A 72,089-nucleotide genomic window follows, 5' to 3' on the forward strand; every position below is an offset into this window, starting at 1 on the left:
TCGTATGTTTTTATATTTAGATAGTTTATATGTTTTTAATTATATTATTATTATTATCTAATATAAAAAAATTGTAGGTAAAAATGAGAAATTATGAGATATTTACCGTGTTTATTTCTAAAATTTGAAATAATTTATTGTATCTTTTGAAATAAGAAAAATGAATTCAATTTTTTTAATTGCGATTTGTAACAAATGGGTTCTTTGATTGATAATACAAATCACATATCAAGTACCATTAAGGAGATGGTAATAAAATTTTTATTTCATAGTCATGTTATTTGTTGAATTAAATTATATTGTATTAATTATTTCGCTAATATAATAATGTCAGGAGCCGTATCGCGTATTGAGAGGCCGTGTTAATAGTATAGGGTTTCAGCCAGATGAACGCCTAATACCGTTCTTGGAGTTAGCCTGGTTCGGATCAGCAGCATTGATCCGGACTTTTGATCTGCGATATGACTTGATTTCCGCTTTAGTCGAGCGATGGCGTCCGGAGACCCATACATTTCATTTGCCGTGTGGGGAGTGTACCATCACTCTAGAAGACCCATCGACCGGAACGCGGTCACTGGCGTAAGTTCGATCTCCAGGCCGACAACCTTTTGCTATGAATTACTTGGACGCTCGCCAAGTGAGGGGAAATTTGCCAGTTTGAGGTTGTCATGGCTAAAGGCCAATTTTGAGTATTTGTCGAGTACTGCCAATGAACGGAAGGTGATGCAGGCTGTTCGAGCTTACATTATGCACCTTATAGGGGGTGTACTTATGACGGAATCAAACGGCAATACTGTTCACTTGATGTACTTACCCCTATTATCTAATTTGCATAACACCCGTTCATACAGTTGGGGGTCCGCAGTGTTAGCCATGTTGTATCGAGAACTTTGTCGGATGACAGATCCTTCTGCGATGGACATAGACGGATGCCTCATACTACTGCAGTCGTGGGCACTTTACCGGATGCCATTCTTGGCATTAATTAGTCACCAACCATATATATTTCCACTCGTTAATAGGTGATGAATTTTTATGCGTTGTAACAATTAGTTGACTTTTTTTTTTCAGATTATGTTATTCTAACAATTTTTTTTCTTAGATGGAGCACAAATCCGGGTATCGGAAGGTCATACACGGTTACGATGTACCGTCTGATGATCAAGAATCATTCTGGAAAGGGGGTAACTTTTTCCAATATCAATTTTATTTTATTATTTTATTTCACTGACCTACGTTAATATAAAAAATGTGATTAACTGTGCAGTTCATTTGGATGCCGTATTCTGTTCTAGAAATTATGGCGGTTATTCCCTCGTCTGCTCGTTGTCCACTCAAACTTATGGTACATTAGCGCACCCGTTATCAATTCTCAGATAGTGGAGTGGTATCATGTCAATCGAGTACTTTGGCAGTTCGATTGCATTCAATATATCCCGAGTCTGCCAGTACGATTTGGGGATATCCATGGGATGACCAGGAGGGGGAGGCATGGGCTTGATTGGGGAGATGAGCATGAAGAATATGTTACGATGTAGAACAACCAGTTTGGGAGGGTACCTCAGATGGATCGTGGCTTGGATCTCCAGCCCTCGTTACAGTACCTATAGTGGTACTGTGAGATAGGGAAACCATTTTAGTTTGGTGGGCGGTCGATGGTAGTCCCCCCGCATACGACACGAATTAGGCAACATCTTCCAGATCCGCATCATGCACCAGAGCGGGAGCCAGAGCAGGAGCCAGAGCCGGAACTACACTCTGGAGGTAGTTATTATCATCTAGATTTAGGGGGCAATGACTATTTCTTGGGCTCCTCAGGCCACGGATATCATTCAGAGTTTGATATCTTCAGCCCACTACCACCTCAGTACTCCAGTCATCCCGGCTCATATTTATCTCAGTACTCTACTCCTTCCGGCCCGTATCCACCCATGTACTCAACTCCTCCAAAGCCATATCCACCGTCGTACTCTACTCCTCCCGGCCCATATCCACCGCCATATTCTACTCCTCTCGGCTCAAGTTTATCGATGGCGTTTGAGACATATGATTTTTCGTCTATGTTTCACACACCCCCACATACAGATGAAGAGAATGTTGATCGCTGTAGTCATCCGCAACGTGAACGTCGGGCTCTACAAAAATATACCCCTAGAACCACACCATCAAACCATCAATTTTAGGGGGTTTTGTAATATAAATAACTGCCTTTTTTATGTAATAATTTTTTTGGCATTTTATTTATCAATTTAATTTATTTTTGGCAAATTATGTAATGACTATTTATGTAATGAGTTTTTTATCATTTAATTACAAATGATAGTCATCATTCCCCTAGTTGAAGAATTTAATTATAATAGTAAATGAAATACATAATAAATCCGAATTAAGTATGTATGAACACAAATAGTCATGCTTCACCCGGAGTAAGTATGTAAATTGTATATAAAAATGTGTTTCGAAGGTGAATTTTGGATTTGCTTGGGTTGAAGTACATAATTGCAAGAAAAAGAGGAGATTAAAAACAATCAATTTTAAAATGCTTAAAAAATCCATTTAATGCTACTCGGCGGGACTTTTTCTTCCAACATGTAATTAACAAAATCTTAATTTCTATCTTATAGCGACGATTGTCCAATATGGTAGTTTCAGAGCGGGCATTTATTCCGATTATGACCGGGTAATCTGCATACTCCACACAACTTCCCATCAGATTTCTCTCTAATGTCCAATTCGTTATGGGTTCTAGATGATTGCGGACGACCTTTTGGGTTTCTACGCAACCCTTTGTCTGGGACAAGCTCGAATGTCGTCGGAGGAACCTCCCAAGTAGATAGGTCAGAAAGTACGAGAAACTCATTCTCCCATACATGCAACGTGCGTTCGAGGGTATACACTTTATTGATAAATTGATCTATATTGAGCGAGACTTTAGCACAAGCTGCTACAACATGTGCATAAGGATAATGAAGTGTCTGGAACCTCCTACAATCACACCGTCTATTTTTGAGATCGACTCCGTAGGAACTAGGTGGTATACCGGGTCGACGACTGATGGTCTCTGTAACGCGAAACGTTTCATTACATCGTGAATATACTTCTACATTTATCAACCTCACCATCCAACGGTTTGTAACCATTGCATCCCTAACATATTCGACAAACACGTGTCTTGCCTCCATCTGGTTGACTTGTTGCTGACCCATTCTTGGCATCAAAGTAGCCAATCTGTCGAATGTAGCCAAGAAGATAGATGAAATCGGAAGATGTCGTGTTTTCAATAACACAGCGTTGATGCCCTCTACCAAGTTTGTGGTTATTTGACCGTAACGAAAGCCCTTGTCAAAACTTTGAGCCCATTGCCACGGCTCCATGGTACCCAACCATTGTCGGAAAGATGTGTTCGTTTGAACTTCTATGTCATTCTCAAGTCGAGTCATCCTTTACCGGAAAATGTGTGGCTCAAGCTCGTACGCTGTGTATGTATTAAGAAAATATAAGTTACAGTCTCATCACAAAACATTAGGTTATTTATTGAAAGGATAAGGTTATTCTTTACCCATTTTCACAACTTGTCTCTTCAAGTCTGCATTCTTATAATCTCGATGGAAGTTAGACGCAATGTGCCGTATGCAGTAAACAGATCTCCATGGCACACCGGAACGCCTAATGGTGGCAATTAATCATTTCCCTCTATCGGAGATGATGCAGATACTACCATTACTAATAACATACCTCCGCAGGTTTATAAGAAAGAATTCCCACGACTCCATATTCTCTTTATCTACGATGGCAAACGTAATCGGAAGCACGTTATTGTTCCCGTCCTGAGCAATAGCAAGAAGTAAGATCTGTGTATATTTATCATATAGCCATGTCCCATCTACTTGCACAAACGACTTGCAGTGGAGAAATGCACGTACACACGGATCAAACGTCCAGAACAACCGTTGGAATTTTTTTTCTCAGTTGTAGTTGCTCATCCGGGCCATAATAAGGTTGTGTCTGCAACTCAATGGCAGTCCCTAGTATGTACTCCCTCATAGCGGCAATCTATCCCTGCAACTCATTATATGATACATTGAAATCTCCGTAAAATTACTCCATTACCATCTGTTTAGCTATCCATGCCTTCTGGTATGACATTCGATCATCGAATCGTGCTCGATTTTAATCAAGATCAAACTTTAATGGTCGGCATGTCTTCAACCATTGGCATGATGCACGTACAGATAGTTTTGGAATCAAGTTTTCGATGATCTTTTGTCATACGTGATGAAGTGCATGTGTGAGGCCCAACAAATTTTCGTATCTCCTACATCTGCGACTTTTGGATAAATGCAGCTCGTATCCGCCAAATGCAGCCTTCCGCCGACTTCCAACACTCTCCAATATATAATGTCAGTTTAGACACGATGACTTTATAGTCTACTGATATATTCATACTATACCGTTTAATGGCAAATACGCACTCTTCCTTATTTTCGAATCTCTGGCCCACGAACAACTCCTCAGGATCAAAATATACAACCATCCGATGAGCAGATTGTATTTCAAGGTACTCTAGGAACTCGGCTACATGCGCCGCATCGGGGTTTATCCGAGACATGTGTGCCGCAAGATTATTATGTATCACAATACGACGAATCTGGTTCCCAACTGAAGACGCATTAACATTTACTTCCTCATTCACGCCTTCATCGTCAATATCATCCGGGACCTCATCCACGTCAAGATCACTTTCACTATCGACTTCATGATCAGAAGGATTACTACTATGGTATACATCATCACCAACCACAGCAGTCTCGGATATAGCATTAAGATCAATGTCGATCCCATGTATAGTTGATTGACTATCATCGTATGATACCGAAACCACCATACACGGTTCTTGAGCTCCATCTTCTTCACCTAATGGAGTGGGATCTTCAATTTCCTCCACACCAGCTAACTCAACAAATAACTGAATCGGTGCATTTTGGTTGCTCCAAGTCCTACAATAAAGAGTGACCATTGTCTCCACGTCTTCATCGTCTACAAGTTCCATTTCGGTGAATTTTATGGGATCTGTCGAAACTGGAAACTTGTAGAAAAGTTTCGAGATCCTTCTCCCACAACGTTTATAAATTTTTTCACTAATTTTTTCCTTCATATCATCAAAAGAGATATTTCTATTGAATCTCATTGTTACTTGTTTGCGACATTCAAATATACATCCTACGCTTGTTGTCAAAATTTCTCCATCAAAATAAACGCATACGAAAAACTGATTCTCCATATTCAATACTAGATCTGTTAAAAAAATTTCAAAATTCTCAAAATAGTTTCGAATAGCAAAAAAGTTACATAAAATTTTTAATGCAAAATTTTTCATTTAGAAGCTAACAAAATTATTCATCTAACAAACTTTTAAATAATAAAATTTCTAACAAAATTCTACATTTTATTTAAAAATAAATAAATTAAAATACATTATCCTTCTTCTTACTTTCTTTTCTTTTCTTTCCTTCTTCTCCCTCTCTTCTTACTTTAATTTTGCTGCTAAATTTTCTGTATGTTCTTCATCTGATTTTCGGGAGAATATATAGGGAAAAATTAAGCATGTGGACCCCACCAGTTGCGCCTACCTAGAAGGCAAAACTAGTCGTGCCTGTCAAATAGGTTCAACTAGTTGAGCCTGTCAAATAGGCGTAACATGCATGTATGCTTTTCCTGTCCATATACACGGGTTGTATACTAACCCAAAAAAATATATATATAATAATTTTTAAATAAAAATTTTTAATATTAAAAATTCGGTTGTGCCTATCGTAGGCATGACTTAAAAAATATACCATTTTCAGTAACTAATTTGGTGACAATCCATTTTCATGAATAAATTTTTTTATAATATTGAGGTAAAAACCCGTATTTTATTTAAATTTTATAAAAAAAATAATTTATTTAATATTTCAGGTTAAGTAAGAATTGAAAAAAATTTAATTTTTTCGACTTCAACTATTAAAATTTTAAATGAAATTTAAATAGTAAAAAGTATGATTATTTGAATTTTACCTTCAATTAAATTAATTAGACTATAAAATAATATTAATTTAGAGAAAATATTTCAATCGAGTTAAAATTTTTTAAATTAAATAATTAAATTAATTTTTTAAATTTTTTAAATATTTTAATAATTTATTTGAACCAATTATTTTAATGAATTGGATCGATCCTTACAAATTTTAAAAACTTTGGTGGAAGGTATAAATTATAAAACTCAGATTGGGTCGGAGCTAGAACCGGCCCGCCCGGTTGCCATCTCTAAATGTCGGCAGTCTTCCGGATACTGGTCCGGGTCCGGGTGTGTTGAAGGAGCTCGTTGTTTCACTGTCACTTTCGTTTCTTGTAAGTAAGCTTTTCTCTGCTTTAGAACAAGAGCTATTATTTCATTTACTTTTCTCTATCTTCTTTGGGAAGGGAGAGAGAGAGAGAGAGAGAGAGAGAGAGAGAGAGAGAGAGAGAGCTCTTTGTTACTCTGCATTGCTTGTCTCTTTCGTTCCTCAATTCTTCATTTGCAAGGTTGGTACATCACTTTTCTCTCTTAGATTTCCATTTCTCTCGCTGCTTTCCCGCAAGATCTGATGTAGATTTGTTCTCCTTTTGCAAGAGATTGAAGCCAATTTGTCGCTTTTGAGTACGATTTCGCTTTTTATGCGTCCAACTCTTTTTCTCATGTTTGTTTTCACTCTAAAACTTGTGGTTATATAGCCTTAGCTTTGGATAATGTTTTTTTGGTTTATTCGCGAATTTGTTTTAATATTTTGAAATATATTGTGTTTGATTTGTAATCGCATTCCGTTATAACGTTTTTTGCTCTTGAATTTACAATCGGAGTAGTTAACTCTTTCTATTTTCTCAGTCTGATTTCGCATAGAAACCTCAGATCGTGGTTATTTTGGTTAACTCTTTCAGTTGGAACTCAATTAAGTGGCGTTTGTCGTACATATGAAGAAAATATTAAACGGTGGAATCTCTAAGAATAAGATACTTCAAATTTAGTTGCATTTTCCATTAAAAGTACTTTCTTGGAAATAGTTTCCGAGGCATGGGAAATGCTAGTTAGTGAACGATAATCTCTTTTCTCATTGTTTATTTATTTATTTTTTCAGATTTGAGATCAACAACTTACTCTTGAAGTGGAGGATTAATTGAAGTGAATTGCTACATTCATCTGTAAATAAAAGGCATGCACATGTCTTATTGATATTTGGACGACCTGTTATATCCCTTGTTCTCAGCTAAAGAAAGAAGCACGTGACAATGGAATCGGAAGGAGATATTGGGGTATGCAATGAAAGAAATATTCATAGTTGTCTCCGGTTTGCTGTTTGCTTTATTGATTAGAAAAGTTGAAGGCAAAAGAAAATTAAACCACGTATGGGTCCATTATTCTTCTTGGCTAAAAATTGTATCCCAGTTAAGCTAAATACCTGCAACATGTCCTCTAGTAAAAACTATTGCTTTTTGGTTCCATGATTTTAAGGAGTTCGAGTTGACCATGTTTGCAATTGGTTTCCTGAATTTATTATGACAATCACAACCTAGTTATCACTGCTTGCGATGATTTCCCTATACCTTCTGTTTTCTTAGTACTTATAGTTGGACATTTTTGGTAGGTTTAAATGTTTATACTTAGATTAACGAAGTCGTCTATTTCTGTTGCTAAATGTGTGAATTGTTACTCTTTGATTGATCAGGGCAAGCCCATGAAGAATCTTGGTGGCCAGACATGCCAAATCTGTGGTGACAATGTTGGCAAAAATACAGATGGTGATCCATTCATTGCTTGCAATGTATGTGCATTTCCTGTATGCAGGCCTTGTTATGAATATGAAAGGAAGGACGGGAATCAGTCTTGCCCTCAATGCAAGACCAGATACAAGTGGCAAAAAGGTACTTTGAACATTAATGTTTTACTAGATATGCACATGGTCCAAAGTTCCACAAATATATATTTGTGAGATATTTTGTTGTTTGTAGGATCTGTTCGTTAACACAAAATGTTGAATACATTTTCACATTATTGTACTCAAATCACCCTTCAATTTTACCGATAATTATCAATGGTTTTCCAATTATAGTTATTACTGGTTCCAGGCAGTCCTGCTATTCTTGGAGACAGAGAAACGGGTGGTGATGCAGATGATGGCGCCAGTGATTTCAATTACTCAGAAAACCAAGAGCAGAAGCAGAAACTTGCAGAAAGGACGCTGGGCTGGAATGCAAAGTATGATAGAGGGGAGGATGTTGGTGCTCCAACTTATGATAAAGAAATTTCTCATAACCATATTCCTCTGCTCACCAGTGGGCAGGAGGTAATTGATTTGCTGTCTAAAAGCTAGTGATTTGATGTGAGATTGATCATGCATAGAATGATGGATTGGAACTTTGCTTTTTCTCTTGGAATATTGTAGGTTTCTGGTGAGCTCTCTGCTGCATCACCTGAGCGGCTTTCTATGGCATCTCCTGGAGTTGCTGGTGGGAAATGTATGAATCCTCTTCCTTTTGTGGCTGAGATCAATTAATTGCACAAACAGAAATTTATTGTTCAGTCGATAGGTACCTATGGGTAGTTGATATAAGTATTGTAATTCCTGTGCAGCGAATATTAGGGTTGTGGATCCAGTGAGGGAGTTTGGTTCATCAGGGTTAGGCAATGTAGCCTGGAAGGAGAGAGTTGATGGCTGGAAGATGAAGCAGGAGAAGAATACTGTTCCTATGAGTACATGCCAGGCTACTTCTGAAAGAGGTCTTGGAGATATTGATGCCAGCACTGATGTGCTTGTGGATGACTCTCTACTGTGCGTTCCTATCTGTTTAATTTCTAGAACTTTTGTGAGGTTTTTTGTTCTTGTGCATAGTTGTCCAGGGAAAGTCAAAAAATTATATGAATCATGATTACACTTTAGTACTTTGTCTATGGTATTTCTGAGTCCTGCAATGTATATAAGTGTGTGTATATTCATACATATTTTGAAATAGGAGAAACCTAGTTTAAGCAACCACTGTGAAATTCTTGGTGTGTGGAACCTGAGTCCTGCTATAAATCTGTCTTGCCTAGTTTAATTGTCAGCACTCTTGCTTCTTAATTTGCAGGAATGATGAAGCTAGACAGCCTCTATCAAGGAAGGTTTCCGTTCCCTCATCTAAAATAAATCCTTATCGGATGGTCATCATACTGCGTCTTGTTATTCTCTGCATTTTCTTGCACTACCGAATAACAAACCCTGTTCCAAATGCCTATGCTCTATGGTTGATATCTGTGATATGTGAGATTTGGTTTGCAATATCCTGGATATTGGATCAGTTCCCAAAATGGCTTCCTGTCAATCGTGAGACGTATCTTGATAGGCTTGCCTTAAGGTGGAATGTTTCTTCCTGCCAATCTCATGAATCCTTGCTAATATTTTGAGCTGTTCTGCCAACTCAGTCCCTGTGATTTTTCTTGTTTTGTGATTTCAATTCCTTGGATGAATTACAGATATGATCGAGAAGGAGAACCGTCGGAATTAGCTGCAGTTGACATATTTGTGAGTACTGTCGACCCATTAAAGGAGCCTCCACTTGTGACAGCCAACACTGTACTATCCATTCTTGCTGTTGACTACCCAGTTGACAAGGTCTCTTGCTATGTTTCTGATGATGGTGCTGCCATGTTAACCTTTGAAGCACTGTCTGAGACATCAGAGTTTGCCAGGAAATGGGTACCTTTCTGCAAGAAGTATAACATTGAGCCTCGGGCTCCAGAATGGTATTTTGCACAGAAGATTGACTACCTGAAGGATAAAGTTCAAACATCTTTTGTTAAAGATCGTAGAGCTATGAAGGTAAGGGTCTGATTGGTTGTGCCATATTGCTCCATATTCAAAATTTCATCATGTTCAATTCTTTGTTTCTGTTGCAGAGAGAATATGAAGAATTTAAAGTTCGAATTAATGGGCTTGTCGCAAAGGCACAGAAAGTTCCTGAAGAAGGATGGATTATGCAGGATGGTACTCCATGGCCCGGTAATAACACCAGAGATCATCCAGGAATGATCCAGGTAGGACAATTTTTTGCATTCATAGAGTATCTACACATGCACCAACCCTGATCAGGATGGCATATGTTCCTAATTTCTAGATTATATGATTCTATGCACTCAAAGGCAAAGTGGACTGGAAAAACTCCAACAGTGCATATTAATGGACGCATGAGAGGAAAACAAATCTGCTTGAGTTATTCCACTCCATTTTCAAGTTTATTGCTTATTTATTTTGTTATCCATATGGTTTTCATTATTCAGAATGAAGTTTATTGGGTTGCCAGAGGTATAAGTAATTTGGATCCATTAATAACTACAATAAGGTTTTGTAAAATTTGTAGGTTTTCTTAGGCCAGAGTGGGGGCCTTGATGCTGAGGGCAATGAGCTGCCAAGGTTGGTTTATGTTTCTCGTGAAAAGCGTCCAGGCTTCCAACACCATAAGAAAGCTGGTGCTATGAATGCACTCGTAAGTTACTTCTTAAATAATACTTTATTTGTATTCTTTGTTGTCTATCATATGTCAATCTAGTTTTCAATGAATCTTTCTTGCAGGTTCGTGTGTCAGCAGTTCTTACGAATGGACCTTTCCTGTTGAATCTTGATTGTGATCACTACATAAATAATAGCAAGGCCTTAAGGGAAGCTATGTGTTTTCTGATGGATCCAAACCTTGGGAAGCAAGTTTGTTATGTTCAGTTCCCACAAAGATTTGATGGTATTGATCGGAATGATCGATATGCCAACAGAAATACTGTTTTCTTTGATGTAAGCAAAATGTTTCACTCATGTAGATGATGTTACTGCAGCCATGTAGAATGATTTGTGTGTATCAATTTTTTATAGAACATACTGGCGGTAGAATTCCTTTTGATGCATCTTATATACTTTGTTAAACTATAGATAAACTTGAGGGGTCTGGATGGCATTCAAGGACCTGTTTATGTCGGTACGGGATGTGTCTTCAATAGAACAGCATTATATGGATATGAACCTCCACTTAAGCCCAAGCATAAAAGGGCAGGGGTGCTGTCTTCACTCTGTGGGGGTTCTCGGAAGAAGAGTTCAAAATCAAGTAAAAAGGGATCAGACAAGAAGAAATCTGGCAAGCCTGTTGATCCTACTGTACCAGTATTCAGTCTAGATGATATAGAGGAGGGTGTTGAAGGTAAAATGCACTTTTTTGTCTTTTGAGTTAAGTGGTGATTGTTATGTATTAGTTCCATGCCTTTTTTGGCCTAATGAGGAAAAGCCCTTCCATTTCCTACATTGTGCCTATGTGAAATTAGGTGCTGGGTTTGATGATGAAAAGTCACTACTAATGTCGCAAATGAGCCTGGAGCAACGTTTTGGACAGTCTGCTGTTTTTGTTGCCTCTACCCTTATGGAGAATGGCGGTGTTCCTCAGTCTGCTACGCCAGAAACACTTCTTAAGGAAGCAATTCATGTTATCAGCTGTGGATATGAAGACAAAACAGACTGGGGAAGTGAGGTAAGTTGTTCTCCTTCTTGTCCCTTTTTTCACTGCACCTAAAAGTTTATTGCTCATCTTAAGATAGTGTGGTTCCTTTATATGTAAAATTGATATCTGGATTTATAGCTATTCAGTTGATGTTCATAATATACTGAATTATTTACAATGATTGTTTTAGGGCATTAGAAGAAGAAAAGAAAGAGTATAATATAACCCAAAAAAAAATTACTGTTGAATATAAGCTTGTTTTGGGTGCATTTTGTGCTCCCAGATTAGTGACTCTATATTCAAAACTCAGTTTTGAATTTTAGAATTGCCATTCTGGGAAGTCAGACAAATGTTTGATTTTATTCCAATTTAAATTTCAATTTTTGTTGCTTGTGCAGGATAATCTCTTGTCCTTTATGCATGTATTTTTGTTGAATCTTCTTAACATCTTTCTCCAATCTGCCATAGTGGACTTAAACTTTCATGTTCCTTTTGCCTACAGATTGGATGGATCTATGGTTCTGTTACAGAAGATATTCTTACTGGATTCAAAATGCATGCCCGTGGTTGGCGGTCAATTTACTGCATGCCAAAACGCCCAGCCTTTAAAGGGTCTGCTCCTATTAATCTTTCAGATCGTCTCAACCAAGTGCTTCGATGGGCCCTTGGTTCTGTGGAAATTCTTTTTAGTAGGCATTGTCCTATCTGGTATGGTTATGGTGGTAGGCTGAAGTGGCTTGAACGATTTGCATATGTTAACACTACCATCTACCCAGTCACCGCCATTCCTCTTCTCATGTATTGCACATTGCCTGCTGTCTGTCTGCTCACTAACAAGTTCATTATCCCACAGGTTAGTCTTTTCTACATAATCAATGTTTCATTTGCAAAAATGCACATGGACTTATCACCTAACATAGACTTATCTATTAGGAAGGTCGGTCAATTAACAATTTAAAGTAATTAATATAAATTAATAATTCATGTTATATTCATTATTTTTTATTTTCAAAAATTTACTTTTACTTAAGGTCATTCAGGTCCATGTCAATACAGTCCCTATGATTTTGGTTCAGATAATTTTTTATGGTTTAAGTTGTTGAATTTCTATGGTCAAATAAGGTTGGCTAGTGGTTAGATGGGATCTTTTGGCTGCTGAGGAGAATTAACTGGTTTAATTGCACATATAACTAACCTCACTTACCTTCAACTTGATTGTCATTTACCTTAAATTTGTATTTTTAATCGGTATCCTTTTATTATTTTATAGGTTATTTGAACTGTTATGAGTCTGGAAATAATTCATGTGAAGATACAGTCTTCTCTGAAAAAGACCTTATTCACATACTTTTTGATAGATTATTAGTGCTTTCCTAACTCCCAACAGTTTTGTTATGGTGAAAGCTACAAATGGGTGAATCTTATGTTAATTTCTGTTGTTTGATTTGCTGTGACTGCAGATTAGTAACATTGCAAGTATATGGTTTATATCTCTCTTTCTTTCCATCTTTGCAACTGGTATTTTAGAAATGAGGTGGAGTGGTGTTGGAATAGATGAGTGGTGGAGAAACGAACAGTTTTGGGTTATTGGTGGTGTCTCCGCACATCTTTTTGCTGTTTTTCAAGGGCTTCTCAAAGTTCTTGCTGGCATTGACACTAACTTCACCGTTACCTCGAAAGCATCAGATGAAGACGGAGATTTTGCGGAACTTTACATGTTCAAATGGACAACCCTTCTCATCCCACCGACTACTCTCCTTATTATAAACTTGGTAGGGGTTGTTGCAGGAATCTCTTATGCCATCAACAGTGGTTATCAATCATGGGGTCCTCTCTTTGGTAAGTTGTTCTTTGCCTTCTGGGTGATCATCCATCTCTACCCCTTCCTGAAGGGTCTAATGGGACGGCAAAACCGGACACCGACCATCGTTGTTGTATGGTCAATTCTGCTTGCCTCCATTTTCTCTCTGTTGTGGGTACGGATTGATCCCTTCACCACTAGAGTTACTGGGCCAGATGTAGAGCTGTGTGGAATCAACTGCTAAGTTCATAGAAAAGGTGGGAATGAACGAATTATGATGTTGTCTTTAATTAAAACTCAGTTCACATCATGTGCAGTATATATATATAGGTCATATAATATCATGTTTTATCAGGAATGTGATGTAACATTTTGGACATGCCTTAAGGTTACAGCCTGTGGAAAATACTGGTATTTATTCAGGTATATGCCTGTGGAAAATACTGGTATTTATTCAGGTATATACATACACATTATTAGAAACTCATGAATGAATGAATGGGTTTAGTCTTCAATCAAAACTACTATGTTCAGTATATATGCCACACGTTTATACAACAAGAGAACTTCACCAACTGATTCATAACACCCCTCTAACAGAGTCTAACAACACTCTTAACAGAATCTAACTGACACAATTACTTTAACATTCCCCCTCCAGTATGTTGACACAAAACACTTGCAGCAACAACATTCATTCGATCATGACAACGAGCAAAAGCTCCAACCGTTAATGATTTGGTCAACACATCAGCCACCTAATCACAACCGGGAACAAAACTCACGCACAGCTGATTACTAAGAACCTTTCTCGAACAAAATGAATGTCCAACTCCAAATGTTTAACCTTAGCATGTAGAACAGGATTAGCAGCTAAGGATACATTACTAGAATTATCACACCAAAAATTGGTGTACCACGAAGCTTTATCCCTATCTCAGTCAACAAAGAATGAAACCACGTTAACTCGAATGTCACATTAGCTAAACTTCTATATTCAGCCTCTATCCATATCTCAGTCAACAAAGAATGAAACCACATTAACTCGAATGTCACATTAGCTAGGCTTCTATATTCAGCCTTTGAAGTAGACTGGGATATAACACTTTATTTCTTGGATATCCAACCAACAAGATTATCACCAAAATACACAAAGTCCAGAAGTAAACTTGCGATCTTCAAGTGAACTCACCCAATCAGCATCACTAAAACCAATTAAACTCATACTCAATGCTTGAAACAACAACCCATAATCAATTGTACCCTTGACACACGCAAGATACGTTTTACAGCTCTCCAATGCACATCATGAGGTTTATGCATATATTAACTAACTTTATTGACAACAAATGACAAATCAGGGCGAGTTAAACACAAGTACTACAAACTACTGACAACCTGCCAATACAATGTACCATCTGACAATGGCGACCCAACCAAGGATGTGAGAGTCGGAAAACTCACCATAGGAGTGTTTACTGGCTTGTCATTCGCCATGTTTGCGCGTTCTAACAACTCACGAGCATATTTTTGCTGAGACACATACATCCGATCCTTATGTCTAAACACCTTAAGCCGAAGAAAGAAATTCAGCTCCCTTAAGTCTTCTAGAGAAAACTGACGATCAAAACATGAGATAACAAAATCTAATTCAACACAATCACCGTCTGTAACGATAATATCATCAACTTACACAAGAAAATAAACACTTTCAGCAGTTATGTGCTTGTAAAATAATGAAGAATCAGCTTTTAAAGCCTTAAATTGCAATTGTTGTACTAAAAAATTCCTCAACTTTTCAAACCATGCCCCTTGTTTAAGACCATATATGACCTTATTCAACCTACATGCCAGAGGTTGTCCATGAGCATCAAACACCTCAAACCCGGGAGGTTGCTTCATGTAAATATCTTCAGCTAGTTCTCCATTCAGAAACACATTGTTCACATCAACTTGTCGAAGCTTCCACTTTTGAGATATAACTAAGGCAAGAATCATGCGTACAGTATTTGCTTTGACAACTGGACTAAAGGTCTCATGCTAGTCCAGTCCAGCTGCTTGAGAGAATCCTTGAGCCACCAAGCAAACCTTATTACGTGCCACACTTCCATCAGGATTCTTTTTTTATTTTAAACAACCATTTGCAACCGACTAAAGGTCGATCAGCCGGTACTGGAACTAAATCCCACGTATGATTCCGAATTAAGGCTTGAAGCTCATCATGTACTACTTGCTGCCAAGAAGGAATCGTCATTGCCTCATGAATAGTTGAGGGCTCCACATCACCAACTATTGTCGTATAGGCCTTCGGTTTGTAAACCCCCATTTTACTTCTAGTCATCATGGGATGGCAATTCACTAAAATAGGCACCTGCTGCTCAATAGGTGGAGTAGACACCGGCTACTCAACCGTTGGTTCTGAAGTACCCACTGAACTCATTGAAGGAGAGACAAGGGCATCATTAGAAGAAGAACCCAAGACGCTAGCATCTGAAGAAGAACCCCAGACACCAATATCTCTAGCTGAAACCAAAATAGGTCAAGATTGTGCTGAACTCACTAGTACAAGAACCATGAACACTGGCAAGGTAGTAACAACTCTTGTTTAACGACTAGCATTGTCGTCAGTAACGGATACTTCAGAAGCAAATGCTTGAACAAATGGAAAAACATTCTCATCAAATTGAACATGTCAAGAAATGTAAACATGACTAGATCGATCAACACATTTATACCCATTGTGAATTGAAGCATAACCAATAAACGTACAGGGTGCTGACCTATACTGCAGCTTGTGTCGATTATACGGTCGAAGAAGTGGATAGCAACAACATCCAAACACACGAAGCTGATGATAATCAGGTTTGTGATCGAAGAGCTTCTTTCTTGGAGATACACTATTTAGTACCTTCGTGGGAAGAACATTCATAAGGTGCATGGCTGTAGCAAACACATTAGCCCAATAAGAAATGGGCAAAGAAGCTTGAGCTAACAACAATAGCCTTGTTTCAATAATCTGTCGATGGCACCATTCTACTAAGCCATTCTGCTCAGAGGTATGTGGACAAGACACGCGATGAAGAATTCCACATTGTTGAAGATACGAGGTAAAGGGCTGAAACTCCCCACCTCCATCGGTCTGAATTTGTTTAACACCTAACTGTAGTCAACACAGGTCTTAAATGACACAAAGGCATGAAAAGCATTAGATTTCTTTTTGAAGAAAATATATCAATGTGTGCTGTGAGAACGAATCTACAAATAACAAGTAGTATTGATAGCCAGAAGAGTAATAAGGAGCTAGTTCCCACACATCAGCTACCACAAGTTCTAAAGGTGTAGTATACACTGAATCAGAAGAAACAAATGGTAATTTGTGACCTTTACCGAGTTCACATGCATTACATAATAAGTAACTCTTATTTCTAGAGATTCTAACATTACAAGCATCCAAAAAACTGCGAACAACTCCATGTGACGGATGATCCAATCGTCTATGCCACTGGTCAAATTGAGCATTTGACCCCTGTTGTTGAGGAGACCCTGCACTAGTTGTACTTGCAGCATTAAAGGCAGACTCAAACTTTGCAGTATCAAATTGATACAACCGATTCAATTCACTTCCGCAAAGCAACGTCTGATGAGTATCCAGATCCTTGACAAAGCAATAGTTAGGATAAAACTCAAAAACACACCATTGTCCTTTGCAAACTTCGAAACAGACAACAAATATTTTCAAATATCAGGAACATACAATAATTCCTTAAGCAACAATAGACTAGAATCTTTAGCTAAGATAGAGCACCCACTAACACGCGTAATAGGTTGAATCTAATCAAAGGCAAAAGGAGAGTGAAACTGCTGACTTGAACCATGGTGAACCTGATCTGCCTCATAAGTTAAAGGTTGAATCTATTGAAATGGACCATGTACTACTGGATCAGGAACATAGTGATGAGACTGCAACCCAGACCAAGTTGATCCACTACCCGTATAGGACATATATGCAGTAATGGGCTTAAGAACCACATGGACACAGATCCAATCCAGTTAGAATTCTCATTATTAGCCCTCATTCTGGGGTTTTCTCCCTCGCTGTCAGACGCCTAATCATACCTGTAGAAGCATATCCGAGCAAGGTGCCCAAACTTTCCACAAATCTAACATTGAGGCCTCATGCTACCACTACGTCATCCTCTATCTCGACCTCGATCGCGACGAGAGAACTCAGATCCACGAGATGATCGAAACATCTCTAGCGACAGTTGTCCAGCATACGATGGAACATCTGGTGCCAAAACAGTCTTGCTTGCCACCGCAACATTCGTCATAAACGAAGCCTGAGATAAATGGCCTTGCTGTCGAGCCTCAGCATCCAACAGAGCAGTCGTGACTCCTTGGAGATCAAATGGAACTCTACTGGTAGTGATAATTAACATCACATGGTCAAATTCCGTTGGTAAATATTTAAAATAGTACTGTTATTCTTCCATCGATACTCGTTAACCACACCCTGCCAATGAATCACAAAGATGTTTGATCTCTACTAAATAGGCAGACATTGACAACTCATTTTTCCGAACACTATGCAACAACGATCGATAGCGCATGGCCTTAGTGGTTGAGTGAGACCCAAATATACGCATAAGAGCTTCCCACAACTCAAAAGACAAATCAAAACTCCCAACTAGCTGATTATGCAACGAGGGGCTAACGGGCGAGAGCAGCCATGCGGCGAGCGCAGAATCTTGCTATTCATAGCGCACATACATCGGATTCTCAACTAAAGCACCATCATCATCAACCACCATTTTTTGAGGAATGGTAACTATCCCATCTATAAACATTTATAAGTGATGAATCTTAACAATCAACAACATGTATTATTTTCGAGCCAAGAAATTCCCATCATCCACTAGAACGGCCACATTCTGTGACGCAAGAACCAGAAACTTATCTGTTTCTAACTCTACAAACGAAAAATATGCTCTAATACCATATTAGAAACTCATGAATATTCTTCAATCAAAACTACTATGTTCAGTATACAAGCCATACATTTATATAGGGGTGAGCAAAACTCGATTCGATTCGAAAAAATCGAAAAAAAATTCGAATTTCGAATTATTCGAATCGAGTTAATCGAGTTAATCGAATTAATCGAATCAACTCGAATTTTTTTTTCGAATTTCGAATTCGAGTCGAGTTGAATTCTCGAATTCGAATAACTCGAATAATTCGAATAAACCGAATATAAACTATATTTTTAAATTTTTTTAAATTTTAAACTTTTACTAATTACCAAACCCAATTACCCTAAGCCCAAATATTTTATTTTATCCCATTTTTCCTCACCCCAACCCCAAGCCCGTTTGCCCAAAACTTTATTTTCCTAAAACCCAAACCCAATTCCTCCCCCAAATCAATTCAAACCCCCAAGCCCCATGCCATCTCCAGCAGCCAAATCCAATTAATTTTCTTATTCTCTCCAGACTTTGTTTTTCACAAAACCATAAAATTAAACACTGTTATTCAAACCCCTTACTCCCCATTTCAACGAAACCCTTACCCCCATTTCTACGAAAGACTAAACCTTACTGCTTTTGCTAAAAAAATCTTAAAATTAAAATCCTTCTTCTTCTTTTAGTTTATTTCAACCTTCAAATTAAAATTTTTACCTCCAAATCGAGTTCTTTGTTCCTTCCGAGTAATGACCGAGGTACTTTGTTCTTTTCCATTTTAAGCTCAAGTTTTGCATCTTTAAGGTTTGTCTTGACTCTTGAAACATTTTTGAATTATTGAAGACTTTGTTTTGATTCAATGGTTAAATTATTGAAGACTTTGTTCCATCTCGATCGTTATAAATTTAATTTGTTATTAAATGTTATTTATTTCCTAGGGTTTACTAATTTATAAGATTTTTTTAAAACTTAGTTAATTAAGTTTGTATTACTAGTTCAAGTTGTAATTATTAGATTTTTGTATGATTTTTATCCTTATGAATTAACTAATTTTCTTCAATAATTGAAGAAGAAAAAACTACAGCATTAATGTTTATTTATCCATCTGTACATTTATTTTATGAACATCTATTTTTTGGTTAATTGGCACTTAATGTACATCTATTTTCATTAGTATCCACTAGCAATGATTTCCAAAGCAAAATTTCTATGATATCACGACTATGAATACTTTAAATAAGCCATGGCTTTTGGATTGTTTTGTTTATTTGCAAGAATACCAGTAAACATGCTTTTGTACTATTATATTAATTAATTTTTAATTTAACCGATTTATTAGGTTTGATTTTAAATTAATTATTGGTCATGGTTAGTGATTGCAACAAATATTTACTTGTAGATGAGTGATTCAAAGCGAGATGGTTCAACTCAAAGTTCACAAAATTCTTCCCCAAGTAAAGATGATCAAACAACAACCAATGAAAATGTTCGAAAAAGATTACTCCAAGAGCATCTTGTTGGAACCATTTCACCAAATTTGTGACTAAAGAGGGGGAGAAGAGAGCAAGGTGCAATACATGTGATGTTACTTACACCATGGAATCAACTTCGGGTTCTACAACGAATTTGAATAACCATTTGAAAACATGCCTAAAAAGACCTCGAGGTAAGACTTCTAATCCGAAGCAATCGGAATTAGCGTTTGTGAAGGTTAGCCAAGAAACAACAGATTTATCAACTTGGTTGTTTGATAAAGATGCTATTAGAAAAACATTAGTTCGTATGATAATTGTGGATGAACTACCTTTTAAATTTGTAGAGGGAGAGGGTTTCAAATACTTTCTTTCTATAGCACCTTACGGTTTAGTCTTCCATCTCGTTGGACAATTAGAAGGATTGTCTTGATTTATTTAACTCCATGAAGAGTGTGATGAAGAACTATTTTGAAAAAGATATAAGTAGAGTTTGTTTGACTACGACACTTGGACTTCATTGCAGAGGATATCTTATATGGTTTTAACAAGACATTGGGTGGATGATGAGTGGAGGTTGCAAAAAGGATTATAAATTTTTGCCCAATATCCGCTCATAGAGGTGAAAGCATAGGTCAAGCCATTGAAAAATGTCTTGAGATTGGGGATTGAGAGGGTCTTCACTATTACGGTTGATAATGCATCCGCCAATAGTGTTGCCATTGAATATTTGAGAAAGAAATTCAATCATCGAAATGCTTCATTGCAAATGGAAAATTTATTCATATGAGATGTGTTGCACACATTCTTAATCTCATTGTGCAATATGGTATTAAGGATGCTTCGTATCTCGTGGATCGAGTTAGAGGTCTTTGTGAGGTATATAAGAGCATCACCATCAAGGTTGACAAAATTCAACCAACGGGTAAAAGAAGAAATGATAGATAGTAAGGCTCAATTGTGTTTAGATGTGCCTACTAGATGGAACTCAACATATATGATGTTAAAGGTGGCTGAAAAATATGAGCGTGCATTTGAATCATATGTACGTGATGACCATAATTTTTTCTTGATCTTATCTTTGGAGATGGAGTTCCTACATTTGATGATTGGGAAATTGTTCAAGAGTTATAAAAGTATTGGAGCCTTTTATCATCTTACATTGAAGGTGTCCGGATCTTTGCATGTTACCTCTCATTCACTTTTTGAAGTATTGACGGATGTGCATTGTCTTTTGATGGGTGGCAAGATTGTGGAGATCTAGAAATAATTTCTATGACTTCCAAAATGAGAGAGAAATATAATAAGTATTGGGGTGAAGGAAACAAGATCAACATGCTAGTTTACTTGGCGGTCATCTTTGATCCGCGATGTAAAATGAGTTTTTTGGACTTTGGGGTCAACTTGCTTTTTCCTAATGTCGCTAATGACATTATAAAAATGATTGATAAAGAATTGCATTGCTTGTTCAATGAGTATTCTTCTAATCTTTGGGAGAATTGAATTGTTTGAAAGTAGATCTAGTTCTTTGACTAATCTTTGCGTTCAATGGAAATAGATCATCGAAATGAAAACGGGCTTGGCCAAACAAAAATACCTTAAGAAGAAGAAACAAGTTGGATTAGAAAGCAAATCTGAGTTGGATAGATATTTGGGTGAAGATGAAGAAGTAAACAATTCAAGTTCATTTGATTTACTATTGTGGTGGAAAATGAACAGCCCTAGGTTCCTATTCTTGCACAAATGGCTCGAGATATTTTTGCTATTCCTATCTCAACAGCTTGCCTCGGAAAGTGCATTTAGCACGGTGGACGTGTTCTCGATAGTTTTAGAAGTTCTCTAACTCCTCTCATGGTCGAGGCTTTAGTTTGCACACAAGATTGGCTTGAAATCTAGTGATGCCATCAATCTTGAAGATTATGTTGATGAACTTCAAATCATGGAAGACGGTAATATAAAAATTTTAATTTATAAAATAAGCTTTTGTATTATTTATATTAGTAAGCATTCCATAATTTAACTAACACTTTTGTTTTTAAATTTGCTAGATTTATTCAAAATACCCGAAGATCAAGAAGGTAATACACTTAACATTAGTTTATAAAGTTAAGTGTTTATTTAATTTATTTTTGCAAACATTTTTTATCATTTAACTAACTCAATCAATACTTTTACTAGATGTTTCAAGATTATCAACAGTGATTGAAGCACAAGAAAGAAGTTAAACCATTCTATAATGGTTTTTGAACTGATGTTAGTTTGGTTTGGTTTGTTATTGTTGTTGGATAATTGAGCTTTTGTTGTGTTCTTTTTTTTTGGACTGGTGTAGGTTTTTATTGTATTTTAGACTTTTAATTATGTTTTTTTATTACAATGTTGTTGTATTGTTTTTGTTTTTTATTTGGACTCATGAAGAAACTTAAACTATTCTATAATGGTTTTTGAACTGATGTGTTATTGTTATTAGTTTGGTTTGGTTTGTTATTGTTGTTGGTTAATTGAACTTTTGTTGTATTCTTTTTTTTTTTGAGTGGTGTAGGTTTCTATTGTATTTTAAACTTTTGCTCATGTTTTTTTATTATTATGTTGTTGTTTACTTCAACTTATGTTGTTTACTTTGACTTTTACTTATGTTTTTTATTATAATCTTGTTGTATTTTTTTGTTGTTTTTTGGACTAATGTTGTTTATTTAGGTTAATGTTGTGTTGCTTGTATTTATTCACTTATTTACTTTAATTTTTTGTTGTATGTTCATGTTTAAAAACTTTAAAGAAAATTATTTTTTGAAAAATTACATAAAAATAAATAATGCTAGAGTCATTTTTTTAAACTTAACTCGAACAAATATATTCGATTCGATTCGATTCGAATTACATCTCACTCGACTCGATTCGAGAAAATTTCAAATAAAGTTAGGATGATAAAATAAGATTCGAAAACTCGATTAACTCGAAAATTTTCTATTCGATTCGATTCGATTCGATCGAATGCTCACCCCTACATTTATACAACAAGAGTACTTCACTAACTAATTCATAACACCCATCTAACAGAGTCTAACAACACTAACAGAATCTAATTGACATAGTTACTCTAACACACACATATGTTTCCGAATGTAGAAGCAAAATTGAATAGATCAACCTTGATGGCCCAAACTAGTTAATAGATATGTTTCGTTTTGGTTTAGTTTTATATGGGTTGCTTGAATCTATGATTCACACACACTCTCTCATGCATGCAAAATACAAATGTAACACACACCAATAATTTGGTATAATTTATTATTTGGAACACAATATTGGATTTTGAATTGTAGTTTAAGACGCTGTTGAAACAATAAAGATCATTAGTCCATGGCATTAGATTATAGGGATCGAGGCAAATGGTGCATTACTTGATATTGTGCTCTTTTTTTTTCATTAGATAGTTAAAAAGAAGCTACAATTTAATCACTAAGTATTCGGAATTGTTCTTTTAGTCACTTGACTATTAAGTGGTTAACTTTTTTAGTAGGTTTAATAACAATTTTGTCTTTCGCTTTTATACTTTTTGTGTATCGAATCCTAATCCTAATGCTATATAAAATTATAAAAAAACTCAAGATTATTTTTAAAAGCTAGAAAATTCTATATAAATATTCAGGTTATAGTTAAATTATTGCAATAACAAATCTTCATCATTAGTAAATTCATGAAAACGAATAAAAATAGATCAATTTCAATCTCTTAATATTCATTAGGTATAAAGCTTAAATATGATTTAAAGCAAATGTTTATACAAGAAAACTCTAGATTTTATTGCAAGAAACCTAAGATTATTCAATATTGATATATAAGAACAAATATGGCCATTTAATAGAATCCAATAACAAATAAAAAATAAAATAGAACCAGATTAGTAATACTTTCAAGGCGAGTTCCATGTTGAAGAACTTCTTCTAGAACAAATATTATAGAATCTTATAAAATTGACTCTCATGCCATTTTTTTAGCTAAAAGATACAAAATGTATTACAAAATTTCCTTTTTTTAAACTCAATTGATCACATTCATAGGAGTTCGTCTATGTTTCTACTTTACGAATATGATATTTATGGGCATTTCTAATAATATCAAGTGCTATTCCTATTTTGGCATTTCTAATTTCTGGAGTTTTAGCCCCGATTAGAAAGGGTCCAGAAAAACTTTCTAGATATTAATCGGGTATAGAACCAATGGGCATGGGCGATGCTTGGTTACAATTTCGAATCCGTTATTATATGTTTGCTCTAGTTTTTGTTGTTTTTGATGTTGAAACGGTTTTTCTTTAACCATGGACAATGAGTTTCGATGTATTGGGGGTACCCGTATTCATAGAAGCTTTCATTTTCGTGCTTATCCTAATTGTTGGTTCAGTTTATGCATGGTGAAAAGGAGCATTGGAATGACCTTAGTTCCTGAATATTCAGATAATAAAAAGAAAGAAAAAAGTCAAAATAATAATAACATTGAGTATGAATTCCATCGAATTTCCTTTACTTGATCGAACAACCCAAAATTCAGTTATTTCAACTACATTAAATTATCTAATTTCAATTCATTTAAATTATTTTTCAAAACCCAAATCGTAAAAAACAAATTTATATTTTGACTTTTTTTTCTTTTCTCATAATGTGAAACAATTTTCTCTCGCTTATCTAATTTTATCTTCTTTTTTAAATTTTGAATTTTTTATGTTTATATAAATTTTTCTAAATTTTAGAAAAATTCAAATTTTATCATATAATGAAGGTTAAAAGTTGAAAACTAAAACTATTATTATACTAATTAAAGAAACTTCACCATTAATCACTTAATGATGGATAAAAAATTAATTTTAAAATCTTAGTGATGAAATTGTATTTTTAGTAAAATAAATCCAAGAAAAACTCATAATTGTGTCACTAATGCTATAGTTAAATAAATAAATAAATAAATAAAGCTACAAAGTCTTTTTGTAAAATTTTTTGAGAGGAATGACTTTCTTCTTCTCTTTTAACTGGCCAAAAAAAAAAGCCATATTACATGATAGGCATGGAAAATAAGTCATTCAATAAATCTATTAAAATCCTTAATTTCTAGAACAAAATCCGTAACTTCTCTCCTAAATATATTATTTACATATTTAACAGATATTTACATATCTTAATATATTCCCTAGCTTCTTTTCTAATACCCCCTCAAGTTGGTGCGTGAAGATTACAAACCTCCAACTTGCATAGAAGATACCTAAACTATTGTGTCCTCAATGCTTTAGTGAAGATATCAGCTAATTGCTCAGAGCTACGAACATAAACAATTTGAACATGTCCATGTTGAATCTCATCACGAATAAAATAACAATCAGTTTCAATGTGCTTTGTTCTCTCATTAAACACATGATTTGCACTAATATGTAAGGCTGCTTGACTATCACAATACAACAACATAGGATTGGAATAGACAACACCAAGAGACCTTTTAACCATTTCAGTTCACGCACAGTTGTAGCCATGGAACGATATTATGCTTCAGCAGAAGATCTCAACACTATATATTTCCTTTTAGTCTTCAAAGAAATAAGAGAGGTGCCTAGTATAACAAAATACCCAGTGAGAGATCGTCGCATTAAAGGACAACTTCCCCAACTAGAGTTACAATGACATATAGTCGTAGATCACAATCAGCGCGTAAAAGTATTCCTTGTCCAGGACTTCCCTTCAAATAATGAACCATGCATAAATCTGCTTTCTAATGAGCTTTCCTTGGTTGATGCATAAATTGTGTCAAGATATGGACATAGTAGGACAACTCAGGTTGAGTAAGAGTCAAGTAAATCAATCTGATGTGGTCGTTGAGAGCACCAAAAATATCCTATTCCCTGTAAAATAATGAAAAAGAACAGTAAAGGGGAAGTAGGGTCAAATCCTCAGGGATCGGATTATACGAATGCTTGTTTCTCAAAATCTCAAGTAATCGTGCCCAATAAAACTCAAGTGATGAAAAAAAATAAAAAATAATGTAATTAAAGATTTGATTTGGAAAAATAAAAAATAGAATCTAAAGTTGACTGAAATTGTGATTACGAAAATAATAAAAATAATAAAAAGAGTTGAAGGAAAAGAAATTCTTATTGGTAGATTCCAGCCTCTAGTTGTCTCATTCCGCCTTGGGTTCGATCCTCGGCTTTTAAATGGCCCTTCTCAACTCAAGTAAGCCAGTTATAGTGGAAGAGGATACCTACGACCACCAGCTCCAAAGATTAGACTTACGATTTTTAGGGAACCTGACTCTAGCCAGTAATCTATGCTAGATCAACGCTTCTCAATGGCGAATCCCACGCCATTTCGTCTCTTTGGCTCGCCAACCTCTGACGCAGTAAGTTAACAAACCGACTATGCAATCCTTCCAAAACATACAAAGCGGCCGCCTTTGCATATGCTGAAAAGCTTACTTCCTAAGGGTCATGGATGGAAGCGTCAGCCCGTAGTGCGGAGAAACGATGAATACTTAGCGAGAAGGCTAAGTACGGATTCTAGGCCTCAAGAACCCTTTTTGGGGAATATTGACAACTTTCGGCTAAATAGGTTTTAGTGGCTCATGATAATGGTGGAAAAAGAAATAAATATAAAAATGGAAAAGGGAATTTTATTGAAAGAAAATATGAAGAAACAAAAGCCTAGACTTTCAGGGGGAGAGTGTTTACAGAAAAAGATGAACACCAAATAGAGTCACTTCACCCCCTATTTATAGTACTAGGGAGATAGTCTAATTTAACTTAAATTCTAAAAAGATAAATACATTTAATTAAAGATAAATAAAGATAATTAAAATAAAATCTTAAAATTAAATAACCTTAATAATTATCTTAATATTAATTATCCTAATATAAATAAAATGGAGTCTTATAAAATAAGATCCCTTCTTTTTACGTTTTTAGTCATTGTGTCTTCCATGCTCGCACTTTTTGCACAATCTTTTTCCTGTGTCGCATATCAGCCCATTGTGTCTCCAAATTCGCACTTTTGTCCCTTAATTTTGCTTTTGCCTCCAAATCAGTCCCTAATCGATAAAAAGACATAAATAACTCAAATTAGTAGGATTAACCTCAGAATAAACACATGATTAATACATAAAAATACGTTATTCTAGAGTATTATCACAATCTTCCCATCAATCTCTGATAATTTTCTGAATATTCCAACAGCGCACTCTCTGCCAAGGCTAAATGATGATTTTGTTCGATGGGAAAACCAGATGGTTTAGCATTCAATAACCCAACTTCGCTAATAATATCCAAAGAAGATTTTTGTTGGAAAAAAAATCCCTTCGCAATTTTGTACCATTTCTATGCCCAAATTTTTTTCAATATTCCCAAATCTTTCATATGGAAACAGTACCATAAATAATCTTTAAACTTCTAAATGGCAACACTATTTTTTCGCGCAATAACAAGACCATCAACATACACCAGTATACTCAACTATATCTTGTCTTGATTCAAAGTAAACAATGAATAGTAAAACTGAGACCACTTTAATGCAGTTGTCAACTTCGAACCAATAGCGAGGGGCCTATCATAACCCATAAAGTGATTTACGTAATCTACAGACTTTGCCAGCTTGTTTGTGTGACAAAACTAGGAGGCATCTTCATGTACACCTCCATACAAGAATGCATTATGAACATCCATTTCATGAAGTTTCCATTTCTTTGTTACCACCATCGAAAGAAACATACGAACAGTCACCATTTTTTATACGGGGGTGAAGGTCTCACTGTAATCAATTCCTTCAATCTGATTATTGCGAAGAATCACCAATCAAGCTTTATAACGTTTAACTAAACCATTTGAATTATATTTGGTCTTGTAAACCTATTTACTCCCTATAGCTCATTTTCCCGGTGGTAAATATTCCAAAGTCCATATCCCATTAGCTTTAAGAACCTCAATTTCTTTTGTCATAGCTTCTTTCCATCGAATATCTTTTATGGCTTGAACTTTTGAAGTAGGCTCCTTTTCGGCTACCATAGCTACTAGAAAAGAATGATGTTTTGGAGAAAAATTGTTGCAATTTACATAATGTGATATAGGATAAGAGATACCTGGGGACAAAATTGGTTTGGATGAATATGTAGAGGGGCTTATTCGTTGTGCAGTATATGTCACAAAATCTCGCAGTCAAGTAGAAATTTCTTTTGTTCTATGACCACGCCCAAGTTGTTTTTAAACAAATTGACTTGAGAATTCAGTAACACCTTTTGTCATCGTTATCACATTGAATCACGGTTGAATTCTCAAGTACCTCACTTTCTTCGACTTCATTCAACTCATCATTAGCATGGTTGGTGATACTGAAATAAGTATTTTGTGCTAGTTCTGGTTGTGCACCCTTCTTACTAACATCAAATGGAAATTCATATTCAGAAAACACAATATTTCTCGATACAAAATACTTTCCTATATCAAGATCATAAACTCTCCACCCTTTTTTTCCAAAATGATATCCTACAAACACACACCATTGACTTCTGCTAGCAAACTTTTCTTTCTTCTTAGTCAAGTTTTGAACATAACAAAGGCATCTAAAAGTTTGAATATGATTATAACTAGAAGGTTTACCAAACAAGATCTCATAAGGAGTTTTTCCTCCCACTAGTTTAAAAGATGTCCGGTTGATTAAATATCTAATCGTCAAAACACATTATCTCCAAAACTTGATGGGAAGATTGCCTTGAAATCTTAAAGCTCTAGCTATATTTAATATATGGTGATGCTTCCTCTCAACACGACGATTCTGTTGAGGTGTTTCTACACATGAAGTCTAATATAAAATTCTATTTTTAGAAAAATAGTCTTTCAAACACGTAAAAAATTTAGCCCCATTATCGCTTCTAACTACTTTTACATCTTTATAAAATTGTCTTTTAGTCATAGCAAAGAAATTATGCAATACAATGCCCACTTCTATTTTTTCAGTCAACAACTATATCCATACAAAACACCAGAAGAAGCATTAACACGATAAGGTCCCCAAAAATTACAATGAATTAATTCAAAATTTTCATTTGCTTTAATGTCATTAGAAACAAAAACTTATCTTATTTTCTTAGCTCTTAAACAAATGTCACATGGTTTATTCTTCACTAAACTATTACTCAGTTTAATATAAGGAAGAGATTCTATTGTTTTTACAGACGGATGCCTTATCCTCCTATGCTATAATTCAAAGGAATCTACATGACTAGCCTTGCATACTTGGACTGATGTTGTCGACTTCAAACAGTAAAGCCTCTTGCATTGTTCACCCGCTCCAATCGCCATCCTCGAGGTGCGGTCTTGTATAACACAAATTTTATTAGTAAATTGGGCATTACAATTAGATCTATCAACCAACTGTGATACAGATATCAAATTGCAATTCAAGTTTGGAACATAAAGAACATTGTCTAGTTTGATAAGTTTTCCCAAACAAACCAATCCCTCCTTCAACGCCATTACCTCCTCACCATTAGACAAACCAATTGGACATGCCTCAATTTCTTTCAAATTTGTTAAAAAATCTAAAGTATCTGTCATATGTTAGGAAGCACCCAAATCAATGATCAAACTTAGATTACTCTTGCCATTCAACTTTTTGCTAGTACCCAATTTGCATGTTTTCAAAAAATTGAGAAAGAGTGTCCATTGTTCAATTGTTTAGGTCTTATACGTTGTACATTCCCCTATTACTGCCATTGATGATAATGGTTGCCCAATTACATGAGTTGTATTCACCTTTGGCGCATTACTACGTCCTTGCCCTACACTCTGTCCCCCTTTTCCACGTCCAGTCCCTTTGGATCGGTCACCCTACCATTTCGGATATCCAATAAGTTGGAAACAAGTTTCAGAATCATGTCCTTTTCTTTTGCAATGTGAGCAAACAATTGATTTGTCTCTCATTTATGTTTTATACTTTCGACCTCCTATTTTGGTCTGCATAAAAATTTCACAACTTCTCCATGTTCCTCCTTCCCTTATGAAGTTTTTTTAATGCATTCTTCTTAGCACACCAACAAGAATGCCTTGTTTAAGTTTGGCAATGAATCTGTGCTCAAAATATTGGAACAAGTAGTTCCATATAACACATCTTTAAACCCCATAAAAAATTGATGAAGTCTCTCTTCTTCTCATTTCTTGTCGAGTTCAGTTCCAATATTACAATCACATTTTCCACAATAGTAGATGGGAATTTGCTCATAATTTGCAAGTTCTTCCCATAGTTGTTTCAATTTCCCATAGTAAGTCACAATTAGAAAACCTCTCTATTTATAGTTGGCAAGTTCTACCTTAATCTACTAAACACGAGGTCTATTAACAATAGAGAATCGTTCTTTGATATCCTCCAATAAATCCTTTGCAATCTCTATATAAGTTATAGTAGAGTACAGGGTTGGCTCGATTGTATTGAGCATCCATGAAACCAACATAGAATTTATAGTCCACTAATCCTCCAATTTAGAGGAATCATTATCAAGTTGTTCAATTTTTCCATCAATAAATTTGAATTTATTTTTAGCCCTCAACGCAATTCGCATAGCTTTAGCCTAGGATTATCACTCAAAGTCAACAAGTAGGTGGAAGCAGGTTTCTTTCTTTCTATGTTCATGGTTATTTTGTTTTTCTATGGCTCTTGATACCATGTAAGAACTTTTGAACGGAATGACTTTCTTCTTCTATTTTAACAAGAAAAAAAAGAGCCATATAAATATATGATAGGCATGGAAAATAAGTCGTCCAATAAATCTATTAAAATCCCTAATTTCTAAAACAAAATTCTTAACTTCTCTCTTAAATATATTATTTACATATTTAATGGCAAAATAAGGCCCACAGGCCAATTTTTTTAATTAAGATTTTACGCCATTTTAAAATTAATTAGGGATATAGGTCGATTTAACTGGAAAACGCACCTAGCCACGTCCAACTGGATGAGCTTTCTGGTAAGCTTAGCCAGCTAGGCATGCTTATTAGTTCTCCTTCTTAGGGTTAAGGTTTTAATTTTATTAGGGTCAAGGTTTTGGTTTTGGGTATTTTAAAAGTGTTTAGGGTTTTCGACTTAAATGGAAAAAAATATTAAATAGTTTTGAGGGGTCGGGGATGTGATAATGCACCTTAACACACATACATTTCATATGTCACAACGAGATAAGACCATGACCTTAGAAACCCATTGTGGGAAAATTCGGTTTCAAGGTAATAATATTTGATACAATCAGGGGTTGAATTCAATGTGAAGGTCCCATCCGGTGGCCGTGATACGGTCACGGGTTCAAATATAATTAAAGAGCCAAATGACGATCGTTACGCAATCAAGAGTTCAAGCTTTTTGGATACCCACAAACAATTTCCTATATATAAACCATACATAAGATTGAGGCATTAATTATACGGAAAAACTCTAGGGACTTCTTGTGTAATCAACGTAATTTTTTTTCTCTATTTTCAAGCAGCCAGTATCTCTTGTAACACTTCTTACCCATATTCGACACCGAAAACAGGGTACAAGGCGCTACCGGACATAAACTCACACAATCATACAAAATTGAGACCTTAATTTTCTTCCAAATTTAAAACATTTCATTCACATGCATATCGTCCCTTTTATGGGCCTTCGAGTCTCAAAACATACATTGGGTGTGATTCGAGACTAAACTAAGAACTCTCGAAACTTATACAACACTTAGAAAATTTTCCTATTTTGGAAGGTCACACGCCTGTGTGTGTAGGCCGTGTGGTCATATACGCCCATGTGACTTGGGACACGCCCGTGTCTTTAGCCCGTATAACTCTTTATTTATGATGTCATCAACTAAATTGAGGTCACACGGCCAAGTCACATGCCCGTATACTTAAGCCATGCCCTCCACACGGCTGAGACATAAGACCGTGTCTCTACCCATGTGTTTACTACTGAGCATTCTGTTTTACCTAATTAGGGTGCAAGGGATACACGACCGGATCACATGCCCATAGGGCAGACCGTGTGTCACACACGGCCAAGACACATGCCCGTGTGTCTACCCGTGTGGACAACTTTGAGGTTATTTTCCAAGCTTTTTGTCACCCTCAATAACACAAGTACACTTGCACATCTCAATGACATCCTACATGGCATAAATGAGCACTTACACATTCATAAACATGTCTCATACATGTCAATTTCTTTCAATTTATACTTGCTTAAAACTTCATATTTTATTTAGACCAAGCTTACCAAATCATATGCAATATGTAACATCAATTTACTTCCATTTTATACATTCATGCCTTAGATGTTATTATGCCATTTACTCACAATTTCATCATCAAACATCCATGATCATATCCACAATTCATCCATGCCAAATGAATTTAACCACAACATGAGTGACCTTAGCATATGCATGCATATAACTTAACATATTTCAAATTGTATAAACTCTTTCTTTCTATACTTTCTTAACCATTTTAATAAGCAATTAGGCCAATATTTCCTTTCACTCATAACTGATCAATCATAATTCAAATGAACAAAATTTTCTATCTCACCAATCAATTGGGCCTCTAAAGCCTAACATATAGTCATCAACCGTGTTTACATGCATTTATACATCATGTCCATAAATCAAAAATTATAGGGCTATCTCAAAGTCACTTTCATAGTGATTATACCTCACAATATCATAAAGTCAATACTTAAAATCTTTATGTACATACCTGTACCATCTCGTAACATAACCACTTACTTTCTCATCTTTGGCATACCCTTTGAACACTTGGAATACTAAATGGATACACGGAAAGTCTTTGCACATAAGTGCCACATATGTAGCTAAAGTTACATCATATCTCATATCATATAAATGCTTACTCACGAGCAAATCTCGGGTCTACTCACATGAGCTGACGGTTGAGATGCAACTAAGCAATGCTGCTCACATAAGCTGTCAGGTATCCGCAACACATGCCGGACTACCCAGCCACTGGTAGACGTACGAGACCAGCACCTGGATCACATAATCACACATACATCACAAATATCCTCAGTGACATGTCACTCGTATCCTATTCTATTCCTAAGGTTCAAACGAGATTTTTCTCACTTATCCGAACTTCGTCAAATACAACCATAGAATCAATCATTTATTTCATACATTATCAAAGCATTTAGAATATTTAAAACACAAACATAACATAGTATTATTTACATACGAACTTTCCTCGAAACCAAAATGGCAAAGAGGGACTAACTGTCAATTACTCGTTTTCTCTCATTCTAGGCCTGAATCTCTTTTTCTTTGATAATCGAGCTTGAAAGCTTGAAAAACCCTAGCCATGGCTTCCTCTTGCAAATTTTGGCCAATGAGGAAGATGGACAAACTTTTTGGCTTTTATTTTTGTTATTAATTCATTTTAATAATTAAATGACCAAAATGCCTTTAATGAAAAACTTTGGAAACATGCCTAACCATGTACATTTTTGTCCACCAGCTTAGCCAATGGTCTAATTACCATATAAGGAGCTTCAATTTAAAATTTCATAACAATTGGACATCTCTAGAATGTAGAACTCAACTTTTGCATTTTTTACGATTTAGTCATTTTCACCAATTTGAGTGCCCAAACGTCAAAATTTTCAAACAAAATTTTCACGAAATCATTTTGTGAAATCTTAAACCATAAAAATATAATAAAAATAAATTTTTTTATGTCGAATTTGTGGTCTCGAAACCACTATTTCAACTAGACCCTAAATCAGGATGTTACATCTCTAACCTTCCATTCTTGTCTGAAGGCCAACATCGAGGGGGAAACAAGAGGGATCTCAGGAGGAAAGCGAATGTTTCAACATAGAAAAGATCAAAATCGAGTCGGTGCAGCAGCGGTTGTAGTTATTAATAATGGGTTCTGTAATAATGACAACCATCGTTGATCTAAAAGGATATCACTTTTACTGCACCGTAATAGCTGTTCCCTACTTGAAAGTCCTCTTGCATCCACGACGGTGGCGGATTTTGAGCAAGAATGAAGGTTAAAGGTACCGGTTGCCTGGAAATAAAAAAAAATTATATTGATTATAACTAGAAACCCTAGACTTTTTCCATATGATTATGCCCTTTAAATTCTATATGGTATTTATAGGGCATTATTTCCATGTATTCGAAAAGATTGAGCTCGTGGCTACGTAACGACCGTCAAATGGCTCCCTCATTATACCCCGATCCATTACCACATAACGACCATTGATTGAGACCTTCATGTCAACTTTCAGCCTTGACCGTACAAAGCAAAATCACCCATAACTGACTTCCCTAGGATAGGTTTCAGTGGCAATGATCCCATCTCAGTATGATATATGAAATGTGTACGGCTTGGAGTGATATCGTATTATCGAAGACTCAAGAATAACTCAAATATAAACCAAATAATTTTAGCGATCGAAATTTTTAAGGTTGGAAAATGGTTTATGGTGGAGAAATAGAAAGGATTGGATAGAAATTATATAAGTGAGGGATGATGAAGCTTGGTATGTTAGAGTTATTTTATAGTCGCATGGAAGGGTCTGTTTGCAAAGGAAAACCTTCAAAGTGCGCTGCAACATATTCTAAACATGTTGAAATATTTAAATCATTCAAATTGTTCGAAGCGTCAGGCTTTTCAGCCCTAGGAATGGTTAGTATGTTAGAGAATGCTCGCCTAACTTGGAAGCAGGAAAGCCCCCAGTTGGGTGAGCTTTCTCTAACATATTTTACCATTCCAGGCAAAAAGTACCTTTTCAAATGACTGTTGTGCACGTTATGAAACGTAGAATCTCGATAAAATTATATGAGTTTTGAATGCATGATAAAATTTATTTGCACTATACACTATGCAACTAATATGTGTATTCGTAACAAAATTCATAGTACGTATTCTCTTTCTCCCTACATAATTTTCTTATAAAATCGATGTAATTTTCATATCATAGACACACATCAAGTTAATATCAAACAAAAAAAACTTGCATCACAGGTGAGACTTGTGAGTACTCATTCATACAACTCTCTACTTATTTATTTGTGTTTATTCATCCAAACCGTGACCAATATTGAAATGAGTCGACGAGTGAAATTCGTTATATACTATGATGGTCAAATCTGTAATACAAAGTTTGAGGTTGTGTTTGTAGGAGCGAAGTCCATAGAATTAACATTTAATAGTACCATTCAAATGCGTGAGCTACGGACCCAGATCAGGAGTAAAGTCAAGGGATCGAGCTGGGGAAGAATTACGAGGTTACAATACAGATTTCATACATCTGTTGACCCCTATAAGTATGAGTTATTCGATGTGATTATTGAGACGCATCTCGAAACAGTCATATCATTGCACATCTCAAGCGAAAATGATATTATTTAGTTATATGTCAAGTTCATCAATGCTGATAGATCTGGACCATATTCGACCTCCGTTGCGACGAATACAAGTGCTGAAGTTCAAATAGAAAGTCCTACTACATAGTTGTGTGATGGGTTTTCCGACCTCTTTTAAAGCAACTACTACGATTTTCCTGGGATATCGATGGGAAGATACTTATCGATCTCCGACATCAACCTAAATTTCAAGGATTAGTACCAGTCGGGGTATCAGCATAACTCAAATCTAGAGAATCAAGTTCGACATTCAATCAGCGCATCTGATTTCAACTTTGGCATTGGGTCAATATTATGGGGTGGAAACAGTTATACTAGGGGATCATTGACGTACACCAGTCATCAACCCGAAGATTATTCTGGCGGGTAAATGGGTTGTAAGAGAATTAATGACCTACTCCTTTCGACGGGGGTTGGCAAGGGTATGTCCAACACCATATTGGAAGTTGACAATAAAGGCGCGGGTGAGGAAGAGGATGCCGGTGAGCAAGAAGGGACTGTGGATACAAACAAGGGGGAGGAGTCAGAACTTGAGCAAATTCAATAACGCAGTCCGAATGGTTCAAAAGTGGAACTACTTTTCGAACCAGATCTAGTTACAATAGAACCAAAACCTTGTGAGTTTAACGATGACGCCTTGGACAATACTCCAGACCCAGATCTATGATTTATAGCGTATGAACCTCCACCCCATATGACGAACATCGACCAATTGGCTGAAAGTGGTTTAGAGTTTTCTCGACTTCCGCACAAAACAACTTGGTCATGCAAGGCAGTTCGTGATTTAAGAGTACTAGATGTTGGAATTGAATACCCCAAAAAAGGTACTTTTCTTGCTGCGCTAAAGTGGTACAACATCAAGAAAGGTGTAAACTACTACATCACAAAGTCTCACTTCGAAAAATTCAAAAGAAAGTGTGTCATAAAGGACGGAAGGTGTAACACCCCCTAACCCTTATCCGTCGTCGAAACAGGGTTACAGAGCAATACTGGACAATTCAGATCAATTATGAACATTAAATAAATTAAATTGCCTACACGTTATAAATTAATCATATAGTCCCTTTACGGGTTTTCGAGGCCTAATATATGTATTTAAAACGAATCGAGACTTAATTAAAAGATCAGAGAATTTTTCGCGAAATTTTAATATTTTTCCTATATACAGGGCTCACACACCCATGTGACCCTAAAACATGCCGATGCTTCAGGCTGTGTCCTACCCCGTGTAACTCTCTGACTTACCTCACACGACCAAGCCACACGTCCGTGTGCTAGGCCGTGTACCTCACACAACAGACACACACGCCCGTGTAGAAATACCTGAGCATTTTGTTTTTAAAATTTTATGTTGCAGGGGACGCACGGCCTAACCACACGCCCATCTGTAAGCCGTGTGTCTCACACGGTCTAGCTACACGCCTGTGTTCCAGGCCGTCTGGACTCAAAATGAGCCTTATACAACAATTTTACCAACCCTACAAATCATGAACAACAAGCAACTCAAAATCCAATCTTTCAACTAGAACAAAACATAAATAAATACATCTAAAACATGTCAGGACTATCAATATAATGATCTAACTCATGCATGTTCATAGATATCTAACATAAGTTATCTAATCAATTCAATTAAATACCATTCAATCAATTCAAACTAAACCATATAAATGGCTATAATATAAGACAAATATTTATATATATAAATCAACCAATATCATTTTATACACCATTAATATTCACATCTCAAAATGACATCAAAAGACAACCTAGGTACATTCCATTCTCAAAAGAGAAAATACTTCACCACGTGTTTGAGTTCGGGATTGACTTTGGATGCTGATTCAATAATCAGACTTTACCTGACCTGCGCACAAAGACAAACCGTACGCTGAATATACACTCAATGGTATTTCTATAATCCGAATACTTATTAAACAAAAATTTATAATATTTATATACATAATCATACATAATAATAATCATTCAATAAATAACCAATTTCATAAGCTCATCATCCACATCACTTTCAAATCATCATATCTTCTATTTCAATCTCACAATTGTTATTCAATAGCATTTCACATTAAATTTCTCAATTTCAATTTCAATATCAATATACATTTCTTATTCAATATCATTCATATATCCCTATTAACACGACTCGGACTCTAATGGATACACGGATCCAACCCAAACACACAATTACGGCACCTAGTGCCTCATCGGCCATACCGAAGTAAAACAATACGGTACTTAGTACATCATCGAATTTATCCGAAGCAATAATAAAACGGCACATAGTGCCTCATCGACTCGAAGTTGAAGTATCCCTGAACACCTCCAATCCTATAGCATGCCAACTATATCTGACTTAGCCTAATATTGTTAATAGGGTGTTTTAATACATAATTCAATTTCCAATCAATATACAATTTCAATAAATTCCAAATTCAATATACTTTTCAATCATACACATAATTTCACAAAACAATTCAATTCAATGTCAATATATCAAACTCACCTCAATTTCACTTGCCATACATAATAATAAATACAACAAATAATTTTAGTTTCTGGATTATAGAAATACAAACCGTACTTTCCGAGCTAATCCTCGTTGACTTTTTCCTTTCTTTTTTTAGCCGAGGTCTCCGGCTCAATGTTAGCTACGAAAATCGCAACAATTAAAATTTATCAATACACTACAATTTAACATTGAATATTTCAATTTCTATACAACTTTTACTTTAATTCCAATTAGTCCTTAAATCAAACTAACTATTTTCTTACAAAACCAATTCCATATCTCAATTCAATTTCCACTTTAATCTAATTTCAACTCCCTAATTTCACAATAAAACTCTAATTTTGAAATTCTTTCAATTTAGTCCTTACTACATAAAACTTATGATTTGTTTTGCAATTTAATATCTTTCTCATTTCTAACTTGAAATTCTATCAATTCAAACCCTAATTCTTCAATTAATTTAACATAACCTATATCTAAAAATCAACTAGCTTTCAAAATTTCCACTTATATCAAGTAGTATTTTGTTCTACGATTCCAAAAACATCAAAATTACAAGAAAATAGATTAAATTGACTTACCACTTAAGCTTGAAACCTTAAAATCCCTACTTCCCCTTTCTTTTTTTCTTTTCTCTTTTTCTCCCCTGTTCTTCTCTATTTCGTCTATTTACTTTCTCCTTTTCTATCTTTATTTCATTTATTTTATTTATTATTTATTTTATGTTATGTTTTATTATATTAAAATCATAGACGACGCGTCTTCTGCTGAAGCGGATAACGAACCCGTCGTCTGAGTCGTCTGACTGCGTTTCCTCCTGATATGCTGTGGCAGTCGACCTGATCTCTTTGCCTGAATTTGCTGACTCCTCTCCTCTGGTAATAGCAGATACGGCTTACCGATAAATCTGAGTCATGCTAAGTAATCATCAGTTGTTGTCGTTTCTATTGAGAAAAATTGTTCGTGAATGGGTATAAATTACATCATACGACCCCATGCTTCGATGTACTCCTCGTGCCGCTTCGAACAGTCAATGTTGCCCTTCCCCTGCATGTCTACTTTGTGCAGATCCTTCAAATCTTGCAGTGGCGATGGAATTCGTTGCCTCCACTCGAACTGCTGCAACACCTGTTTTATTTCGTGCATTTCCATCATCGCGTACACTATCAACGGCACATTCACATCCCACATCTATCAATTGCATAAAAATTTCAGTGAAATGCAGGATATGACATCGGTGTCGGTGTACGACATCCATTCAAGCTGAAAAGCAAAATTGTAAATATTATTATTTATGAATTTTTTTACCAATCATTACGTAATAAACATAGGTTCAAAAGAATAGGTCACTACCTCAGCTTCCGAGCATTGATTTAACAACAACCTAATATCTTCTAAATCATCGAGCAGTCCCATGTAGCTCGGCCCGTGGTTCCACCTGTACAAGTGATATGTTAGTAGAAACATATAATAATAAAAATTACTATACAAACTATGTATTTGTTAATAAATGATGTTTAGATCGTCACCAATGGAAACATATATGGGTTGTTCACCTTGAGCCGTAGAATCAATATTTGCCAACAAGCCCATGACTGCAGTAGGAGCAAACAACTACTGGTCGATGCCGCACTGATAAACCTCAAAAGTAACATATTTTAATCCCATTCTTGGCATATTTTTGGATGATTTATCATAAGATTTAGTGGATTTGATGCTCTTAATCCTTTAATTTCATGTTTTATATCCAGATGAGCATAGGAAAGTGAAAAGTGCAAGAAAAAGGCCAAAAACAGACAAAATGGGTTTATTTCAGCGCTTCACCCGACCTAGACACTTCCACAAGGGTAGGCCACACGTCTATGTGTCATGGCCGTGTCAACTTAAAACCATGTTAGAATTACACACGGCCTGAGCACCATCACACGGGCGTGCTACACTGCCGTGTCCTTGTCGAGACCTATTTTAATTCTACTTAGAAAAGGATAATTTCAGGGCTATTTTGGGCATTCCAAAGTCTATTTAAACACAGGAGAAGAGGATCAAAAGGAGGATACAGAGTAGAACACAGGAATTACTCGAAGAATGCCAACAGATTCAGCTCGAAAGTAAGATCTCCTTCAAGACTGAAGATATCTCTTCAATTTCTCTCGAACTTTTTGGGTTTCTTTATGTTTTCTTATTTTCCTATTTTTGAGATGTTTTCCTACTACATTATGAACTAAACTCCCTAAATACTTATGGAGGATGAAAACCTAAGATGGATCTTATTATTTAATTATCTAAATTACACGATAAATACTTGTTCTTGTTCTTAATTATGTGTTCTTAATCATTGTTTTAATATTTTCAGGATATTATTCCAAATTTGATGTGTTTATTCAGTGGAGCAAAAGTTCTTGTTTAATATTAGATCTAGCATAATTAAGCGGAGTTGCATGTAATCCTAGAAATAGGATGACATAAATATGCCTGATTAGAGTCAAATCTAATAGGGAAATCCATAAATCAAGTTAATGTGACGATAAGGGTTTTAATTAGAAAGAGATTTCAATTAATCAACCTAGAATCAGTTGTTCTTTGTCTCGAAAGAGATATTAACATAATTTAGGGATTTCTACGGATCATGACAAGTGAATAAATCATTTGATTTAGAATCAGAATAATAAGTGAAGTCTAGGTGGATTCTTTCCTGGATATTGTCCTCTTTATAAGTTTTCTTCAAGTATTTTTCCCAAGTCTCTCTCTGTCGCGTTCATTAGTTAATTAGTTTAGTTAATTTTAAATTACAACAAATCTTTTATATTTTAGGCTAAATAATAGAAAGACAGTTAATACTAGTACTTTTAGTCCTTGTGGATACAATATTCTGGACTCACCATAGCTATACTACCATTCGATAGGTGCGCTTGCCTTAATCATGATCGTAGTCTAGTTTAGTGATTCATAAAATGATCATCAAGTTTTTGGCGCCGTTGCCGGGGACTAAGATATTAGGAACGCTTGATTTTTATCACTTTAGCCATTTTTTAATTTTATTGCGAATTACTTTTTGTTTGAATTTAATCTTTACTTCTCTTCTAATCTCCCTGTTATTTGCTTCTGGTAGGAATCTCTAGTTTATGACTAGCAGGAACCCGTCAAGATCTTTGCTATTTGACAGTGAGATAGAAAGTACAGCTCGCAGAAATAGAAGAGAAATAAGGCGAAGCCTACAGTATATAGAGAAAGAGCAAAAGGACGTGACCGATATACCCGAAGAGATGGTGGACAATCCGAATAATCTGCTACCTCCTGTAATTGCTGCAAATCTAGTAAATCAAAATCCTGCTCCTCGTACTATGTATGATTATGCTAAGCCTACTTTAACAGAAACTGAATCGAGTATTGTTAGACCTGTTGTTTCTGCAAATAATTTTGAACTGAAATCTAACACGATTCAAATGATACAACATTTTGTTCAGTTTGATGGTTTGTAGGATGGGATCCAAACACTCATTTAGCAAATTTTCTGGAATTCCGAGACACCTTTAAGATCAATGGCATTTCTGATGATGCCATTCGCCTTCGGTTGTTTCCCTTTTCATTACGGAATAAGGCTAAACAGTGGTTGAACTTGTTACCATGAGGGTCAATCACTACTCGGGAACAAATGACTGAAAAATTTTTGCTTAAATATTTTTCACCGGCTAAAATGGCTAAGTTGAAGAATGATATCTCTTCTTTTGTGCAGATGGATTTAAAAACTTTTTATGATGCATGGGAGAGGTATAAGGACTTATTGAGAAGGTGCCCTCACCATGGGCTACCTTTATGGCTACAGGTTTAGACATTCTACAATAGTTTGAACCCCTCAACTAGACAGCTGATCGATGCAGCCGCTGGCGGAACCCTAAATAACAAAACACCCAATGAGGCTTATGAATTTATTGAAGAGATGTCGCTGAATAACTATCAGTGGCAAGTCATGAGGATAAAGTCTATTAAAGCAGCCAATGTTTTCAACCTCTACACAGTCACTATATTATTAAATCAGGTAGAGCTTTTAAATAAAAAGATTGATAATTTATGTGTCTCTACGCAGGTACATCTGGTGATGCAGTGCAGCACAAGTGGAGGAGGAATGAATAATACAGAATGCCTAGCCTATGACTCCAACACCACGAACGAACAAGTCAACTATATGGGTAACAATTCAAGACCTCAGAATAACCCCTATAGTATTACTTACAATACAGGTTGGAGGAACCATCCCAACTTCTCTTGGGGTGGACAAGGCAATCAAAAACCGCAACCCCCTCCAGGCTTCCTACCACCTTACCAGCAGGAAAAGAAGACGAAATTTGAGGAGATGCTATCGAAATTCATCTCGATGTCAGAAACACGCTTCCAAAACACTGAAATAGTGCTTAAAAATTAGTAAGCGTCAATTCAATGTCTCGAGACTCAAATAGGTCAGCTTGCTAAGCTGATCTCAAAACGATCACAAGGTAGCTTGCTTAGCAACACCGAGACTAACCCAAGAGAGCAACTTCATGCGATTACTGTTCAATATGAAGAAGGGTTAGTTGAGTCCAAACCAGAACCAAGGCAAGAAACCATGGTAAATAATAGTAAGGATGGTGAAAGCCACATTAAACAGAAACCGGTGAGCACAGAATATACACATCGCGTGCTATACCCTAAACTGGCAAAGAAAGACCGCACAAACGAACAATTTGGTAAATTTCTTAACATTTTAAAAAAGTTACATATTAACTTATCGTTTATTAAACCTCTTTCGCAGATGCCCAATTAGGTTAAATTTTTAAAGGAGCTTCTAGCAAACAAACGGAAGTTAAATGATTCGTCGCATGTAGAGTTAAATGCAGTTTGCTCAGTGATTCTACAAAATAAACTATCCAACAAGTTAAAAGATCCAGGAAGTTTTACTATTCCTTGTTTAATTGGTAGTTTAAATATTGATAATGCTTTAGCCGATTTAGGGGCAAGTATAAATGTCATGCCTTATAAAATGTTTAAACAACTAGGTCTTGGGAAACCTAAACAAAATAGAATGAGTATACAACTAGAAGATAAAAATATTAGGTTTCCTAGGGGTATTATTGAAGACGTACTTGTAAAAGTAGATAAATTCATATTCCCTATTGATTTTGTTGTGCTTGACATGGATGAGGATGTTGAGGTGCCTTTAATTTTGGGTCTTCCATTTTTAGCAACTACTAGAACTATCATAGATGTTGGTACAGGTGAACTAACGCTTCATGTAGGTGACGAAACAATCATTCTTCAGGCTCGAGATTCGGTCAAGACATCGAGTGATGAAGGTAATTGTCTAAATCTTGATAATATGCCTACTCATATGGTTCGACCTTCTTTGCAGGAAAAATTTTCAAGTAATACAAATTAGCCACGTTTTAGTTCATTCGACAACATTAGAACAGTTCATGAAGAACAAAGGCTTCAGATAGAAGAACTAGATGAATGGCGGACACATGTCAAGGAGGAACCAAAAATACACAAAGCCGAATCAAAACAAAACCATGACGAGCATAAAGACGAGACGAGCCAATTCAAGGTAGGGGACCAAGTCTAGTTAGATAAAAATGACCCTCGAATTATCAATACAGAGCTCAATGCAAACGGAGCGACTCCTTTTACAGTACTCAAAGTCTTTCCATACTATACAATCGAGGTAAACCATTAACATTTCGGCACTTTTAAGGTAAACAACACTCGACTTAAACCTTATTTAAATAAAGGAATTGACAACAAGAAAGAGGGGTTTCGACTTCGTAATCAGCCGTGACTATGTGAATACGAGGTAAAGTCGAGCTTAAACTCTAAATAAACGCTTCTCGGGAGGCAACCCGATCACTAACACCACTAACTAGTTTATTTTTTTATCTATTTTTCAATGTTAAATGCAAGTTTTTTGGCCCACACGGCCTGGACACACGGGCGTGTCCTAGGTCGTGTGCTCTAACAGGGATTAAACAGTGTATTACACAGCCTGGCGACATGGCCGTGTAATCCGCACGGCCTGAACACATGGGCGTGTCCTTGGCCGTGTTGATCCTAGGACTTAATTTTCCCAAATTTAGACAGAGACACGGCCTAATAGAGACCACACGGGCATGCGATACAGTCGTATGACCCATACGGCCTAGACACACGGGTGTGTCAAAGGTCGTGTGAAAACTGGAACTAAATTTTCAAATTTTAAATAAGTCAGAGAGCTTCACGGGTAAGGCACACGGCCATGTGTTAGGACATACGGGTGTGGGGTAGACCACATAGGCGTGGGAGAAGCGAACGACGTAGCACACGACCGTGCGATATGACCGTGTGACGAGTGGGCTATTATTCTCTTTGACGAAAACGGGCTAGATTTCGAGCCACACGGGTGTGCGACACGACCGTGTGGCCCAATACGAGACTCACATGACCGTGTCCACATAAAACCCCTAAACCCTAAATTCTCTTTTCATTTTTTTTGTCTTTTTCTCCCTCATCTTCTTCAACTAGACACCGTTGTTCCCTCCTCCCTCTCACCGTCCATCAACTGGCCACCACATCCCTATACTTTTTTCCATTTTTCTTTCCTCTTTTCCTTTCTCCTCTTTCCTCCTTCTCCTACCCCTTCCTTCCCCATCTCTCCCTTTCTTTTATTTTTCTCCTTTCTTTTTCCCCTTTCTCCTTTTCCTCCGACCACCAAGCACCGCCGCACGCCTCCCTATCCCACTGCCGTCCACATCTCCGGTCACTTCTTCCAGTTCCCCTTTTCACCCCTAACAATTACTATTTTGATTATTATAACAAGTATTTTATGTTAGTTATTTCTTATGCTTATTACCTATTCCAATTCTTCACTATTTTCTTTTCTTTCCATTGTTCATTATCATTCATATGATTACCCACTGTTTGATGTCTATTTGACATGATTTCTTCACATATAATTTATTCATTTTACTATTCTTGTCTAATATGATTTTGTTCTGCCAATGATTAGTTACTATTGTTATATATATATATATATATATATATTAGTATAGGTTACTTTGTCTTTGAGTTCGATTCATATTTAGTTTGGATTTTACTTATTTAGTTATTTAATTATGTACTTTCTATTTAGAATCATTACATAAAGTTGTATATTTTGATTTTGAATATTAAGTTTTAGGAGTAATTTGTTAATTAGGATTATTTGCTTTTATTTGGTAATATATTATTTATTAATACACTTTTTTATTATTTCAGGAACATTATGACCAACACACAAGGCAAGAAGACTACCGTCTCCGCTTCAAAAAAGCAGAAAGGTTCCAGTGGGACCTCTTCATTGAGCGCATCTGCCGAGGCTCGCCAACCTTATCTCCAATTTTCAGCGGGCCCTCAAGAGGAAATATACCAGCTTCATCGAGTACGACCTCTCGATGTGGGTCGTTGCATTGATTGGGCCGCGCTAGAGTAGGTCCTTTTGGCTGATGATGTGTGCGCGATTATCACCACAGCCCCATGGGATAGGTTCTTCACCATCATTGAGCCCACCTACTCAGAGCTCACCTTAGAGTTTGGTGCCACATTTTTAGTTCAGCAAGTCATGTCAGTCCATGACGAGCCAGGCACCATCACCTTTCGCCTTGGCGGGTTGGTGTGACACATGTGTATCATAGAGTTCGGTGCTGCTTTGGGACTTTACACAGAGGAGTTCATGAGCACTGAGAACTTTCTCTGCCTTCATCGACATATTCATTACTCACCCTCGCAATGTTGGGTGGAGCTCACAGGCGGCCTAACTAACTATGTCGCAAGTCGCTCAAAGGCGATGCACCTCTCTTCAGCCCTACAGTATATTCATGTCCTCCTAACTCACACTTTGGCGGGTTGGAGAGAGAGCACAAGAGTGGTTAGTACCTATGATGCTTATTTCTTGTGAAGCATGATTACTGGACATGTGTTTGATGTGACATATTTTATTGCGCTCGCTTACTACAATCAGACTGAACGCCATAAGAAGGGCCCCATCTTTATCGGCCCTTACATGACTCGTCTTGCTTGACACTTCAGTTTACTTGACACACTAGAAAAGTCCTCGACTGTAACACCCCTTACCCGTATCCGAGGCCGGGCTAAGGTACGAGGCGTTACCAGACAAACATACAAACATTAAACTAAAATACGAGCCATAAAATTTTATTCATATTTCAAAGAGTTCATTCTCTTACACATAGTCCCTTATTTGAGTTTACGAAGCCCAAAACATACTTTAGAAAGGGTTTGGGACTAAACCGAGAACTTACGAAAATCTTGAAAATCTCATGCTTTAAGGCTCCACACGCTTGTATCCCAAAGTCGTGTTCCATACACGGCTGAGACACATGGTCGTGTCTCTGCCTGTGTGGAATATACCTAGGCTATTTTCCAAGCTTTGGTCAACCTTGATCTCTTACACACTTATACAAAATCAAAAGCATATAACATGGTATTCATTTAATGATTAAACATCCTCAATTAAACCACAAACATAGCATTTGTATGTCATCATACATGTGTCTCTCATACTCATTTTACCTTGTTTATTATAGTACCACTTATACATATATACCAAGATTATCATCTTACCAAATATCTTCAGCTTAATCATCAAGCATTCATATTTAAAGCTAGATCATATCTTTATAAAATACCACGATTCAGATGCACAGAATAACATGTTTGCCTGAAACATTTCAATTCAATTCCATACCCAACAAGCATTGCATTGAGACTAGTTATATATATATATATATATACATGTCATGATACATAACATTCTCTTTTTGTTTTCTTATAAACACATATCATTTATTTCATTATATCAATATTTCATATACCATAGTATCCATGTATTCCACTTATATTTATTTTCCTCCTCCTCCTCTCCATTCCACATCCTTAATGTATATAGCATTCTTGTAAGTACGATTTCACAATTTACTAATAAATGTTCACATCAAACTATCCACACGAGTCATAGTCACTTAATTATTTATAATTTGAGCTACAGAGATCCAAATTAAGATCCGTAAATTTCCCCTGAAACTAGACTCACATATATTTCCACCATAAAATTTTCATAATTTTTGGTTTAGCCAATTAGTACAGTTTATTCATTAAAATTTCCCCTGTTTCACTTTCTGACAGTTCTGACCTCTCTTCACTAAAAAATAATTATCTCACAGTACAGAACTAAGATAATGTTCTTGTTGATTTATCTTGAAAATAGACTCATTATGGATTTTAAAATATAATTTTGATCCTCTAATTATTTTTCTCCAAATTTTGTGATTTTCCAAATTCAGAACAGGGATCACGTAATCATTCTGAATCAGTCTCACAAAACATAAATATCTCAAAATATAGAACTCCTTTGCTTGTATGTTTCTTTTATATGAAAATAGACTCATTAAGCTTTAATTTGATATCTCATTCAGTCTCTGATTCAATTTATACTATTTTTGGTGATTTTTCAAATTCACATCACTGCTACTGTCCAAAATAGTTTTAATTCTAATTCACTCTTTCACACTTTCTTTGTATTAACCTCATTTTAACATACATATCACAAATCATTTTCACCACATTTGATACATCAAAAGTATAGGCCCATGATCACAAGGTCACCATAAAATCATCCTCATGTATAACTTACTTGTTTATAACCTTACCACATCACAGTGGGTTAATGAATACATCATTCACATAACCAAGTTCCTGCACTTATTCATCACAAAACTCACAAAGCAATACATAGAGAGTCTCCCGTTGAACACTTCGGATCAATCCTCGATACTTGGTGGTTTCAACACATAGCTCCACCCATCATATAGTTCGGCTCTCTTGTACACATGGTGAACACTTAGTACCACCCATGTGACCTAGCCAGTTTATCTCGTAGCTCTCTTGTCTACATGGTGTCCTTCACTTGGAACCACGCATGCGATTTAGCTACATATATCCCGTAGCTCTCTTGTCTACATGGTGTACACATAGTATCACTCATGCGACCTAGCTACATCATAATGTCTTGTAGCTCTCTTGTACACATGATGTGCACTCAGCACTATACATGTGACCTAGCAACATACCATCTGTATCATCCAATCTTTCCGAAGGTTCAACCGGGATTTCTCTTTCTTTTCCAACAATTTCACCAATCAAGTAATTATCCACAAACATATTTCCAATATTTTTATAAAATATCATAATTCAAGTAATAGTGATGTATTACTTACATATAAACTTACATCTCATTTAATATCAATGCAATAACATTAAATTACACATTGTCTTATTAAAATCATATGAACTTACAATTTCCCATAATATCCATAATCATAGAAATCACATTTATGTATGATAATTCAATGCACTTCATGTACCATAGACATATTTTTAAATCAATTCATAAACTTGGCACCATAATCATTCAATTTAACATAATTCAATTAATTCACTAAATTTAACTTTCAAATATAAATTACTGACATTATTGTTGTATTATTATCATACCAACTTACATACTTTCAACACCTCGGAGATCATAGTAAATATATCAATTTTACATTGAAACATGCATAAATTAATGCTTATTATACATATGAACTTACCTTGATATTAAAACGGCCATTTTACCAACTTTCCCAATTTTCAATTTTCTCTCATTCTAGGTTCAAATCTCGTTTCCGGGATCTAAAACATCATATTTTACTTATTTAATTAATGTACTATTCAAAACAGTCCTTAACTCAAACTTTGGAAAAATTACAATTTTGCCCCTAAACTTTTGCATATTTACACTTTTGCCCCTAGGCTCGGGAATTAAACTTCATCCCTTATTCTTATGTTTTATGACATGATGATCACTTTTCCCTTCTATGGCAACATCAAATTCTCACTCTAACATATACTTATGACTATTAGGTATTTTTACCGATTAAGCCCTTTTGCTCGTTTTCACTTAAAACCGAGTAGCACAAGTTGTCTAACATAACTTAAAACCTCATATTCTATCATAAAACACCAGAATACACAAATTTTACCTATGGGTATTTTTCCAAATATGAACCCTAGGTTGAATTATTGCTAGCATAAGCTAAATCTTTAGGGACTCCAAAAACGTAAAGAACTTGAAAACGGGTTAGAACGGACTTACAATTGAGCTTGGGAAGCTTAAAACCCTAGCCATGGAGTCTCCCTTGGTATACACGTCCATGGTGAAGAAGATGAGCAAAATTGGCTTTTAATTTTGTATTTTAATTCATTTTACCCTAAATGACCAAAATACCCTTACTACTAAACTTTCCAAAATTCCATCCATGTCCAATTTTTGTCCATAACTTAGAAATTGGTAAAATTTCTATTTAAGACCTCCTAATTAATATTTCAAATCAATTTCATACTAGAAACTTCTAGAATGCAAGTTTTGCAACTTATTCAATTTAGTCCCTAACTTGAATTAAGCACTTTATGCATAGAATTTCTTTTACGAAATTTTCACACAATCATGTAATCATATCATAGACCTCAAAATAATCATAAAATAATTATATATATCTCAGATTTTGTGGTCTCGAAACCTCTGTTCCAACTAGACCCAATTTTGGGCTATTACATCGACCTTTACCCTAGTCGGTCAGATGTCTCCTAAGGGTATCTCGAGCATGATCCACGTGAGGATGATCAAGCGGCGACGTGGAGTGAACCCTCCTCAGTACAGACTAGTCCAGTCTGGCATTCAGTATAACCCAGGATTTCACCGATAATGTTCTTCCTTATCACGAGGACCCACCACAACCTCCACCATCGAGTCACTGAGATGCTCCCTCTGCTGCTAGCTCCCTAGGAGTATTCTCCGAGGAGTTCGCTAGTTTTTGTCAGTACTGTACTCAGAGGTTCGACAATATTGATGCGACTTTACAGCAGATCTGTCAGTATTTTCATATCGCTCCTCCAGCACCACCAGCTCGTGACACTAATCAGTCTGATGATGAAGACAATTGAGTCCGATTATTTTTATGTTTATGTTTATCTTTACTTTTATCTTTTATTTTATTTTATTTTTATTTTTATTTCTATTTTGCTTTTTATGACATTTTGTTTTCCTATTTTAAACTTTATATTAGTTATTATGGTTGTTTCTTAACGAGTAACCCTTTAATCTCCTTCAGTATTGTATTTATTTTCTTATCAGTTGTTCAGAATTTTACACTACCCCTACATTTATCTACAATTTCGCTTTTCACTATTCTGGGAAATTCATCCACAATTCAGGGCAGTTTCAATTCTCCCCCTATCTTATGATATTTTGTTGTTATTATGATTTATATTTCTTTGTACATTGAGGACAATATACATCTTAAGTGTGGGAGGTTATTTATATGATTATCGAAAATCTATTAATTATATCTTGTTCTCAAATAATATTCTCATACTACTATTAGAATGAATTTTGATTGATTTATGATTTTTATTGATATGTTTTGGATTAAAACATAAGTAATTGTGCATTGATTATTTAAACTTTAGGACAATAGATAATCAAGCATGATAAGTTGAATTTTTTAGAATTAAAATTGTTAGGTTGTTTCCCTGAAATGAGGTATTATCTTGAAGTTTAAATTTACAAGATTGACATCAAAAACCCATAATTTTTGTGAGATTTTGAGCCTTTTAAAGCATATATCTTTCTTGCTCACTTTTATTAATGGATGAGTGAGTCAATACTGATTTTTTATTCTAGAACTTGCATTAATTATACATGTCGAGACCACACATTTGATTTGATATACTAAGATGATGAAGGCACTTAGGTTTTAACCCACTTACTCCATAAAAAGCCTACCCACATAATTAAGCTTTAGTGAACCCCTTTGAGCCTTGAACATCATTTCTTGATTTCCCTTTAATGGTAACCCATAACTTAACCCTTTTTGATTCGTTAAGAATTTCTCCCTTTTTGTTGACTCCCTTTTTATCGAGATTTGATTTGATTAGTTACCTAACTATGTTCGTTCATTTCAGTTGCTGAATTATTTCTTATTATGTATTTTATGTTCTTGTTCTTAAAAAAAACATATATTTATATATTCATGTAATTACATATTGTTATTCTTTCAAAATGAGCTTGGATAAGTTAAAGTTACTATTTTGAGAAAAAGTTCACTTTATTAGTTTTAGATAGTTTTAATTTTGGCACTTGTCTGTAATTCAGTAATTAGCTTTATTTTTCTAAGTTTGGTAATTTATTAAATTGATCTCAATTCTAACCCTCATTTTCAGCCTTTATCCACACCTTTAATCCAAGCCCCATTACAACCTTGCTAAAGATCTTTTGATTTGTGTATCATCTCATTTATAGTGGTGGAGATTTGATTTTCATGCAAGCCTCTACTAATAACTTTTCATGTTTGACTATTGAGTACTTAATTGTTGAACCTTAAACACTTTGAGTGGTTTGAGTGAATTTTTAGTGAGGATGTCAACTCTTGTCGAGTTGGAATTAAAGGTAATTATTTAGATAAAGGAAAATACCTATGATTTTATGATTAAAATACTCAACTTGGATTGTTTGAAACTTTGATATTCTTTTAGTTGAATTCTCAATGTATGATTATTTGTGGATTATTTCGAAACATTATTTGATAAGAATTATAAGTTGAGAAGAATTAATTTTAATTGTGAGTTGAGGATTTTGCTTGAGGACAAACAAATGCTTAAGTGTGGGGATATTTGATAAACCTCAAAAGTAACATATTTTAATCCCATGCTTGGCATATTTTTGGATTATTTATCATAAGATTTAGTGGATTTGATGCTCTTAATCCTTTAATTTCATGTTTAATATCCAGATGAGCATATGAAAGCGAAAAGTGTAAGAAAAAGGCCAAAAACGGACAAAATGGGTTTATTTCAGTGCTTCACATGGCCTAGACACTTCCACACGGGTAATCCATACACCCGTATGAGACACACGGGTAGGCCACACGCCCGTGTGTCATGGCCGTGTTGACCTAAAACCATGTCAAAATTACATAAAGCCTGAGCACCATCACACGGGCGTGCCACACGGCTGTGTCCCTGTCGAGACCTATTCTACTCGGAAAAGGCTAATTTTGGAGCTATTTTGGGTATTCCAAAGTCTATTTAAACACACGAGAAGAGGATCAAAAGGGGGACGCAGAGTAAAAAGTAGGAATTACTCGAAGAACGCCAACAGATTCAGCTCAGAAGTAAGATCTCCTTCAAGACTGAAGATCTCCCTTCAATTTCTCTTGAAGTTTTTGGGTTTCTTTATGTTTTGTTATTTTCCTATTTTTGAGATGTTTTCCTACTACATTATGAACTAAACTCCCTAATTACTTAGGGAGGATGAAAACCTAAGATGGATCTTATTATTTAATTATCTGAATTACACGATAAATACTTGTTCTTGTTCTTAATTATGTGTTCTTAATCATTGTTTTAATATTTTTAGGATATTATTCCAAATTTGATATGCTTATTCAGTGGAGCAAAAGTCACTGTTTAAGAGTAGATCTAGCATAATTAAGCGTAGTTACATGCAATCCTAGAAATAGGACGACATAAATATGCCAGATTAGAGTCAAATCTAATAGGGGAATTCATAAATAGAGTTAATGCGGCGATAGGGGTTTTAATTAGAAAGAGATTTCAATTAATCAACCTAGAGTCAATTGTTCTTAGTCTCGAAAGAGATATTAACATAATTTAGGGATTTCTACATATCAAGACAAGTGAATAAATCATTTGATTTAGAGACAGAATAATAAGTGAAGTCCAAGTGGATTCTTTCTTGGGTATTGTCCTCTTTATAAGTTTTCTTCAAGTATTTTTCCCAATTCGCTCTCTGTCGCGTTCATTAGTTAATTAGTTTAGTTAATTTTAAATTAAAACAAATCTTTTATATTTTAGGCTAAATAATAGAAAGATAGTTAATACTAGTACTTTTAGTCCTTGTGGATACGATATTATGGACTCACCATAGCTATACTACCATTCAATAGGTGAGCTTGCCTTTGTCGTGATCGTAGTCTAGTTTAGTGATTCATAAAATGATCATCACGCATTCAGTAGCGTGGCCCGACACATCTCCCGGTATAACATGAACAATACGGCAGATCCTCAACTTAGTTTCCCACACTTATTGAAGTCTACTAGATGTAGTAGCCATCTTACATGCACCAAATTTCGAGATTTTTTAGGCATTAAATGCCCCCGATTAACATCATGATGTATGTTCAAGCGTATTGTTGTATCACCTTCTCCATTCGGTCTTCAGGGTCTTTACGGAGCTCATTGAAATTATCTTTAAACTAGTTCATCAATATCCGACCACCTTCGAACTTGTCCGGGACCTTCCCCAATAGTGATTGATAGAGGATCACTTTTCTCAGAACGATTGTAGATCCCATTATGAATGGCTTATCTATTGTCAAACTGAGCTATAGTGTTACGTCTTCGAGTGTGATTGTACACTCGCCGCATAAAAGGTGGAAAATGTGTGTTTCGGGCCTCTATCTTTCTACCAATGTGCTAATTAGATGCAAATTGAGTTTGCAGCCCCCGAACAGATGAGACGCATGTAAGAACCTAGTTGCTTGCAAGTATTCGCGAATTTCAAAGATCACATGCTTTCACCATATTATGGATGAAACCCTTTAAAACACGATTATCCGCCTATTTATACAATAAAAAATTATATTTATAATAAAAAATTAAATTTAACATTATTGAAATTAACAAAATTTAAATTTTGGTCTTACCATTGCTAAATTGGCGGCAGAAATATGCTTGTCATTGAAGTGGATTACGGAGGCAGTCATTTGTAAGAAGTCGATTTAAACGAATAAAAACGAGATAATTAAAAAATAATATTTTTAAATAAAAATATAAAAAAATATTAAAAACGAGAGATTTGAGAGAGTTTGAGAGAATTTGGGAAAATTGAGAAAGTTGAGAGAAGGAGGTGAATGAAAAAAAAATTTGAAGGATATTTATAGGGTAAAAAAAAGTTACCGTTAGGTGTATTTAATTTTTTTTTTTTTTACCATTGACAGTAACATTCAGAAAACCATTCAGAAAACCATTAGAATCGAACTTAGCTGGAAAGCACGTCCAATTTGTAGCTAAATTGACTTAAATGCCTAATTAACTTAAAATCCGACATTAAAGCCCTAATTAAAAAAAATCGGCCAATAGGCCTTATTTTGCCATATTTAGCGGATATCTGCATTTCTTGATATATTCCCCACCTTCTTTCCTAATAGTTTCACAGACAGGTATTAGACGCCCAACAATGCAGCCCTAAGGTTATAACAGGCGCGCAAACAAAAGAAAACCCAAACAGAAGCTGTTTCAGCTCAAGTGTACTCTTTGAACTCGCTCAAAAGCGGTGCCTCCCTACTCGTAAGGGTTATTTAAGAAAAAAAAAACACCATTTGTGAAACCCCTTCTTCAATTCTTATTCTATATTGGCTTAAAATAACCCGTCCTGTATTGAGGTGAGGTATTTTCAGCCCCCCGGCCCCCCTCATATTCTTATTTCGATTCTTTAAAAGCAAGTCAATTTTTAATTTGAATTCTCTCAAGCATGATATTTTCCCCGCCGATAGCATATTAATGGGTGTTTAAAGTTTTTGCTAGTTTTCTCCTCTAAAGCATGGTGCTGAAGACGTTTGAATAGTGGTCCATCATATGGGAAAAAGCAGTTTGTTGGTGACTTTCTGTCGGAGTATTAATGGGTATTTGGTCTTACTCAAAATTATGTTTCCTTCAATCTGGTTTGCTTCGACAAATTGTTGTTCACCATAAGAAACGTCTTTTAAGGGTGTATTATGCTTCCTCATCTGCATTGTTAATGGAAGACTATGACTTTGATTGCATTCCCAAGGTTGAAAGTGATAATAATGAAGTTGGGGAATTCCAAGTTCCTGAGAAGAGGTTCAAATTTTGTAGAAACCCCAGTCTTTTTCCCATAGTTGTTAGGGTATTTAAATCATTGAATTGGTGTGCCGCAAGGAAAATTAGCTTTCATAATGCTGTAAAGATGTATGGATTTGATCATTCAATATATGCTTTTCGGATCATTATTCATATATTTGCTATGACAGGGATGCAGATGGAAGCACATGCGTTGCTTAGAGACATTGTTTGTTACTATAAAGGAGTTAAGAATGATGTGTTTGAATTATTACCATATCTGTTAGATTCACCTGAGCATGTCCATAGATCAACTAGTGTCTTTAATGTGCTCATTAAGGTGTTTGCATCCAGTTTGATGGTTGAGAATGCTGTAGATGTTTTCGTGGAGGCTAAAACAATTGGGATTGAACTAAGTATTATGTCATGCAACTTCTTGCTAAAGTGTTTGCTAGAAGCAAATAGAGGGGAATTTATGAGAAGTCTGTTTGAAGAAATGAAGAACTCTGGGCCATCACCTAATGTTTACACCTATACAATTATGATGAACTTTTATTGCAAAGGATATTATGGGAGGGGAGCAGACATCGAACAGGCAACTAAACTTATGGAGGAGATGGAAAGAGATGGAATAAATCCATCTGTTGTAACATACAGTACATATATTTGCGGGATATGTAGAGTTGGTCATGTTGAATCTGCTCTAGATTTCATTCGGGATTTGAGATCTGGAAACCAGCCTATCAATAGCTTCTGTTATAATGCTGTTATTTACGGGTTTTGCCAAAAAGGTGAACCATATGAAGCTTCAAAGGTTTTGGAAGAAATGAGGAGTTGTGGAATTTTACCGGATGTTCATAGCTATAGCATTTTGATTGATGGGTTTTGTAAAAGAGGTGATTTTGTGAAAGTTTTTAATTTTATTGATGAGATGAAACACAATGACATGAAGCCTTCAATTGTTACTTATACCTCACTGTTTGATGGGCTGTGTAAGAGCGGACTGGCAGATGTTTCACTGAACTTGTTCCGTAATTTTTGTACTTCTGGATATGAGTTTGACCTAGTTGCTTACAGTGTCTTGCTCAAGGGCCTTTGTCTTCAAGGTGATCTGGATTCTGCCATGGAACTTTTTAATGAGATGATCAACAATGGCTTAATTCCTACTGCAAACAGTTTCAACAGGTTGATTCACGGATTCTGTAAGATGGGGCCCTTAGATAAAGCCTTGGAACTTTTCAATATTATGCTGCAAAGTGGTGTCTTACCTACTGTCTTCACTTTCAATGTAATTATTGACGGGTATTGCAGTGCAGGCCATTTGGAGGAAGCTTTGAAACTTATAAATGAAATGCATGAGCTTGGCTTTTTTCCTAACTCCTATACGTATAACGGAATTATTAAGAGGCTATGTAAGCAAAGCAGTGTAGAAAAAGCTTGGGAACTTCTTCCCCAAATGCTTAAGAAGGATATTCTTCATGATGCTCCTTATGACATCATATTAGATGGATTTGCTAAACAGGTGAACCCTAAGAAGGCCATGATGCTGTACACTAGAATGTTAAAGCTTGGGGTCACACCAACTATTTTTACATATACAATTCTTATCAACTTATTCTGCCAGAGTGGAAATATGTATGAAGCATGGAACTTGTTTATGGACTTGCTAGGAAGGGGTTTGATTCCTGATACAATTTTTTATACTACTATTATAGATGGATTTTGTAGAGTTGGAGATATGAGGAAGGCTTGTGCTTTATTTAGAGAAATGCCTCAAAAAGGTTGTTCACCCAATGTTGTTACCTACACCTGTCTAATCAACGGATTTTGCAATGTACATTGTATGGATGTGGTCAACTTGTTAATTTCTGAAATGAAAAAACAAGATATCAACCCTGATGTGGTGACTTATACTGCTTTAATTGCTGGGTTCCGAAGACTTGGCAATGCTGATAGAGCCCTTGAGTTGTTCACTGAAATGATAAGGAATGATATTTTGCCCGATTATGCTGCTTATAGGCATGCCTTCACATGATTAGAAAACTGAGGAAATGATTAAAGAACGGAATGGTAAGTCACTGGCTTCTTTTCAGTATTGATATTATCTGAAAATTTTAATTATATATTATTTTCATGTTCTATGTTAGCTTGATAGAATAACTTTCATAAGAAGTGTGTAATGACTTGTTATGATACAAATCAAAATAGAACTTGAAGTAATATTTCAGTTACTTTTTTTTAATAATGTGTTCTGTTATATATTTACTTAGAGTCACTTTTGATTTTATTTTATTTTTTATAATATTTATGCAGGTTAATTGCTTTTTCTTGGTCGTGGCACATGAAAGATTTCTTTGGCTCACTTAAGTTTCTATGATTCTGGTATAAGCTTTTCTATGTGAATAGATTTATATTGCTAGTCGATGTTCTAGGCTAATTTAACAAGTTTTGCATGAAATTTCTGTTTTTGCTACACAGTCCGCAGCTTCCTTGGCTAAATGCTCGTTGAGAGTGGCATTTGAAGATTATGAAAAGACCAGTATGAAAATGATCTCATACCGTGAGAGGCATGACTAAATCAATTTGCTTTGGTAAATTTATTGCTAATTATCTCATATATGACTGAGAGTTTGAGGCTTTCACAATCAGAAGAAATTAAATGTTCTAGTTTGTGTTTTTGGAATATTTTTTTTCCTGTTGAAAAGGTTAGGAGAAGAGATTTTCTTTTGGTTGATTTATTTACTTTGTGCTTATTATCATTATTATCTTTTTCTCTATACTTCTTGGTAAAAGTATTTGGGAAGATGTTGGAAGTCAAAACTCAGTAATTAGACCCGAAAGATTTATTTGTATGGTTATATACATGTGCCTTATTGCTTTTGCAGAAAAGGTATTCCATACAGAACCTAATCTGATGACTCAAGAAGGCTTCCACATCATCCCATGGGATATGCGTCAATGCTTTTCAAGCCCTTGTCTGAGCCTTCATCTCAAAAACAGCATCCCAATGCCCAAGGCTAGGTTCTATAGTCAAACCAATCAGAACTTTCTACAGACGATCAGGGGTGAATTGGACCTTCCGTAGTTAACCAGTCTTATGATTGGCTTGAGGGACACTTTGTCTTTGGGCAGGAGATTGAGAATTGGCAATCAGCAGTAAGAGAGACACTAATGGAAGACAATGTTGTCTCTGTATTGGGTTTGTTTTGGATCATTCTGCATTTTCTTGCACTATTGAATAATAAACCCTGTTCCAAATCCCTATGCTTTGCAGTTGATATCTGTGATATGTGAGATTTGGTTTGCAATATCTTGGATATTGGATCAGTACCCCAAATGGCTTCCTGTTAACCCAGAAACCTATCTTGCTAGGCTTGCATTAAGGTGGAATGTTTCTTCCTGCCGATCTCATGAATTCCCGCTAATATTTTAAGCTGTTGTGTCAACTCAGTACCTGTGATTTTTCTTGTTTTGTGATTTAAGTTCCTTGGATTTATTACAGATACGATCGTGAAGGAGAACTGTCGCAATTAGCTGCTGTTGACATTTTTTTGATTACTGTCGACCCGTTAAAGGAGCCTCCACTTGTGACAGCCAACACTGTACTATCCATTCTTGCTGTTGACTACCCAGTTGACAAGGTCTCTTGCTATGTTTCTGATGATGGTGCTGCCATGTTAACCTTTGAAGCACCGCTCGAGACATCGAGTTTGCCAGAAATGGGTACCTTTCTGCAAGAAGTATAACATTGAGCCTCGGGCTCCAGAATGGTATTTTGCACAGAAGATTGACTACCTGAAGGATAAAGTTCAACCATCATTTCTTAAAGATCATAGAGCTTTGAAGGTAAGGGTCAGTTTGGTTGTGCTATATTACTACATATTAAAATTTTCATCATGTTGGCTTCTTTGTTCTTGTTACAGAGACAAAATGAATTTGAAGTTGCAAAGACACAGAAAGTTCCTTGAAGAAGAATGGATTATGCAGGATGGCACGCCATGGCCTGGTAATAAACACCAGAGACTGTCCAGGAATGATCTGGGTGGACATATTTGCATCCATAGATACACCAGACTTGCATCAATCTGTTATGCGCCTTGGCGTAGGATCTAGTCACAGGTCTAGACAAGAAAGAATTCTTGCTTCGACCTATGGTTACTCAAAAAGGCAGATTCGTCCTTGACTGGACCCCCTCTCAAAATAACGTTTCTTTTGATAGAATAATTGCTTACCTTTTTATTTCATATTGGCAGCCTTTTATAGACTGTTAATAACAAATAAAAGAGTCCTAATTGACATAAAATAGAATTCCTAACTTAGAGTTTATGAAGGAAACAAAAACTTAATATAGTAAAACTAAAACTCTTAGTAAAACTTGATATAATAAATAAATAAATAAAACTAAAAACTCCTATTGCAATTAAAGTGTCCATATTATTACTCCCTTTCTCGGAATTGAGCTTGTCCTCAAGCTCAAATTCAAAATAAACTTCAGAACTTATTCAAAATCATCTATCTCATCATCATCTTGCTTGCCTTCAACATCTAGTACTTTTATCCAAAATAACTTTTTACATTTGTGTCCCATGGAATAAGACTCGTCACAATTATAACATAGCCCTTTAGCTCTTGTTTCTGCCATTTCTATCCGTGTCAATCTCTTAATAAATGGTGCAAAAGAACTTATTTTGTCGTTGTTCCCTGTTGGTTCTATTGTTTGTCCCTTCCCTTTGCAATGTTTCGAGTTGTTGGAATGATTGAATTCTTTGTCGTTGTTTTAGGAAGTTCACCGTTTAGATTGGTTTGAGATAACATCTTGGAAGAGATTTTTTGTTTACGTTCCAAAGCTCGAGCCATATTCATTGCAACTCCAAGGTTTCTCGCTTGTTGCATCTTAATATCAATTCTAAGTTCCTCTACCAATCCAGCAGTAAAAAGGTTTACTTGTTGTCGAGGTTTAAGATCAGTAGTCCTAGCAAGTAGTGATTGAAATTGGCGTTGATATTCTTCTACCGTCTCAGTTTGTCTCAAGTTTGCAAGTTCCCCCAAGGGGTTATTACTCATAGGTGGCCCAAACCTGATATGACAACACTCTCTGAAGCGTTCCCAATCCAGATTTGCCTCCTCTTCTTCGATTTGATCAAACCATAATTGTGCCTCTCCTAAAATATGGAAAGAAGTTAGGCCGACTTTGTCTTCTTCGTTGGTTCGTTGATTGCCAAAAAAAATTTTCACATCTTTTTAACCATCCTAAAGGATCTCCAACCCTATCATAAGTGGGAAATTCCATCTTAGAGTATCGTGGCACCATGGCCCTATCGTGTTGCGAATTTGAATTTCTTTTCTTACCTCCATTGCTGCCTTGTTCTTCATTATTTTTTTCTGAATCCCCTTTCGTTGTCTTTTGGACCAAAAGAGATAACATCGCCACCTGCTCCTCTAATGCTTGTTGCCTTGTAGCCATTTGTTCCATGAATGCCTCCAGCTTGGCTGTCAAAGGTTTTTCGTCACCCATGACAAATGGCTCCGATACCAAGTTGTTATGCGCCTTGGCGTAGGATCTAGTCACAGTGTCTGAGCGAGAAAGAATTCTTGCTTCGACCTATGGTTACTTAAAAGGCGATTCGTCCTTGATGAACCCTTCTCAAAATAACGTTTCTTTTGATAGAATAATTGCTTACCTCTTTATTTCATATTGGCGACCTTTTATAGATCGTTAATAACAAATGAAAGAGTCCTAATTGACATAAAATAGAATTCTAACTTAGAGCTTATGAAGGAAACAAAACCTAATATAGTAAAACTAAAACTCTTAGTAAAACCCGATATAATAAATAAATAAATAAAACTAAAACTCCTATTGCAATTAAAGTGTCCATATTACAATCCTGATCAGCATGGCAACGATTTGATAGCATTGATCAATATGCCAACAAAAATATTGTTTTCTTCGATGTAAGCGCCATATCTTTGACGTAAGCAAAATGTTTCACTTTCGTAGATAATGTTGCTGCGTTTATGTAGAATGATTGGTGCGTGTCAATGTATTATAGAACATACTGGCAATAGAAATCCCTTTGAGACATATTACATATAGATAAGGTTGAGGGGTCATTTCTGCTTGCTACCATTTTCTGTTGTGTAGTGGGCGCGGATGATGCCTCCACCGCTAGAGTTAACGGGCTACATGTACACCAGTGTGGAATCAAACTGCTATGTTCACAAAAGACTGCAAATAAGAAAAGTGGGAATGAGTTATAATATTGCTCTGTCTTTAATTGTACCCGAATTCACATCATGTGCAGAATATGGTCGTATGCTGTCTTGTTTTTATCAAGAGTGTGATGTGACAATTTGGACAAGCCTTATATGTGTATATATGGTTTCTGAGTGCAGAAGTAAAATTGAGTTGATCAAAATCTATTTCTACATAGGGCCGTATTTAAGCCAACCTGAGCCTGAAGAATAACAAGCTCGGGATTCATACCCGGCTTAATAGATATTGATTGAATATTGTCTTTTAAGTTTGCTCGAAATATAATTAAAATACTCAAAATTCGTTGTTAGAGCTTGATTCCAATACAGCAGATTTAGTACCAGTGCCAAAAGTCAAAACAAGCTTTAATGTTCAACTTGTTTGGTTGTTCCAGCCAAACGAATATGTTTGAATTATTTACTTCTATTCTTTCTCTCTCGCTTGTGCATGCAACTAATTTGGTGAAATTATTGTTGGAAATATAATTTACTGTAAAACAATTATGTTAGTACTTATTGTCGATATTCTTACACTTGAATATGGAAAATGGAATTCGATTGGTACTTCTCTTCTCGGGAAATCACAGTAGGAATAATTCCCAAAAAAGTTTGAAGGGGTTATAGTCGGTCTTACTTAAAACCCAAACTTTTAGACAAAATTTTCTCTAAAGTGTTTAGGGAACAAAAACTAGTTTATAAAGAAAACAGAGAAAATGGATGAGAGGAATGTTTTCAGAGAGTTTTTTTTTTTTTTTTTGGTTCAGTGTGTAAAAAAAGAGGAAACTAGTCCTCTACTTCTACTAGTAACAGAAAGGCAATATGGTAAAAAGGCATGGGCAATTTTGTAAAAAAACTCATAACCACATCTCCACAAAATCTTCAACAACTCCCACTAAATCCTCAACAATTTTGCATTATCAACAATCCCCCACTAATGTAAAGTAGTTTGGATTTTTTTTTTTTGTAAACACGAGGAATTTAGTTAAAAAGTAAGAAGAGCAATAGTGAAATTAGTTGCTTAAGCACTAGCATCTTGTGGATTTGAATTAGTACATAGTGAAATAAGTGATTCTTCTTTTTAACAAGTGAACGAATCTTGAACTTGTTAAGATAAGAGTTAACTCATGACACACAACTAATCTAAGATCCAATTTAAAGTTCTGTCATAAATTAACAACTTTTAGCCAACGTACCTCGGATGCCAGTAAGTGCTCTAAAAAAATAGCCCAAAATGTTTTCCATAGAAGGTGGCTAGTCCTTCACACTTATGTAGGTGATTTCATCAGGTATATCTGAATATAGACCACCTGTATCAGGACTATGAAATCATTAAGAGCTTCCATTAAGCTTATCCTCTCAAATTTAAGTCGGTGAATTCATCAAGTTTGTCTCAATAGGACCACCCAAAAGCTGGGATATGAACTCATTAAGAGTAATAAACTCAACCTCTCAAATCGGTGAATTCATCAAGTCCGTCTCAATAAGACCACCCAAAATTTGGGCTATGAATTCATTAAGAGTAAAAACTCATCATTATACATGTACATCGTTTACCATAGGGATAGGTAAAATGTACACTATGAGCCTTTCTATGGCTTCGTTTGACCACATTAAACTTAGAAACTAAGTTGGGTAACCACCATGAATTCCTTAACCACTGGGTTTAAGACTCATCCCCCTCGGCGAATCAAGAACTATTTTCCTACTTAACCCTTTGGTTAGCAGATCAACTAGGTTCCTTTCAGACCTCACGTGCTCCAAGGCGAATACTTCATTTTCTATTAAATGTCTTAAAGATTCATGTCTTATTTGGATGTCTCTTCTTAACATTGAAAACTTGACTCTTAGCAACACAAATTGCGACTTGTGAGTCACATAATAAAGATATGGGAGGCAGTGGTTTTTCCCGTGAAGGAATATCTACAAGTAGATTCCTAAGCCACTCAGCCTCTTGCCCAACTAAGTCAAGGGCTATAAACTTTGACTCCATCGTGGAGCAAACAATACAAGTCTATTTAGTAGACTTCCACGAAATGGTTGCTCCACCTAAAGTAAAGACATACCCACTTGTAGAGCTTACCTCATCATTATCAATTACCCAATTAGCATCACAATATGCTTCAAGGATTGCAGGGTAATCGACAAATTTTAATTCCCAAGATAAAGTACCTTTAAGGTATTTAAGCAAACGCTTTAGAGCATTTCGATGCTCATTACTTGGGTTATGGGTATACCTACTTAGTATTCTAACCGCATAAGCAATGTTTGGTTGAGTGTAGTTCATCAAGAACATAAGGCTTCCAATAATCTTTGCATACTCTAATTAAGAAATATTGTTTCTTCTATATTTTAACAATTGTATGCTAGAATCATAAGGAGTTCTTATAGGGATTACATCAAAACTATTAAACTTTTTTAACACTTTCTCTATATACCGAGATTGATTTGATGAAAAACTCTTTTCTGATTTTGTAACTTTAACTCCTAAGATTATATCTACCTCTCCTAAATCAGTTATTTCAAATCTTATAAATAAGAAATTCTTAGTTTTATTAATGCCTTCTATATTAGAATTGAAAATTAACATGTCATCTACATATAAACTTATGATGATACAATCAGATCCAAACATTTTGGAATATACACATGCATCTGAACCATTAACCATAAAACTGAAACTGAGAATAGTTTTATGCAATTTCTCATATAATTATTTTGGAGTTTGTTTAAGACCATACAGAAATTTTTTATGTCTACAAACTTTATCTTCCATACCAGATGTCACAAATCTTGGAGGTTACTCCATATAGATCTCCTCATCCAAATCATTATTCAAGAAAGCTGTCTTTACATGCAACTGATATACCAACAGATTATGAATGAAAGCTAAAGGAAACAAAACATGAATGGTAGAGATTTTAGTCACATGAAATTATGTATCAAAATAATCTACTCTAAATTTCTGAGTAAATTCTTTAACAACTAGTCTTGTCTTATTCTTTTGTATTGACCTATTAGATTTAAGTTTCTTTCAAAAGACTCATTTATTACTAATAGGTTTAAAACCTTTAGGAAAATCTACTAATTCCCAAGTGTGATTAGACTTAGATTCAAGCTCATTATTAATAGCATCTCTCTAAAAACTAGCATCTATTGAATTTAGGGCTTCATCTCAAGTTTTTGGATCCTCATATATCAAAAGGGCATGAGAAATAGAATCATTTATTAAGTCTAAATCATTAACTTCAGTTATGTAAGAAGTAAGAAAATCAGGTCTGAAACTAGTGGTATTTCTTTGTCTTTTACTCCTTTTAGGTTCCACATCATCATTAAAAATATCTCTATTATGTGTACTAGAAGAAGAAACATGATCATCTAATTGTGCCTCAGGATTTGCATTAAATTTCTTTAAAGGAAAAAATTTTCAAAGAAAACATCTCTAGATTCTTATATGGAAAAATCATGCAAAGACATAAATCTATACGCAGCACTGTTCAGAGCATAACCAACAAAAACAACATCAATAGTTTTAGACCCAATAAAGTTCTGTTTAAAAATAGGTTTGCCTACTTTTGCCAAACACCCCCACACTTTCAAGTATTTTAGATTAGGGGCATAACCTTTCCACAATTCGTATGAGATACAATCTAATTTTTTTATGAGGCACTCTATTAAGGATGTGATTCATAGAAAGCACAACCTCCCCACATATGATCAAGTAAACCAGAACTAAGTAGTAAAACATTCATCATTTCTTTTAAAGTTAAATTTTTCCTTTCAGTTATACCATTTTGTTGTGGAAAATGGGGGCCAAAAAATTGATGTATAATTCTGTCTTTCTCACAAACTTATTTATGGAAGTTAATGCCATATTCGCCCTATCAAGTTAGTTTTCTACTTTTGCTTTATAAAGGAGAAACGTTTGCTCAACTTCATCTTTTGTTCTTAAAAGATAGACCTTTGTATACCTAAAGTAGTCATCTACAGAGTTAATATAGTAGCATTTCCCATTTTTACTTTCTATGTTTCTAAAGTCTGCTAGATCAGTATAAACTAACTCTAAAAGTTTAGCTTTTCTATCAGTGATAGGATTTTAGGAAGGTCTAACACTCTTGGCTTCAACACAGATTTCACATTTATTAAGGCTACTATTATCTAGATTAGGCAATAGATTCATTTTTACAAGTTTCTTCAAAGAGTGTATATTCACATGTCTTAATCTAGCATGCCATGTAACACCCCTAACCCATATCCATCACCAGAACAGGGTTTCAGGCATTACTAGGATTTACATATCATTTAACAAAAATTTCAATTAAATACTTATCGTTTCTTCATAAGTATATATCATTTATTTCATTATATCAATATTTCATACACCATCATTTCCATACGGTTTATGTATATTTATTCCGATAATAGTTCATATCAAACTTAACATAAATTATATTTCATGTACCTATACTTATTTCGTTTATCTATCTTCATAATTATTTCATGCAATTATTTTATACATATATTTCCATATGACCAATTCTTGTTAACATTTCACACAACCATTTTGTACAACCAATTCATATAACCATTCATCATCTTATACATATTAACTGAATATCAATTGTTCAACAAATGTCATAGCGTCTCCCATCCACAGTTTTATTTATCTTCGACATGATGCCATAGTGTCTTTCAACTATGGTCTTACTCATTTTCTGTCATGTTGTCATGGTATCTTTCAACCATGGTCTTATTCATTTATTATCACGTTTCCATGGTATCTTTCAACCATGGTCTTATTCATTTCCTTTCATGTTGCCATGGTATCTTTCAACCATGGTCTTATTCATTTCTCGTTAGATTGCCATAGTATCTTTCAATATAGTCTTACACATTTGAATCCCAATGCCGTAGCGTCTTTCAGCTATGGTCTTACTCGTCTGAATGGTGATGCCAGAGCGTCTTTCAGCTATGGTCTTACTCATTTCTGGTATGATGCCATAGTCCAACTATGGTCTTACACGTGTATTGCAATGGCTCAGCCATGGTCTTACACTTGTGGTGTCATATCCCAGATATGGTCTTATCATCAGGATGCCATATCCTAGCTATGGTCTTACACATATATTGCCATGGCCCAGCCATGGTCTTATCCATCAATTCATTGCTGATCACTGAATGGTCATACTCAATTCAGCATTCTGCTCAATTTGAACTTTTGATCTGATTTCCATAATTTAACAATATTCATAATTCAATAGCAAACATATGAAATAATATATTATACCAGTCCTAATTTAGCAAATAATCATGAAAGTTCAACCATATGGACTTACTTGGCTAAATTGCAGAAATACCAAAATTCAGGGGCATTTTAGAAATTTTCTATTTTTCTCTATTTTCCACCCGATATTTATCTAAATTGATAATTTCATTTAATTTATTAATTTAAATAATAAAACAATTCCTTTCATACAATTTGATCATTTTTGAAATTTTTACAAAATTTCCCTTAAAGTTTTACTTTTATTCAATTTAATCTCTGAGCCTACAACATGCAAATTAGCAATTTTTAATGTAAACCCATGTTAGCTAAATATTCACTTATATTTTCCTCCTCCTCCTTTCCGTTCCACATCCTTGATATGTACATAATTCCACTATATGCTTATATACTCATATCAAGTTGTCCACTTGAGTCATTGTCACTAAATTATTTATATCTTGAGCTAAAGAATTCTAAATCAAGATTCGCTTGTTGTTTTAAAAAGTAGACTCAAATATATTTCTACCATAAAAATTCCAGAATTTATAATTTAGCCAATAAGTACAGCAAAATCTTCAAATTTATCCATGTTCTGTTGTTTGACAGATTCAACCTTTCTTTACTAAAAATTAATTATCTCTTAATACGGGATTCGGATCATGTTCCTATTTGTTTCTCTTAGAAATAGACTATTAAGTATTTTAAAATATAAATTTAAGCCCCTAATTATTTTGTATACAATGTTTAATGATTTTTCCAATGTTAGAACATGGGAACCCGAAATCATTCTGACGTTGTCTCGCTAAATTTATTATATCTCACAAATTACGATTCCATTGCTTACACCGTTTCTTCTATGAAAAACTAGACTCAATAAAATTTAATTTCATATTTTTTTCATCCTCTAATTCTATTTCCAAAATTTTTGGCGATTTTTCAAAGTTAGACCACTGCTGCTGTTCAAAACTGTTTTAGTACAAAATGTTGATTACCAAGTTTATAACACCCTTATTTCCTTTCTCTACAATATTTTCCATCACTTTCTCTTATTTTCCTTCACTAACATATCAAGAACATAAAACTTTATATAAGAAAACTCTACATTCACATCATTTCCATGCTTTTTCAATAATATTACACTTAAAAATATATTGAAATCTTGATATTCTTACTTTATTCAATTGATTTCAATCTCTAACTTGATTTTCTCTCTTCTCCAGCTTCTATTTCTTGAATCTAACTTGATATTATAGCTCCCCATAGTCTCCTTGTCATCTTTCTCTCTTGATGGCTATGGAAATTCTTTAGATTTCTAACTGAAAATGGTGGATTTTTGGTGAAAGGACCAAATTGTAAAGAAAAGAAAGTTTCTTTCTTTCTTTCCTCTTCATACGTTGGGTGCATGGGAAAAGATGATGGCTCTTCATCTTTCTTTCCTTATATATACTAAATAAAATAATAATTAAATAATTAAATATCAATTAAAAATCAAATTAAAATATTAATAAACTAATATTTATTTATTTATTTATTTAATCTAAAATATCTTCAACATCATCATTACCCTCTAGATTTCCCTCTCCTTCTAATTGACCATTTTTCTCTTTATGATCTTTTAAAATTCCATCCTTGAGTCATCATTTAAATTTGATAAAATTATAATTTAGTTCCTCATAATTCTTCACCTATTCAATTTGGTCCTAATTCATCTATTTTCCTTAGTTTCTAGATCATTCCACCCTTAAAATATTTACACTATTAGTCCTTCAACTTTTTCATATTTACACTTTAACCCTTCAAATTTTGAGTATTTACTCTTATGCAACAAAACTTTTCTCACTTTTATGATTTAGTCCTTTCTTGAATTAATATATCATAATATACTCCCCAATGTTGACGTAACTCAAAATTTCCCTTTTTCTCACTTTATTTCCACATTTTACTATATCAAGGATAATATCTTACTGTAAAAATTTTTGGGGTATTACATGCCATATATCAAAGATTCAATAATATAAGCAGAAGTTATGATTTTATTTTTATTATTAAACATAGCCCCAATCACAAATAAGCCCCCACATAAATAACCTTTCCCTACATAATCCCCATTTTAGGAAAGTGTAAGCTTATTAGATTCAAAGACTAGTTTAATGTTTGCTTTATTCAATAGACTACCACTAATCAAATTTCTACAAAGGGCAAGTGTAACACCCCTAACCTACATCCATTGCCGGAACAGGGTTACAGGATGTTATCGGAGTTTACAAAATAATTACACATAATTCCACTATTTATTTATGATCAAAGTTGTCCACTCGAGTCATAGTCACTAAATTATTTATATATTGAGCTACAAAACTCCAAATTAAGATCCGCTAATTTTTCCTGAAGCTAGACTCACATATATTATTACCATAAAATTTTCAGAATTTTTGGTCTAGCCAATAAGTACAGTTTGTTCTTTAAAGTCTCACATGTTTCGTTGTCCAACAATTCTGATCCCTGTTGACTAAAAATTAATTATCTCCTTATACGGGATTCGGATGATGTTCCCATTTGTTTCTTTTGAAAATAATTTTAAGCATATAAAATATAACCCATAATTATTTTTTTACAATTTTTAATGATTTTTCCAAATCAGAATAGGGGAACCCGAAATCATTCTGACCTTGTCTCACAAAAATTAAAATATCTCATAATATGAAATTATTTTTCTTACACAATTTCTTCTATGTAAAACTAGACTTATTAGGCTTTAAATTTTATATTTTATTCAACCTATAATTCGATTTCCACAATTTTTGGTGAATTTTAAAAGTTGGACTACTGTTGCTGTCCAAAACTGTTTTAGTGAAAAATGTTGATAACTAAGTTTATAACACCTTCACTTCCTTTCAATTAAACCCTATACATGCCATATAAACCTTAAAATGCACAATAAAATTTACCGAAGTAATCTAAATAGTGTGCCCTAATGTGTTGATCTGATCCACCGATATCATGTAAATCTACAAAAACTATTAACACACAAAGCAAGCTTCGGAAGCTTAGTAAGTTCATTGGCCCAAAACATAAATCTTACCAAAATACAATAGCAATTAAATAAACAAGTATTATACACATATCTCTTGTCATCCACAATTTCACACGATGGATTCATTTAGTTGAGCTCAATACCCAAATATCAGTTCATAACTCAACACTTAGCCTCATCTGTCACTTACCCACACATGTCAAATTAAGGGACGGCTTATGGATTTGAGTACGTCGTTTGCTCAGTGCCATGATTCACAACTCAGTATAGTTAATACCATACCTATGTTTCATAGCTCAATATAGACAATACCATACCTACGTTTCATAACTCGATATGGGAAATACCATACCTACGTATTATAGCTCGGTATGGATAATACCATACCTACATGTCATAACTCAGTATGGACAATACCATACCTATGTGTCATAATTTTTCCATGGATTAATCGTGGTCTTATCCGTCAATTCATCACTTGTCACTGAACAAACGTACTCAATCCTGCGTATCTCTTAATTTTGAGCTTTTGATAAACCGTAATTTATACATATTTTCATCCCATGTTTGGCATATTTATGAATGGTTTTTCATTGGTTTTATTGAATTTGATGCTCCTAATCCTTTAACTTCATGTTTTTACACTCAGGAGAGCTTAAGATAGCAAAAAGAGCGAGAAACGGGCCAACAACAGACAAATTGGGCTTAAAATAGTGTTTCACACGACCTAGGCACTTCCACACGGGTAAACCACACGCCCGTGTGAGGCACACAAGCAGACCACACGCTTGTGTGTCATGGCCGTGTCAACTAGAAACCAACTCAAAATTACACACGGCTTGAGCACTTGCATACGGGCGTGGCACACGGCCGTGTCCCTGTCGAGCCTAAGTCTTGTTCTACTCGAAAAAGGCCACTTTTGAGGGTTTTGAAGCATTCTAAAGCCTATATAAACACCCTAGAAGAGGATTAGGGGGAACATGCAGAGTTGAGGGCAGAAAATACTCAAAAACAGCCATCAGAATCACCTCGGAGATAGGATTTACATTAAAACTGAAGACTTCCATCCAATTTCCTAGAAGTTCTTTGGGTTTCTTTATGTTTTGTTGTTTTCTAAACTTTGAGATGTCTTCTATTATTATTATGAACTAAACTCCCTAAATACCTAAAGGAGATGAAACCTAAGACGAATCTTATTACTCTTTGATTTATATGATAAACATTTGTTCTTATTCTTAATTGTGAGTTTTAATCCTTGCTTTAATATTCCAGGATATTAATTCAAGTTTCTGATGTGCTTATTCAGTGGAGAAAAAGTTCCTATTTAAGAGTAAATCATTCATAATTAAGCGAAATTGCATGCAATCCTAGAGATAGGACGACATAAATCTGTCGGATTAGAGTCAAATCTAATAAGAGAATCCATAGATCGAGTTAATGTGACTATAGGGGTTTTAATTAGAAAGAGATTTCAATTAATCAACCTAGAGTCAGTTGTTTTTAGTCTCGAAAGGGATATTAACATAAATCAAGGATTTCTACGGAATAAGTCAAGTGAATAAATCGTCTAATTCAAAGGTAATAAGTGGAGTCTAGGTGGATTCTTTCTTGGGTATTGTCATCTCAATCGGTTTTTCAAAAGTATTTTCCAACCTTAATCTCTGTCGTAATCTTAGCTAATTAGATAATTAGTTTTAGGTAAACGTCCTTTAATTATTAGGCTAGATAATAAAAAGATAGTAATTACTAGTACTTTTAGTGCTCGTGGATATGATATTTCTGGTCTTACCATAACTATACTACTGTTCGATAGGTGCGCTTGCCTTAAGTCGAATTTTTAGTTAGTTTAACGACCATCAACTTTCAATTCGATTTTTACAGTATTTCACTTCATAATTCAATAGAAATATATGAAGTAATACATTATATCATTCTCACATTAACAATTAATTACAAAAGTTCAGTCATATGAACTTACCTGGTTAATTTGCAGAAGCTATAGAAATTCATGGACTATTCAGCAACTTTTCTTTTTCCTCGTTTATTCTTGAATTCTTAATCTATAATATTGAATTTTCCATTCATTATCATATAATTCAATACTAATTCACTTTGCAATTTTCACCCTTTGATTTTTAAAATTACACTTTTACCCTTAAATTTATAGTTTTTACAATTTAGTCCCTGCTCAATTAACCCATCAATTGAGCTAATTTTTCTCAATTAAAAATTTATCTAATTACCTTAAGCTATAACACAGCCTTTGATTCTCAGAATTCAATACCAAACTCTAATTCACAACTTTTTCACAATTAGGTCTTAAAACCAATTTCTATTTAAAATCACTTAATAAAATCATCTTATAATGAAATTAAAGCTTTAAATCCATGTTAATTCATCATAAAATTCCAGAACTCAGCCATGGTAACTTTCAATTTCTCCGAAAAAATCAAAACCTAATGAATTCAATAGGTGGAGCTAATTGTAAAAGTCTTAAAATCACAAAAATTACAAGAAAAAGGGCAAGAAATAAACTCACATAGACAAAAATTATGAAAAAACAGCTTGAGATCTCTCTCCCATTGCGTTCTAGCTTTCCATTTTGAAGAAAATGTCTAGATTTCTCTTTTAATTAGATTTTTATCTATTAATCTTTTCTAAAATTCTAATTTTGTCCTTGTTTCTTAAATTTCCAGATTTTTCTCTACCCATGCCTCCAAAAATATCTCCCTTGGGCTATTTTTCTCTTTAAGTCCTTCCTTGTTTGACAATTGAGCTATTTAATCCTTCTAGCAACTTTTACACCTTTTTCAATTTAGTCCT

The 72,089-nt window shown here is 35.0% G+C and overlaps 4 protein-coding genes, 1 long non-coding RNA gene and 1 other non-coding gene across 19 annotated transcripts; 4 read left to right on the forward strand and 2 right to left on the reverse strand.

Moving 5' to 3' along the window:
* Positions 1 to 6,198: 6,198 nt before the first annotated feature.
* LOC108469566 (cellulose synthase A catalytic subunit 3 [UDP-forming]-like) lies at positions 6,199 to 13,851 on the forward strand. 12 transcript variants are annotated; one of them, XM_053031840.1, is made up of 17 exons: positions 6,397 to 6,564; positions 6,653 to 6,719; positions 6,958 to 7,009; positions 7,155 to 7,329; positions 7,743 to 7,938; positions 8,143 to 8,360; positions 8,460 to 8,532; positions 8,648 to 8,846; positions 9,142 to 9,408; positions 9,527 to 9,872; positions 9,950 to 10,087; positions 10,411 to 10,536; positions 10,623 to 10,835; positions 10,971 to 11,235; positions 11,357 to 11,559; positions 12,032 to 12,382; positions 12,990 to 13,851. In XM_053031840.1, exons 4-17 carry the CDS (start codon positions 7,306 to 7,308, stop codon positions 13,572 to 13,574), a joined length of 3,204 nt encoding a protein of 1,067 aa, XP_052887800.1. In that variant the 5' UTR covers positions 6,397 to 6,564; positions 6,653 to 6,719; positions 6,958 to 7,009; positions 7,155 to 7,305; the 3' UTR covers positions 13,575 to 13,851. The 12 variants fall into 12 exon arrangements, with proteins under 12 accessions (XP_052887801.1, XP_017625948.1, XP_017625947.1 ...); XM_053031838.1 differs by having other exon boundaries at positions 6,653 to 6,679; positions 6,905 to 7,009; XM_053031839.1 differs by having other exon boundaries at positions 6,653 to 6,679.
* Positions 13,852 to 21,653: 7,802 nt separating this feature from the next.
* Positions 21,654 to 22,209, forward strand: LOC128296469 (uncharacterized). Its single transcript, XR_008287082.1, has 3 exons — positions 21,654 to 21,712; positions 21,812 to 21,841; positions 21,942 to 22,209. It is a non-coding gene; the product is annotated as an uncharacterized LOC128296469 (long non-coding RNA).
* A 19,222-nt stretch (positions 22,210 to 41,431) lies between these two features.
* LOC128279966 (small nucleolar RNA R71) lies at positions 41,432 to 41,538 on the reverse strand. Its single transcript, XR_008270150.1, has one exon. It is a non-coding gene; the product is annotated as a small nucleolar RNA R71 (small nucleolar RNA).
* A 12,456-nt stretch (positions 41,539 to 53,994) lies between these two features.
* On the forward strand, positions 53,995 to 58,256 carry LOC108467602 (pentatricopeptide repeat-containing protein At1g63330-like). 3 transcript variants are annotated; one of them, XM_017768305.2, is made up of 5 exons: positions 53,995 to 56,784; positions 57,028 to 57,096; positions 57,193 to 57,305; positions 57,600 to 58,098; positions 58,217 to 58,256. In XM_017768305.2, exon 1 carries the CDS (start codon positions 54,533 to 54,535, stop codon positions 56,747 to 56,749), a length of 2,217 nt encoding a protein of 738 aa, XP_017623794.1. In that variant the 5' UTR covers positions 53,995 to 54,532; the 3' UTR covers positions 56,750 to 56,784; positions 57,028 to 57,096; positions 57,193 to 57,305; positions 57,600 to 58,098; positions 58,217 to 58,256. The 3 variants fall into 3 exon arrangements, with proteins under 3 accessions (XP_017623794.1, XP_052887341.1, XP_052887342.1); XM_053031381.1 differs by having other exon boundaries at positions 53,995 to 54,296; positions 54,429 to 56,784; positions 57,193 to 58,098; XM_053031382.1 differs by having other exon boundaries at positions 53,995 to 54,296; positions 54,439 to 56,784; positions 57,193 to 58,098.
* Positions 56,766 to 58,897, forward strand: LOC108468415 (cellulose synthase A catalytic subunit 3 [UDP-forming]-like). Its single transcript, XM_053032107.1, has 8 exons — positions 56,766 to 56,784; positions 57,600 to 57,730; positions 57,847 to 57,906; positions 57,989 to 58,098; positions 58,217 to 58,454; positions 58,498 to 58,560; positions 58,657 to 58,720; positions 58,779 to 58,897. The coding sequence occupies exons 1-8, from the start codon at positions 56,766 to 56,768 to the stop codon at positions 58,895 to 58,897; spliced, it is 804 nt and encodes a 267-aa protein (XP_052888067.1).
* Positions 58,898 to 59,424: 527 nt separating this feature from the next.
* On the reverse strand, positions 59,425 to 60,229 carry LOC128296664 (uncharacterized). Its single transcript, XM_053032108.1, has 2 exons — positions 60,064 to 60,229; positions 59,425 to 59,876 (listed from the first exon to the last, which is right to left on the reverse strand). The coding sequence occupies exons 1-2, from the start codon at positions 60,227 to 60,229 to the stop codon at positions 59,425 to 59,427; spliced, it is 618 nt and encodes a 205-aa protein (XP_052888068.1).
* Positions 60,230 to 72,089: the final 11,860 nt, after the last annotated feature.

The sequence above is a fragment of the Gossypium arboreum genome, chromosome 8, assembly GCF_025698485.1.
Source record: "Gossypium arboreum isolate Shixiya-1 chromosome 8, ASM2569848v2, whole genome shotgun sequence".
In the NCBI taxonomy this organism is placed as follows: Eukaryota; Viridiplantae; Streptophyta; class Magnoliopsida; order Malvales; family Malvaceae; genus Gossypium; species Gossypium arboreum.

What these genes read in the sequence shown, in the direction of transcription:
- LOC108469566 (XM_053031841.1), top strand. Translation starts at nt 7,306, where the DNA reads ATGGAATCGGAAGGAGATATTGGG. An exon ending in AATCGGAAGGAGATATTGGG is followed by an intron (nt 7,330 to 7,742) that starts GTATGCAATGAA and finishes TTGATTGATCAG; the next exon opens with GGCAAGCCCATGAAGAATCT. An exon ending in CTTGATAGGCTTGCCTTAAG is followed by an intron (nt 9,409 to 9,526) that starts GTGGAATGTTTC and finishes GATGAATTACAG; the next exon opens with ATATGATCGAGAAGGAGAAC.
- LOC108467602 (XM_017768305.2), top strand. Translation starts at nt 54,533, where the DNA reads ATGGGTATTTGGTCTTACTCAAAATTATGTTTCCTTCAATCTGGTTTG.
- LOC108468415 (XM_053032107.1), top strand. An exon ending in CTTGCTAGGCTTGCATTAAG is followed by an intron (nt 58,099 to 58,216) that starts GTGGAATGTTTC and finishes GATTTATTACAG; the next exon opens with ATACGATCGTGAAGGAGAAC. An exon ending in TGGGTACCTTTCTGCAAGAA is followed by an intron (nt 58,455 to 58,497) that starts GTATAACATTGA and finishes TATTTTGCACAG; the next exon opens with AAGATTGACTACCTGAAGGA.
- LOC128296664 (XM_053032108.1), bottom strand. Translation starts at nt 60,229, where the DNA reads ATGGGTGACGAAAAACCTTTGACAGCCAAGCTGGAGGCATTCATGGAA. An exon ending in AGAACAAGGCAGCAATGGAG is followed by an intron (nt 59,877 to 60,063) that starts GTAAGAAAAGAA and finishes TCCATATTTTAG; the next exon opens with GAGAGGCACAATTATGGTTT.